The 71545-nt window shown below is 39.4% G+C and overlaps 5 protein-coding genes, 1 non-coding gene and 1 pseudogene across 8 annotated transcripts; 2 read left to right on the forward strand and 5 right to left on the reverse strand.

Annotated features, from left to right (window-relative positions):
• Positions 1-14374: 14374 nt before the first annotated feature.
• LOC103445315 (ankyrin repeat domain-containing protein 2B-like) lies at positions 14375-18043 on the reverse strand. Of its 2 annotated transcripts, none has more exons than XM_070806838.1 (9): positions 17767-18043; positions 17600-17641; positions 16699-16886; positions 16132-16344; positions 15880-16028; positions 15579-15738; positions 15173-15265; positions 14800-14939; positions 14375-14703 (listed from the first exon to the last, which is right to left on the reverse strand). In XM_070806838.1, the coding sequence occupies exons 2-9, from the start codon at positions 17631-17633 to the stop codon at positions 14604-14606; spliced, it is 1077 nt and encodes a 358-aa protein (XP_070662939.1). In that variant the 5' UTR covers positions 17634-17641; positions 17767-18043; the 3' UTR covers positions 14375-14603. The 2 variants fall into 2 exon arrangements, with proteins under 2 accessions (XP_070662939.1, XP_008382529.1); XM_008384307.4 differs by having other exon boundaries at positions 17597-17641.
• A 2897-nt stretch (positions 18044-20940) lies between these two features.
• Positions 20941-22319, forward strand: LOC103445317 (F-box/LRR-repeat protein 12-like; annotated as a pseudogene).
• A 213-nt stretch (positions 22320-22532) lies between these two features.
• Positions 22533-24149, reverse strand: LOC103445318 (probable transcription factor PosF21). 2 transcript variants are annotated; one of them, XM_070806784.1, is made up of 4 exons: positions 23689-24149; positions 23457-23589; positions 23189-23273; positions 22533-22855 (listed from the first exon to the last, which is right to left on the reverse strand). In XM_070806784.1, exons 1-4 carry the CDS (start codon positions 23808-23810, stop codon positions 22836-22838), a joined length of 360 nt encoding a protein of 119 aa, XP_070662885.1. In that variant the 5' UTR covers positions 23811-24149; the 3' UTR covers positions 22533-22835. The 2 variants fall into 2 exon arrangements, with proteins under 2 accessions (XP_070662885.1, XP_008382533.3); XM_008384311.4 differs by having other exon boundaries at positions 22533-22874; positions 23689-24139.
• Positions 24150-25763: 1614 nt separating this feature from the next.
• LOC103445319 (cytochrome b561 and DOMON domain-containing protein At3g07570-like) lies at positions 25764-28063 on the reverse strand. Its single transcript, XM_008384312.4, has 4 exons — positions 27825-28063; positions 27214-27613; positions 26379-26668; positions 25764-26146 (listed from the first exon to the last, which is right to left on the reverse strand). The coding sequence occupies exons 1-4, from the start codon at positions 27996-27998 to the stop codon at positions 25916-25918; spliced, it is 1095 nt and encodes a 364-aa protein (XP_008382534.3). The 5' UTR covers positions 27999-28063; the 3' UTR covers positions 25764-25915.
• A 978-nt stretch (positions 28064-29041) lies between these two features.
• LOC103445320 (ribonuclease 2-like) lies at positions 29042-32362 on the reverse strand. Its single transcript, XM_008384313.4, has 9 exons — positions 32107-32362; positions 31911-31939; positions 31386-31459; positions 30999-31100; positions 30877-30880; positions 30596-30687; positions 30242-30403; positions 29817-29916; positions 29042-29330 (listed from the first exon to the last, which is right to left on the reverse strand). The coding sequence occupies exons 1-9, from the start codon at positions 32325-32327 to the stop codon at positions 29293-29295; spliced, it is 822 nt and encodes a 273-aa protein (XP_008382535.1). The 5' UTR covers positions 32328-32362; the 3' UTR covers positions 29042-29292.
• Positions 32363-63594: 31232 nt separating this feature from the next.
• On the forward strand, positions 63595-64707 carry LOC103431580 (uncharacterized). The gene has a single exon (XM_008369745.3). It carries the CDS (start codon positions 63595-63597, stop codon positions 64705-64707), a length of 1113 nt encoding a protein of 370 aa, XP_008367967.3.
• On the reverse strand, positions 63982-64088 carry LOC114819353 (small nucleolar RNA R71). The gene has a single exon (XR_003766410.1). It is a non-coding gene; the product is annotated as a small nucleolar RNA R71 (small nucleolar RNA).
• Positions 64708-71545: the final 6838 nt, after the last annotated feature.

Below are 71545 nucleotides of genomic sequence, written 5' to 3' on the forward strand. Positions count from 1 at the left end.
CCCGAATGGTCCCGATCTATTGAATTAATTAAAAGTGACCTACAGTCCATTAATCTGATAATGAATCCAAAATTATTGACCTGAAGATCACTTTTGGACATTAACGATTCAATAATTTATTTCTCTTCTTTGAACCGTCACATACTTTCGTAGTAACAAAGCTCTCACACTTGAGTTCCCGAAGACAACTCAAATCCACTACACTAAGTTAGTATATTGCATTCTGAGTTTCTTGCAGGAACCTTTCCTTTATGAACTAAACGTTCATAAACTAAATTGAACATGTAGTTTCAAATTTAGTGCCTTTGAAACCGAAGATTTCATAAAACAATACACCCATGAAAACTCGACGTTTTTCATGAAAACTATGTCTTAGAACTCGAATGTTCTAACTTTGATGCTTATGGATGATTCATTCCCATAGCACCAATCACAATCTTGTTCCCTCAAATTCAGTGGATTGTCGAACCGTCACAAGTTTGATTTTCCTGATTTGGACGTTTTCTAATAGGAACCACTTTAGGTGGGGTACAAGACGTGAATCTCCACTTGACTATCAAGAAGCTGAGAAACCATTGATGCCAACAATGGCAAGGAAGAGCTGAATAAGCCTCCGCCATAATCTTCATTCGAAGACTTATGCTCAAAGCATTACAAATGGAAATACTTCCCGAACAAGGATTCCATGGCTCTTTGGCTCGCTTCTATAGACCGTCTAATCATGAAAGAAATTGCCCGAAGCAAACCATGATTACGTCCATGAATGAGTACAATTCTAAATTTTATAAATCCGATCGAATCTTGACTGGAGAATACTTTTCTTGTCATTCCATGTTTCTAACTCGCTCCTGAAGCAGCAGTGTAGAAAGTGGAAATTTACCAAATTCTCGGATCTGATTACTACCACAAACGTGAGAGAAAGGTATGGACCCAGTTCGGCTGGAGTCTACCGAATGGCTCGACCCAGTTCGGTCAAAACCTAACCAAATGGTGATGCACTGCTTCGGCAGGGATACACTGAATGGCATATTCTTTCACAATACAATTTCGAGTTTGTGTTCACAAACATATAGTATAATCAGGGCCTGCCAAGGTGTGGCATCATGCCCGAAGCATGATCCTTGGTACATAAGACCTAAAACTTCAAGAATAAGGGATAATATTCTCGAACCTCAACCTTGCAAGAATCTACTCCCGTCTTGATGGAATAGATCATTGGTTATGCACCTGTTCGTGCCCCTACCAATGTTGTTGAGGAGTACCATTCTAGTAGTCAATATGTGAGATTGATTTTGCTCCACCAAACATCGTTGGCAGAGCAAAATTTTGACATGGATGGCCTTATTGGCCGAGTCCCCTTAGTAAATTTACTTCGTGAACATTTTTCCATGTTCTTGGATTCAAGTTTGGTGTATGTTTTACTTATGGATAATCTTATTGATATTCTCCTTGAATATGAGTTAATTGAATCATGTTTCTTAATACATGTGACCGATTCAATTAAAAACGTGATTAGGTAGGAATGTGGGAAAGTTAGTTGTCTAGATGAATGCGTACTACGCACACTAACTTTACATCTAAATCACATCTCTAACAGCGACTTCAGGTCTATCCAACCTGATTAAGAGCATTGGCACGCTCCTCGTTGTATGAATGATACTGAATTATCATTTAAGGGACCTTAAATTCTTCCTGACGTTGAGTTTTTAGGATATTCGAGATGACAATGATCATAAATGAAACCGCTAAAGAAAATAGAGTGAAATATATTTGCACCACCTCCAAAAAGGAGCCTGAAGCTTTGATTTGGGGCCAATGGGTTCTCTCAACTGGGAATACACCACATGTGGCCGGCCTATAGCCTGGTGATTGAGCAGTTTACTTGCTTTGGCACGACCTTTTGGGACACTTAGGTCGAACAATGATGCTACAACGCATCTCCTTATCTGAAGTAAGGATTTTATGCCTACAAGCACACTTTGCCAATCCTGCTCATTAGGGAAATTGATTTTCTATATCATTTCTTGCAAAGATACGACACGACTCCATTTTCGCAGTGGATTCAAGGGAATATATGTGGACTAATCCAACCAAAATGCGGACCATATAAATATTTATGGTTTTGGTTGATGAATCGACAAACTGGTCACATGTTTGTCCACACACATTACTGCTAAACCTCTTAGCCGATTAAGGGTTCACCACCCTATTTATCCCTTAAGGTCTGGAAGACTGGATAATGCCAGAGAGTTTATATCGACGATTTTCGATAAAGTTTTGCATGTCATTTTGGGTTTTTAATTGAACATCGCATTCCCATGTTCACCCCAAATAGCCTAGCCTAGCGATTATAAAGAGCAATTTAAATGATCGCCCAAATTTTGTCAAACGTACCAAGTTTTCGGTCTTTACCTAGGGCTATGCAATCTTGCACGTAGCTATGTTGGTCCATCTTGAGGCCCATTGCCACCTAACTTATATGACGTTACAGTTGGTTACTGGGTACGAACCTGACGACTTTCGTATTTACGCATTTGGGTGCGCATTCCATGTGCCAAGTTGCGCTGCCGCAACGTACCACCATGGGTCCTCAAAGAAGGATGTGTATCTTTTGTCGATCATGATTCTCCTTCACACTAGCTCTCTTCGAGCCCTTGCACACGATCTCTTTACCGCTTATTTACGAGTTGTCACTTTAATGAGACAGTCTTCCTACCGTTAGGGGGAGAGAAGAAAGTCAATATTCCTGTAGAACGGCGCGAATTTGCATGGACGTTGCCCACTATGTCTCATCTCGATCCCCATACCGCACAAGTGTGATAAGCAAGTGCGACGAATTCTAGATTTCAGAATGTTGCTTCAGACGCATTCTTCTGATCTAGCTAAAATGATGAGATCATATACCAACTGCAAACATGCCTGCAAGGATAGACGTACTTAACGGACGTCGAGTCAACATCCCTAGAGGGTGTGCCGCCCATGTTGGATGGTTTGGACACCCCTGTTGGACGGTCCGGTACACCGGTGGATAGCCAATCAATATGTCTTGGCCTGGAGCACGACATATCATTCGGTTCGTAGGATTCACTTCCCTAGAAGAGGAAGACACGGCACAACAATGAATCTAAACTCGATCGCTGTCTCAAATCATTTCCATCTCATGAGATTAATCCGGATTACTCCCGAGACTTGAAGTTCTTGGACCAGTATACTAGTTTGGATGAGAAAATGGAATTGAAATGAGATTATCATCGATGATGTTTTCACTTATATGGTAGCTACCGACATAAATGAAAAGCGACGATATCGAACCGTGTTCCGTTGATTAAGTGACAATGTTGAACTGATTGGACAACTAAAGTTACAATCCAGGTCAAATTCCTTACCAAAGTGTGTATTAGACCTGTCGTTCCTACACTACCGAAGGTAACCCTATTGAGTTACAAGTGGGAAAGGAAACGTTATGAGATGAATGAAATAGTGCGATATGATGCACGCCTTACGGCGCAAGGTTTCTCTCAAAACGTCATGTGATTGATAGCAGCATTATGAAATGTGGTTAGTATTTCTCCATGGAGATATAAATACGGAGATTTACGTGTAAGTTCCCAAAGAATTACATGGATTGGTTCAAATAGTTCCAAACCACAGAACACCCTTTTAACTTGTTTTAAGGCGTTCACTTATGGATTGAAAAATCTGACGGATGTGGTATACCCGTCTAAGTGATTATTTGATCAGTCAAGGATATGAATTATGCCCTTGCGTGTTAAACTATGAAGTCTTATTCCAAATTGCTAGAGTTACAATTTATGTCGTTAACACAAATCTCAATAAGACTCTGGAAGAGCTTGAGAAAACTGCCTCACACCTGAAGATGGAATTTCAGATGAAGGATCTTGGGAAAACTCGTTTATGCCTTGACCTGAAGTTGAAGCATTGTTCTGACGGTATTTTGGTCTACCAGTTGAACTACACTCGGAATGTGTCACCTTTGAGTATACCTATGATCGTCCATACGTTATATGCAAATGAGACTCTTGAAGAGTCTATGGAATCCGAAATTCCATATCTAAAAGTTCAACTTTGTGCTTCGTTGTACTTAGCTCATTGTATTTAGACAGGACATCTCATTCGCTGTTGATCTTGGTAAAGATGCAGCACCGCGCCTACACGCAACCACTGAATTGGTATTAAAGACGTACCCTGAAGGTATTACGTGGGCAAATCCCAACGCATCTTGAGCGGATCTAACCCCCCTGATCCTCGAAATGATGTTTGCCTTATTTGTTATGCTGACGCTGGTTACTTATCAAACTCACACAAGGTAAAATCTCTGAATGGTTATGTCTTTATCGTTAGGGATATCGCAATATCTTGAAGGTCCACGATATGACCCTAGTTGCGAAATCTTCGAATCGTTCCAAGACTCACCTTACTTCACTATGCCACAAGTGAGACATGGTTAGGAGTTCTTGTTGAGCATATTCGAAGTACTTGCTATATTTTCATCCATCGTTGAGTCCCAACGACGATCCATGAAGATTATGCCACATGTATTAACCCGACCAAGCCATGATACATCAACGAAGTCAACACCAAGACATATTGCATCTACATCTACATCAGCAAAGCATCAGGAGATTGAAGTCATGCAAACCGATCCCAGACAACCTTGCCGACCTCTACACGATGTCACTACCGAAGTCAACCTTCCAGAAGCTTGTCCGAGGAATTGGTATGTCTAACTACTCATATGCAATGCTTGTAGTTTTCATTTGGAAGTTATGTCAAACTCAAGGGGAGTATCCAGAAGTATACTCACTTGATCTTAATGTACTCTTTTTCCCTACGATTATGAGCATTTTTCCCACTGGGTTTTTGCTACCTAACTAGGTTTTAACGAGGCACCCATCCTAGGCTGATCATACCCTTGAGAGCTCTTCTACTTGCGTCCAAAAGACGTATAGTTTTGACTTAATGCAACTTCTCACTTTTCTCCTTAGACTATGGGTTTTTCTCCCATCTTGGGTTTTACCATAGCGAGGTTTTGTGAGTTTTACTTTTTATGCATGCTTCCGTTGATTTGAGACTCGCATTTACCCATTGTGCCGACGACTTCATCAACTGTACTTACTTCATCAATGAAGACTTGATGCGCCATTTACTTGAGTATTTACAACTCAATGGGGAGTGTTGCAGTCCTATTTAGAATAGGAATGTGATTGTGTAAATCCTAGGAAATATGGGAATGTATCTTATATTCCTATTAGGATTAGATTACCTATTAAATGTTGTAATCCTAAAGGGAAAGGTTTTACCCTTCCTACTACTATAAATAAAGGCACAATGGGTTGAGATAACACACACTCACAATTACACATCTCTCTATTCTTCTCTCTATTGCCGCACCCTCTCTCTCTCTCTCTAAGGCCTCCATAATTGTTCAGTAAATTATGCCTACAACAATATATAAATAAAATGAATAAAATTTCGTGTGGTTACATGCCAAAAAAGAAAACCCCAAGAAAATATCGTATAGTCGGCCCAGTCCGGGTTTTTTCAATTCGTGGCTTGTTCAAGCGTCAGAGGTTGAGGGTGATGGAAGATTAAGAATAGAGGGGTAGAAGGTTACAAACTAATTTATTGGATTATTAATGGATACTTGTTAAAATCTGTTTAATTTGATTTCACCGATGTGAGATTGGTGGTGATGATGATGGTGTAAGCTGAAATCAAATTAAATAATTCTTAATGGGTACTTATTAACAACTCAATAAATTAATTTGTCACCTCTAAATAAAACGCGGCATTTGGTATTAACTTGATGAGAAAATTTGAGCATTGGTCCTATATTTTTTTTTCTTCATCTAATTGGAGTTTTGAACTTAGTTTGGTAGTGATCTTAAACTTTTTACAATGTGCAATAATGATCATTTTGGATAATCGCTTCGAAAACTTATTAGTCCCTTGAAATCTTTTATTTTGGACAGAGATTATAATGGTGCTACCCAAAAGCACCTGCGATTCACAGGTGATAAATTGGTGAACCAATTCTTAAAGATTTTAATTTAGATAGCAAAGCTTCAGAAACATAGGGACAAATACTCCAATTTAAGAAAACCTAGTCATGCATCAATACATGAATTAACATCTTATAACCTATTTTTAAGTGAAAAAAAAAAAACGATAACAATACTGGAGCAAGCCAAAACCGACTTACTTAAGTACCATTTGATAACTGTTTTATTTTTAATTTTCAGTTTTTGAAGATCTATTTGTTGAAATTCTTCCTAAATTTGTAACCCACGGCTATTTATCCCTGAACTTTTAACTTAAGCAAATTACCCTACAAAATTTATTTACGTCTAAAATTCCCCTTGCTATTAAATGTTTCTATATTTCATCCAGTTTAGAGGGCAAAATCGTTGTTTAGGTGAGGGGTGAATTTGATCTGGGATTGAGGTCGGCGAAGGGTGTGGGAAGGGTTGGGGTAGGTGGGGGGTGTGAACGGGGATGGTAGGGGATACAATCGCGTAGGAGAGGGAGAGAGAAAGAGAGAGATGTGGTTTCCTTTATTTCTCTTTTAATTTGAATTTTTTCTTTTCCTAATCTTATTTTATTTTTGTGATTTTAAATTCTCAAAACCAACGACAGAATGTGATAAGATTTAACTGCAAGGGTGAATTTAGAAATAAATAAAAGTTGAAGAGGGTAATTAGATGAAATTAAAGTTTAGAACGTAAATTGGCAGTGGGTTATAAGTTTAGGGTGAAATTCGGCAAATAGGTCATTTTTTAACGAATAATGTTAAAGAGACCATATATTTATACTACAACCATATAATTGACGACATGTAAACATTACTTACCACATCAGATAGTATACAAATGTGGCACAAAAATTGTGATCTCCTTAAAAATTTAAATTTTTTTTAAAAAGGGCATCAGCTGACAGCTTCGCCATGGCAACCCATCTGAGAAGACTCGCAGAGATATTTCAGTCTTCTCTTGACTATTATAGTGTGGTTCACCAGCACCAAAAATCGAAATCAAGACGTGCCGTGAAATACGATCCTAAAATTCGTTCCCAACCATTGAACCACCCCATGGTGGTTTCTTAGAATTGAAAACTTATTAACTAATTTCAAAAAAACCAAAAACTGAAAACTATTGTAGGCCTAATTTACCGAACCATATAAAGGGCATAGAGAGAAAGAGAGAGATGTGTAATTGTGAGGTGTGTGTTATATCACTCAATTATACCTAGGGAAGGTAATCTCATTACCCTAATAGGATTACAACTTTAATAGGATAATATATAGTATAAGAGATATGGTAGAATCCCATAAGGATATCCCATATATGATAGGATTTACGTACACAATCATATTCCTAATCTAATAGGTCTGCAACTCTCCCCATTGAGTGTGTAAATACTCAAATAAATGGCGAATCAGGTATTCAACGATGAAGTATAGTTGATGAAGTCATCGGCACAATGAGCGAATGCGAGTCTCAAATCAATGGAAGAATGCATAAAAGGTAAAACTCACAAAACCTCGCTATGGTAAAACCCAAGGTGGGAGAAAAAAACCCATAAACTAAGGAGAAAAGTGAGAAGTTGCATTTAGTCAAAACTATATGCTTCTGGATGTAAGTAGAAGAGCTCACAAGAGTATGACCAGCCCAAGATGGGTGCCTCGTCAAAACCTAGTTAGGTAGCAACAACCCAGTAAGAAAAATGCTCATAATCGTAGGAAAAAGAGTAAATGCTCCTAATCATAAGAAAAAGAGTAAATGATCCTAATCGTAGGAAAAAGAGTACATTAAGATCAAGTGAGTATACTTCTTGATACTCCCTCTGAGTTTGACAAAACTTCCAAATGAGAACTACAAGCATTGCATATGAATAGTTAGGCGTACCAATTCCTCGGACAAGCTTCTGGAAGATTGACTTCAGCAGTGACGTCGTGTAGAGGTCGACAAGGTTGTCTGGGATCGGCTTGCATGACTTCAATCTCCTGATGTTATGCTGATGTAGATGCAATATGTCTTGGCGTTGACTTTATTGATGTATCATGTCTTGGTTAGGTGGATACATGCGGCATAGTCTTCATGGATCATCGTTGGGACTCAACGATTGATGAAAACAGTAAGTACTTCGAATATGCTCAACAAGAGCTTTCAACCATGTCTCACGTGTGGCATAGTGAAGTAAGGTGAGTCTTGGAACGATTCAAAGATTTCACAACTAAGGTCATATCGTGGACCTCTAAGATATTGCGATATCCCTAATGGTAAAAACATAATCATTCAGGGATGTACATGTTTAATAAGTAACCAACGTCAGCATAACAAACAAGGCAAGCATTATTCCAAGGATCAAGGGGGTCGGATCTGCTCGGGATGCGTTGGGATTAGCCCAAATCCGTAGTACCTTCAAGGTTATGGAAAAACGTCTTTAATACCAATTCAGTAGTTACGTATAGGCATGGTACTGCACTTTTACCAATAGATCAACAGCGAAGGAGATGTTCTATCTCATGCAATAAGCTAAGTACAACGAAGTGCAAAGTTTAACTCAGATATGAAACTTCGTATTTTATAACCTCTTCAAGGTATACTCAAAGGTAACAATTTTGGGGTGTAGTTAGACTGGTAGACCAAGTACCGTCAAAACAATGCTTGAACTTCAGGTCAAGGCATAAACAAGTTTTCCCAAGATCCATCATCTCAAATTCCATCTTCAAGTGCAAGACAATTTTCTCAAGCTCTTCCATAGTCGTAATGAGATTCATATCAATGACATAAATTGTAACTCTAGTAATTTGGAATATGACTTTATAGTTTAACACGCAAGGGAATAGTTCATATCCCTAATTGATCAAATAATCACTTAGACGAGTATACCATATCCGTCGGATTGCTTCAATTTGTAAGTGAATGCGTCAAACGAGTTGAGAGGGTGTCCCGTGGTTTGGAACTATTTGAACCAATCTATGTAATTATTTGGGAACTTACATGTAAATCTCCGAATCAATATCCCCATGGAGAAACACTAACCACATTCATAATGCTGCAATCAATCACAGGGTGTTTGAGAGGAACCTTGCGCCATAAGGCGTGCATTACATCGTACTATTTCATTCATCTCATTACACTTCATTTCCCACATGTAACATAACAGGGTTACCTTAGACAGTCACGAAACTACAAGTCCAAACACATTTTGGTAAGAAATTTAACCTGGATTGTAATTTCGATTGTCCAATCAGTTCTACGTTGTCACTAATCAATAGAACAGGTTCAATATCATTGCTTTCATTTATGTCGGTAGCTACCATATAAGTGAAAACATCATCGATGATAATCTCATTTCAATTCCATTATCTCATCCAAACTAGTATACTGGACCAAGAACTTCAAGTCTCGGGAATAATCTAGATTAATCTCATGAGATGAAAATGATTTGAGACAACGATCAAATATGGATTCATGTTTGTGTCGTGACCTTTCTTTTCTAGGAAAGTGAATCCTATGAACTGAGTGATCTATCATGCTTCAGGCCAAGATAGATTGATTAGCTATCCGCCGGTGTACCAGACCGTCCAACAGGGGCGGCCAAACCGTCCAACAGGGTGGCACATCATTCGAGGACGTTGACTCGATGTCCATTAAGTACTATTATCCTTGCAAGCTTGTTTGCAACTGATATATAATCTCGTCACTTTAGCTAAATTAGAAGAATGCGTCTGGAGCAATATTTTGAAAGTTAGAATATTTCGCACTTGCTTATCACACTTGTGCTGTATAGAGATCGAGATAAGACATAGTGGGCAATGTTCACGGAAATTCACGTCGTTTTATAGGAACGTTAACGTTCTTATCTCCCGCTAATGGTGGGAAGACTGTCTCATTAAAGTGACAATCCACAAATGAGCGGTTAAAAGATTGCTTCCAAGGGCTCTAAGAGAGCTAGTGTGAAGGAGAATTGTAATCGACAAAGATTCATAACCTTTTATGAAGACCCATATTGATACATTACGGCGACGCAACTTGGCACATGGAATGCACACCCAAATACGTTAGTACGAAACGTTAGGTGCATACCTAGTAACCAGCTGTTACATCAAATAGGTTGGGTGGCAATGGGCCTCAAGGCAAACCAACATAGTTATGTACAAGATTGTATTGCCCTAGGCAGAAACTGAAAGCTTAGTGTGTTCACCAAGGTCTAGACGATCATTTAATTTGCGCTTTATGATGACATTACAAGGCTACTTTGGGGTGAACATGAGAATTCGATGTTCAATTATAAACCCGAAAGCCATGCAATACTTATCGAAAATCTTCGATATAAACTCTCCGGCATTATCCAGTCTTCCAGACTTTATGGGATAAGTGGGGTGGTAAACCCTTAAAATTGGTTAGGAGGTTTAGCAGCAATGTGTGTGGACAAACATGTGACTAGTTTGTCGATTCATCAACCAAAACCATATGTATTTATACGGTCCACATTTTGGTTGGATTAGTCCACATATATTCCCTTGAATCCACACGAAAAGAGGGTCGTTTTGTATCTTTGTTGGGGATGATTTAGAAATTCAATTTCCCCAACAAGCAGGCTTGACAAAGTGTGCTTATAGGCACAAGATCTTTACTTCGAGTAAAGAGATGCGTCGTAGCATCATTGTTCGACCTAAGTGTCCCAAACGGTCGTGCCAAGGCAAGTAAACTGCTAAATCGCTAGGCTCCGGGCCAACCATATATGGTGTGTTCCCTGTTGGGAAACAGCCCTTTGGCCCCAAAATATGGCTTCGGGCTTTGTATTTTGAAGGTGGTGCAAAGATATTCCACTTTATTTTTCATCAGTGATTTCATTCATAATTATTGTCATCTCGAATATCCTTAAAACTCAACAATGTTCTTTCGGAACTGGGAGAATATAAGGTCTCTTAAATGGTAAGTTAATACCATTCATAATACGAGGAGCGTGCCAATGCTCTTAATCAGGTTGGATAGACCTGAAGTCGTTGCTAGAGATGTGATTTAGGTATAAAGTTAGTGTGTGTAGTATCGCATTCATCCAGAAACTAAGTTTCCCACATTTGTACCTAATCACGCGTTTAATTGAATTTGCTCACATGTATACAAGAAACATGATTCAATTAACTCATATTCAAGAACAATATTGATAAGATTTTCTATAACTAAAACAAACACCAAAGTTGAATAGCAAAACATAGAAAAATGTTCACAAAGTAAATAGTTTACTAAGGGGATTCCATTAACAAGGTCATCCATGTCAAAATTCTGCTCTTCCAATGATGTTCGGTGGAGCAAAATTAGTCTCACATATTGACTACGAGAATGGTACTCCTCAACAACATTGGTAGGGGCATAAATGGGTGCATAACCAATGATCTCTTCTATCAAAACAGAAGTAGATTCTGCAAGGTTAAGGTTCAGGAACAATATCCCTAATTCTTGAAATTTTAGGTCTTAGGTGCCAAGGATTACGCTTCAGGCAGGATGCCACACCTTAGCAGGCCCTGATTATACCATATATGGTAAAAACAAACTTGAAATTAGATTGTGAGAGAGATTGACCCAAACTTAGGTTTGGTATGCTCCAGCTGAATAGGGGTCTCTTCAGCAGACCTTTGCCGAAGCAGAGCAATACAGTTTGGTGGGCCTAAGCCGAAACTGGGAATCATAATGCGGTAGGCCTTGACCGAACTAGGTTGAGCCATTCGGTAGACTTTAGTCGAGGCTGAGTTTATACATTTTTCTCACATTTATAGTAATAATCAGATCCAAGAATTTGGTATGAGCGAGCCAAAGAGCCATGGAATCCTCATTTGGAAGGTATTTCCGTTTGTAATGCTTCGGGCATAAGTCTTCGTATGAAGATCATAGCAGAGGCTTATTCAACTCTTTCATGCCATTGTTGGCTTCAATGGTTACTCAGCTTCTTAATAGTTAAGTGGAGATTCACGTTTTGTACCCATATAAAGTGGTTTTTGTCAAGAAACGTTCAAATCAATGAAATCAAACTTGTTACGGTTTGATAATCTACTGATTTGAGGGAACAAGATTGTGATTGGTGCTATGAAAATAAGATATCCTTAAGCATGAAAGTTAGAACATTTGGGTTCTAAGACATGGTTTACATGAAAAACGTCGGGTTTTCATGGGTGTATTGTTCTATGAAAACTTTGGGTTTCAAAGGCACTAAATTCAAAACTACACGTTCGATTTTAGTTATGAACTTTCGGTTCATAAAAATATGTACCTATAAGAACACATAATACAATATACAATTAAGTGTAGTGAATTTGGGTTGCTTCAGGAACTCAAGTGTGCGTGCATCGAGACTACGAAAGATAGTCAACGGTTCAAAGAAAATAAATAATTTATTGCATCGTTAATTGCCAAAAAGTGGACTCCAGGCCAATATTTTGGATGTCTTGTCAGATTAATGAATTGCTGGTCACTTTAATTAATTAAATAGATCATAACCATCTAGGTTTAATTGTAAGAGCAAAATAATAACATTCGGGTTAATATTAACTTGAATTTTTGGCTTAGGGCCATGCAATAATAAAATTATGGGAACTTTAACGAAAAGCTTCTGGTACTGTTCACTTTAACGAAAAACCACATTTTTACACTAAAAAGTCAATCCTGGTACTATTCACTTTACCCTTTATTTTGTCCTTATCGTTAAAACTCAAAATTTTCAAGCCATTTTCATTAGTTTTCCTTATAGCTTGATAAGCATTAACCAATAGTGTCCCAAAAATTATAGGACTGGTTATGATGCGGGAATTTCAAAAATAGGGCATTGGGTTCGAAAAATTGCAGCCCAACTCAGTGGGCTGGCTGCCGTGTGTAAGGCAAGGCCTTAAAGGGCTTAGTGGGCCTCAGGAAAAGCTGCCAAGGCAGCTTATGTGTGGCTGGAAACCACAGGCCGATTTTAGGAAGGAGCCCAGCAGCCAAACTGTTGGTTTTGAGCCACAAAGGGCGCGGGGGGAGCACATGCCTAGCATGGGGGCTGGTTTGGTATGGGTGCACGCAAAGCCCAGCCAAAGGCTGGCTTCGTTTGGGCCGGTTCTAAGCGAGCCTAGGCATGTGGGCTGGCTTTGGTGATTGCGGGTCGAGACAAATGGTGAGCCCAGCAAGCTGCTTGTTACAGGCAAACGAGGTCCATGTGGGGAAAGCCCAGCAAGCCTAAGCTTGCTGCAGGTGTGGTGGGCTGAGGCAAGGCAGAGGCCAACAAAGTTTTAAGGGCATACTGGTGGACTCAAGGCTTCAAGCTTGTTTGGAGACCAACCAGGGTTGAGGCCTGGTGCGGTGCAGGGCGTCAAAACGACACCGTCCTAGCTGCGGTGTGGTTGCAGGTCAGCCAACTCGGCTTGGCAACACTATGTGGAGCCGCTGCTCAATCACGAAAAAATCCCATATTTCCCTTCTTTTTTATTTTTTTTTTCAAATTCTAGGGTTAAAAACTCTACTTGCTTCTAAATTAATTTTGATGCTTTGACTCACAATTCCACATAGCATAATTGCGTATTGCATGAACAAATATAAATATAAGAGGTTCATGCATCATGGGAAATGTTTTCATGTTTCAAGGTCGTTTCAAATATCTTAATTTATTTTAAAAGAACCTAACTGGCAGAAAATAAGTAAGCCTTTGAATTTGTAGAAGATCCTTCTTTGAAAGCTGGAATTGCATCCTCAATGTGTTGTATCACATTCAACAAAGAAAAATTAAATTGAATCAATAGTATGATGTTCTATTCAATAAAATAATAAATTAATCATAAAAAGAATGACTAAAACGTAACTCTCCTAATTGAAGAATAAACTCTCTTTAGCACAACGTCGAGAGCGTGCTGAAAACGTGTTATAAGCCTAATTTACTGAACCATATAAAGGACAAAGAGAAGTGGGTGCGACGACAATAGAGAGAAAGAAAGAGATGTGTAATTGTGAAATGTGTGTCGTATCCTTGCCCTAATAGGATTAGAACTCTAATAGAATAATATATAATCTAAGAGATATGGTAGAATCCCATAAGAATATTCCAAACATGATAGAATTTACACAATCACATTCCTAATCTAATAAGACAGCAGCAAAAACTAATTTATTGATTTTTCAGACGGCCCCTTCGTTTTTTTTTTCCTGCTCAGTGCAGTCCCCTTGATCAGTTTACCCCTACTTTATGTTGAGATTGTTTTACTCAGAAACTTGCGTAATGCAAACCAATTATTTGATGAGTAATCAATCACCATCTTCATTTTTTCTTTCTTTTACCAATGAGAAATGAAATCCCAAAATAACAACGAAAGCTACACGTCATATGCCACACAACACGTTCCATGTCTCCCATCAAAATGTTTTAGGTTGTTACTGACACATTCCAGCGACGTAGGAATCATAAAAGGTAAACATAACATAGACAAAGCATTAAGGTATGGGGGTGCTTATATCCTCACGCCGATCCAATCGTCCAAGTAGACTGAATCCAAATCGGCATATGCCTAACATGAAACAACCGTAAGCATATGCCAACCACAACTTTATGAAGAATTACAGGAAGGCGTCCTTCTCGAGCAACTTTAGTACGTCATTTTGGTTGTTCAACTTGGCAACATCGATTGGGGTTTTGCCGTCCATGTTCTGGAGAGTGCTGCAGATTCCGGAAACAAAAGAGTATGAGTAAACCTATGAGTGGAGCAATATCTAATTTCATATAGAGGACTTAAAATTTTAACAAATGGCTTACACAGCTGCGCCATTCTCGAGTAGAAGTGCCACGCATTCCTTCCTGCCATAACCGGCTGCATAATGAAGTGCGGTGTTTTTGTTCTTATCAAGAGCATCGACTCTTGCTCCAGCCTCAAGAAGAGCTTGAGCACACTTCACCTGAAATGAAATGAGACTCATCTAAATACCTCCATATATCAAAGTATAAAACCATTAACAGAACTCTATCCCCCACCCCTTTTTCTTCATGATCATTTAGTTTCAGCAGTAGCTTGTGATCATATCAGAACTGCATGATTTCCGCATATGTGCGAAAGGTCCATCACCTGATGATAACAAGTATTGGCTTGCAGAAACAAGTAAAAAGAGAGGGACTCGGAAAGATATCATACCTCACCATATCCACATGCAAAATGTAATGCTGTCCTCCCTTCTGAATCTTCCTCATCCTTGTCAGCACCAGATGCTAAGGCAGCTTTCAAACCCTAATTGACAGATTGAAAATTTTAAACACTTGTACATCTGCTAAGTTGAACCAAACACGTCAGGTATATACAAATCAAAGTTCAACATGGAGGTATATTTCCTGATATCAAATGCTAAGTTACCAGAAATCATGCAAGCAAACTAATAGAACTAATTAACATGAAGAGCTTGGGTGTGAAAACCATGAGTTTGAAAGCAGAAATAAGTTCAAATAGAAGACATTTTCAAATACCATAATCATGCCTCAATTGCAGAATTTCTTAATTGGCAATATCTTATTAACAGTTAAGAGCAGACAATGGTGTGCTCTACCTCCACGTCACCAACACTAGCAGTGTGATGAACAATTGATTCATCCTCATTTCCGGCATCTTCTGCTTCTTCTGGTGCTTCAGTAGAAGTAGCTGCATCCCCAACTGCAAGACCCATTGCTTCTCCCAACTTCTGCAAAACATCTTTATCATTCCAGTATCTGCAAAGCAGAATTTCCTTCTTTAGCACACCAAAAATTTGTACTCAATCAAGTCCAATTCCACTACTATGTCTCAAGAAAGAAAACGTTATAGCTCAAGCATTAGTTCCCAGCTCCCATAACAAATCTAGGATTACTAACCTCATCATGGCAGCTGGACCACCAGTTTCTATTTCTTCCAAAATAGGTTTCAAAGAAGGATCTTCTTTGATACGTGACATGCGTTCCTCAAGCTGATCTTTGTTCGAGGGATTGGCGAAACTCTCAAGCATGGTATTCATAGATGGATCCTGAGTAGAAAAATTAATAAGCTTGAAATTCAATCAACCAAACGACTTGCACAACACTGAGAATAAATAAAAAATAATCACGAAAGGAGAAAGACCACATTACCTGCATCAATGCACTACCAAGGCGCTCAGCCATGGTCATGAACTGAGGATTCTGCATAACCTGTTGCATGGTGGAATAGTACTGTTGACTATCAAACTGAGGGACACCTTCATCAACTGACACACCTTGAAAAGTTTTCTGAAGTTGGTCTGCCATCTGGTTGAATGAAGGATCCTTTGCTATCTGTTCAGCTAATTCCTTAATGCTAGGATCCTGGTGCATATGACATATAAGACACTTTGAGCAAGAACCAGACTGATTGAACTTTTTAAACGTTTTAAAGTTTTACTAGTACTTGAGTTTTGGATTGGTAGCAGTCACCCATTTCGCATCAAGGCATAATACCCCCAAATTACTATAGAGAATTCAATACGTTGTGAAATGGATGGCATAGTGCACATTGCTCCCTGACATTCAGTGTAAAAAGGCATATGTGCAGCGACAGAGGTCTCAGAGTTGGATAAATTATATACTTTTCAATTATTAATTTAATCGAAATTATTCTTCTCCCATGCTCAGTCATTCAAATGTTTTCAAACTCAAAACGCTATAAAAGCAATAACATACATTCAGCAAGCCAGTCATGGCTGAGAAATCAAAAGGATTGGGAGGAAATCCAGCCTCTGGAATTTGGAAAGGGGTAGCCCCTGGTTGTCCTGACAGTGAGTCTCCAGACGATGCCTCAGGCTTGGGAGTTTTGTTCTCTGTTGTTTCAGGTTTGGAACTTTTGTTCTCTGTTGAAACTGGCTTTTCGCCTGAAAAAGATATGATGAACGCGAGAGTGGCATACTCTTAGTCTCTTAAAATTAAATTCCAAAAGACATTGGCGGCTTTTGCATCCAGTTTCAATGAAAAAATCAATTAACAAAAGGATATAGAAAATAGTTATCAGACTAGCCAATTATCAAGCTTCACTACAATTATATAAAAAAGTAAATAAAACTAACCCAATTTACTTGGACTGCTTTATCATGGTCTAAAAAACCAACCCAAATTACATATTCCTGCAGATTATCTAAAACACAAACAAAACCCTCACTTCTCACTACATGGTTTAAGATACATGAACCCAAACAAACCGCTTCACCGTTCACATATACCCTCGGTGCTATAAATCCGAATAAAAAACGAATAAATAAAACTGGCTGCTAACCAAAGCATCCTTTGATCAAATTAAGAAATCCAAATAAAATTAAACACCAAAATCTGCAAGAATTTTCAGCAAAACAAAGAATACTTCTCTCTTTTAACCCCCTAAACCCACTCCTACTACCACTCTTACATCCTATCCCTATCCGTATGTATATATAAATATATACATAAATTATAGTTCTACATCAATCAAACTCCAGAGACTGATAGAAATTCAGACACGCTGGAATTGCTAATCAAATCAACACACACAAAAAAATATATATATATTAAAATAAACAATTAACAGTACGAGAAACAACACCAAGCATACCAGCAGCAGCAGGCACATCCTTCTGCGCGGAAGCCATAGAAGCACCTGAATCGACGATGAAGAAACAGAGCGATCAATCTCCAATCACCAAACAACGATTCAAACCCAAAACTGCGTAATTTATCAAGAAATTCACACAATCGATTCGAAAAGTGCGAAAATGATCGAACCTGATCTTCGGGTGGCGATGCGGTGGGGATTGAAGTGGGGAAGGAGAGTGAAGCAGGAGGTCCTTCGCAGCACGCAAAGAAGCGAATGCTTCAGAGACCTGACGAAGGGAGAGAGAGAGAAAGAAGCTTTGGCTCTGGTGGATTCAGAACCCTATAAGCTCTATTGACTTAGCAGCTCACCACCGATTTCTGTACTCTACACGACTCAGTGGGCCATCTCAATCCTCAACCCTTTCCCAATTCCCGAACGATTGGCTCTTTCTTTGCTATTATCACCAAATTACTCTTTTGCCTTTTGGGCTTTACATGCATTTGGCCGACTCAAGCCTGGTTTTGGCCGACTCAAGTCTGGTTTGGTACTGAGTTGATTCTGAAAAAAAGTTGGTATAAAAAAAAACTGAAAGCCTTTTTTGTGTTTGGTAAACATTCAGCTTCATCTTTTTTTCACAGTTTTGGATGAAAAAAAAAAGCCAAAAACAAGAAGCTGCAAAACCCTGCTTTGAAAAACCGGTTTTTTTTCACATCTGTTTTACATAAAAGTTTATCAAACACTATAATATTATTTTTTTTTTTCAAAAGAATTTTTACAAAAAAGTTTATCAAACACTCTACAGCTTTATTTCACAGCCGCTTATTCTCACATCACAGCAGAAGCAGCTTTTTTTCAAAGCACAGCAATATCAAATCAGCCCTCAATTAGCCCAATTCTCTCTCTCTCTGTTGAGAGTCAGAACTCATCTAAAAACTTTTTTAAAATGATTGAAAATACTTCTGTTGAAAACGTTTTTTTTTTAACAAATCTTAATAAAAATACAAATGAATCTTGAAATATCACTTAAATGCCTAAAGGCCTAATACTGGTGCTTATTGTAGGAAGCACTTACAGTATTTTTAGAACCAAAAAACATTTTCGCTAAAAATGCTTTCAGTAATTTTAAAAGTATTTCCAAACAAGCCCTAAGTCTTGAATTCAAATCTCGTACACGATAGTTTATGAATAGATGTTGCAGGTTTCGCATTGCAACATGTGAGAGGCTAGACAAATGATTGTATAATGTATTGCATGTTGACCAATATTTCACATTTCGATCTACATGGTGAAATGGTCTGAATTCAAATCTCAATTACAAACTTCATTGACGAAAAAAAAAATTTGTGTAGAAATTTGCACTATAAGATGTGAGAGGATGGGCGATTGATTGTGCATTGCATATCGACCAACATCTCACATTCTGCAATTGCAAGAGTTATGCAATCAAGGAAACGATAAAAAAATCGTAAAACCTACGTTGAAGTTTTCTTGTTCACTAGAAAAAGTATAAATCTTTCTTGCAAGCACGTTGCAAAAGTGACATACTTTGCAACGAAAGGGAAGAAAGGTATCTCTAGTAAGCGAATTCCTACCAAATTTTTCGTGTGGAAGTAAGGATTGTTTTATGCCATTAATGAAAATTTTTTGTATCACAAGAAGCAAGTTCTTGTCTTACTAAATTTGGTTACATCATAGAAATATTACTAAATTAGATGGAAAAAATATAATGTCATGGGCTTATCTAATTGCGCACAAAGTCAATACTTTATAGCTGCTAATTGGACTCCTATGACTAATTCAAACAGAAAGTGTACAAAGTGAACTAATGGAAAAAAAGAAAAAGGGCAACTTGTTATCAACACTAGGGATAAAATTACTTCATTGTCCTCAAACATTTGCAATGTGACCAAAATAGATAGAAAATTTCTAAAATTTAATAGCAGGGGCTTATCTAATTGTATTTATAGTAGAATATCACTTATAATAAAGGAAAATTACAATTTTGTATTTTATCCGTACATGTGTTAGTTAAAAACATTGATAAAATTACCCCTAAAAAGTACCCTGACCTGATTTAGGGTACATATCAAAAGTTAAAATTATGGGTGCAAATAAAGATTAAAAAAAAAAATAAAGGGTACAAATTGAAGTTAAAACATGGGCACAAAATGAAATTAAATACATGGGTGAAAATTTAAACGAAAAAGAAAATTGATACGAATTAAACAATGGTTGCAAAATAAAAAATTGGTACAAATTAAAAATAGAAATATATGATACAAAAATTTAGTTGTAAATATAAATATACAAAACGTAACATCTTGAAGATGGTTATAAAATTTAAATATGCTAACACGTATACTGAAATTACCATCTAGATAGAAATTAAAGGATCTTTATCAAAAATTGAAAAAAAAAAGAAAAATATTTCAATTAATAAAAAAAATATATATATATATAGAAACCTAATTTTTATAAAAGTGAAGGCAGGCCAGGATAGTACCCAAAGTCCGGCCCACATCATATTGTTTGGAGTCCAAGAACTTTGTCATGTCAGAGAGTCTGCCAGTTTGATATCCCAATTCCCAAGCCGGCAAAATCCTTTGAGCAGACAAGAAGAGAATTACGAACATCCCAAAGAAAACACAAGCTTTCCACTCTGATAATATTGCCAGCAATTTATTTCAATGAATCGGAGGATATTGAGTCTGAATCCGATCTTGGGTGAGTGAAGGATGTCCCAAGCTCAAGTCTCCTACAGGTGAATTTCCCAAATTCCGTTTCTTGTTCTGAATCTGAATCAACTGCCATTTAATTTCTTCACCCAGTTTCATTACTTTCACATTGGTTCATGTTAAATTGTCAATTTTCTCACTGAATGAACCATTTATTTATTCATTTTTGAGTGCTTGAAATCATCTGGGTTGACTGATGAAGATTGAATGTTTGACCTTCATCACTCCAATCTCATTGGGTCAATTGGGTTAAACCAAAAGAAAAAAATCTCATTGGGTCAATTGGGTTAGTAAAAATTGGATGATTGCTTAAATGTGCATGTTTTGCTAATCTTTAATTAGTGTTCTGGTTCCTGAAATTGAAATGTACAATGCTTGGTTGTTATGCTGAAATTGGTTGGTTTTATTTTTTGAATCTGTTACAGTTGTGGTTCTTGTGGATACCCTTTGAACTTGTCGTCTTCAAATCGATTGACTGCTGAGTCTGGCATAGGCTCCAACTATAGAAAGTCCATCAAGAAAGGTCTTATTTCATTCCTTACAGTTGATCTTAGTCGGTTCACACAGGTTGATGAGGTAAACTGTTTTCCAGTCTCTTGGGGTCGTTATCGTTCAAAGACTAAACTTCTCTGCCGCAAATGTGGGGTTCATATCGGTTATGGATATGGAGACTCTTCTGTTCTTTGTGGTTTTGACTCTCCCAACTCATCATCTACTTCATCTTATAGAAAGTTCAATATAAAAATACGAGCTCTACAACCTTCGGAACAGTGCTAACATGAAACCTACTTGTAGCTCTAGTAGTAATTCTCTTACCACCATCATGGACTTGCCTGATGATTGTCTCATCTTTATTTTCCAATGCCTTGTTTCTGGCTCTGACCGTGAATCCTTTGGCTTGACTTGTCATCGATGTCTTTGTGTTCAAAATCTTAGTCGTCGATCCTTACAGTTTCAATGTTCATTCAAACAACTTGACATTTCTTCATTATCACTTTCAGCATTTACACTTGTTGTCCCTATCTGGGTGCACAGAGCTACCAGATTCAGGCTTGTCCCACTTGGTAATCTGGAGTGTTGTGTTGTTTAGGTATTACTGATCATGGGTTGTATATGGCAGCTACTGGTTGCCCCTCGTTGCAAGTTATCAGCCTTTACCGTTGCCAAATTACTGATTTTGGGTTAGGAAATTTGGATAAGTCTTGCTCAGTTTTAAAGGATGTGAATCTATTGTACTGCTATTTTATTTCTGACTGTGGGCTAAAAGCTCTTTCACAAGGTTGTCGTCAACTTCAAGCGGTTAAGATATCACATTGCAAGGGCATAACTGGTGTTGGCTTTAAAGGTTCCTCATCAACTTTAGCTTATGTAGGAGCCAAATCATGTAAGCTTGAGCCAGAATGTCTTTTGGGAATTGTTAGTGGGGGCGGGATTGAATATTTGAATATATCTGGTATCTTGCAAAATTGTAGAAATGGCTTGGCAGCGATTGGGAGAGGATTTGCCTTCCGCCTTAAAATTCTTAACCTTCGGCTTTGTAGAACTTTTGGTGACATGTCGATTGTAGCAATTGCAGAAGGTTGTCCACTACTCCATTGTGTCATGAGGTCAAAATTGTGGGATGGTCTTCTATCGGGATGAGTTGTCACCAGTTGGAGAAGCTTCATGTCAACCGGTGTCGGAATCTATGTGATCAGGGTTTAGTGGCTTTGCGGAATGGTTGCAAACAACTCTCTGTTTTGTACATGAATGGTTGTCCTAAGATTACTTCAACAGCAATGGAGTTGTTCAATGTTATAGGAGTGAGGTTACCATTAAGAATGAAGAGAAGTGTATAGGTCCCATCTGGGAGTTGAGATGATAGTTGATGAAAAATAATTTGACTTATTTGATATGAAATTTTCTATTATTTTCTGAAGATTTAACTTGCTTCAGCATGTGTACTTTTAACTGGGGAAAGACTTGTGAATTTCTAATTGATAATTTGTGAAATTAATTTTACAATATGGTGTTTGGTGCACTGATAAGTATGTGATCGTTTTGATTTAATGAATTTCATTACTAGTAAAATCAATTATTGTGCTAGCTCGCCATCGCAACGTGTTGTCTTTTTGCACCTAATTTTGGATCTGCTTTCCATAAATTTAGATTAGAATTGTATAGAATATCGCTTCATCAGACAAAAAAAAGGGGTACAATTGACAGAAAAATAAGTCATGTAAAATGTAAATATTCTTAATTCAAATAAATCTAAACTTATTATCAGCAAAAAAGTACATTGAACTTGAAAAAATTATTTTCTCAATAACATCTGTTTCAACTTCTGCCGATCATGCTGCTGCTCAAACTCCTGAAGTTTTTATTGCTGAATCTGTGTGCGGACTTTGGAGAAGGACTTTCATGACATAGGTGCACCACTACCAGGGCATCCCGTGAAATGATGCTATGTCTTGCGGACAAAAAACATGTGTGCATCAATCCAAATCAATCTTTTGAGATATTGTTTGAGAAAACAAGTCTTTTCAGACGTTCAATCTCATTTCTGCTATGATAATTCAAGGCTGTCATTAAACAAAAAAAATTAAAAATATATTTATTCTGACCATAGTACATGATGTCTTAGCTGTCAAACTAAATGCATTGTTCATCTCTCCCAGACCCTGCATAAAGCGGGAGCCTTGTGCACTGGGTACGACCTTAATAGTAAACGGTTTAGAGCCTTCACTCTTACAATCGAGGTTCTGTGTTGGATTCACCCCTCCCTCAATAATATCGCTTACATATATGTGTGTGTGTGTGTGTATAAATGCTCTTTATGTTGTGTGCATTTTAATCTAACAAAGTTCATAGAAGAAAACTAAAGAACATTTCTTACCGTCTTGCAATTCAATGTCTTCCAAAATATGGTGTAGACATTCTTTCAATCTATTGTTTTCTGCAGTTATGTAAAGGGTGTCTACCTGCTCATAAAGAAAAAAGATAACAGAAAATTTGTCACTGTACATAATTGCAACGGGGCTTATTGCTCGGGCAGATAAGAGCGTTTGCTCCTGCACCCGAAGTCTAGAGTTTGATTCCCAATCCGCTAATATTGCCTGTACAAAAAAAAATATTTGAGTGTGCTAAAATCATGTTGGATTTACCTGCCATTGTTCCAACTGAGCAGTCAGAGCAGCTAATTCAAACTGCAACCTTTGTATGTTGCATTCAAGCGTCTGAATGTACATCTTCTTCCTCTCCTTTGCCCTCATAGCCGACCTCCGGTTAGTCATAATCCTGGGAAATTTAAACAAAAAAATTAGCGTAAGCATGTCACCGACGTTGGTTTATAAGTATTTTAGCTTAACGAGTATTAAAAATCATCGAAACTCAAACCTTTTCGCGAGCTTTGGATCGCGCTGAGCGACTTCTTCAAGAACTGCAGCAGGCCTTTTTTTGGTGCTAGGGATTGAGATGACAGTGTCATCCTTGGATGAAGTTGAGCTTGAACCATACATTGTGCTAATGCTACAACTTCTCAAGCAATGAGAAAAATATGACTCAACTAGTAAAGTTCTAGTCGCAACGATTACATAAATATACTGCCATGGGATTGTGGGTAGGTTAATATTATGGGATTTATTTCCATAAATAATAGGATGGTAAAAATGGCAGAGACGTTGAATAAAGGCTAGGAATTGGATTTCTGTGTGTTTACTAGGTGGATTTCCAAGAATGTGCTTACCAAACAAGGAATTATGTTCATATTTGTTTCCGAGTTTTTAATCTGCGAATTAAACGGGCCCGAAACGGAAGAAATTAGGTCAATGTGCCATACAGATGTCCTAGGTTTGATTCATTCCCCCAACATCGCTTGTATAGAAACATAAAAACTGATGAATATCATTTCCTCGTGCACCCGATGTCAATGTCATACGTTTGATTCATTCCCCCAATATCTGGCTTGCTGAATTATTATTATTTTTTAAATGTGGGGGACACCATAATTTTCGTACAAAATGATGTGGCCTGATGATTTGTTAATTTCCTAACATATTAGGATTACCGCATGATATGACAAATGATTTGGATATGTCATGTTGATCAATGACTTGGTCTCATCAAATATTAGTTGTATACATTATCCTTGTTTATGTCTCTTGGATTTGGCCGTGTATAACTCTCTTATCATATCATATAATATCACAATATTGTGTAAAAATTGTAGTCTGCCGAAGTCGGTTGTTATTAATCACTGCAACGAAAAGAAAATAACGAGAATCCGGCAAGTATATGACAAGTTGGTGTACCCATTGTCAAGAAAGATTCGTCGGAAAGAAGTGAAATCTTGCCAATGAACGTCCAAATTTTTCCCTAAGGTCTTTCCGGACTGAGTTTTCGCGAATTTATCATCGAAAGTTTTTTCTTGGAAAAACCCTTTTCTGAAAAAATGTAAGGATTTTTCAGTACATAAAACCTCTCAACCTTTTAGTGTTATTCCAAATTGATCTCAATCTTTTTAAACATTCCAAACAAGTACCCAACCTATTAAAAATGTCACATCCGTTAAGCCCCAGTTAATTTTTCAAACATAGATATTGCGTTCAAATCCACCAATTGGGCATATCATGGTCAACATTAATATTAGTTGCCTCAAAACTTGAATTTCAAACATAGATTATGTAATATGGAACCCAATAAACAACGAGTATTGAATTGAATCGAAAATTGACCCAAATTGAAATTATATTAGGAGTGCAATTTCCTGATAAAGGAGAGGGTTAAGATTTCTGATAAGGTTTCAAGGAGTTTTTTTCCAATCATGTGATTTCCTCGTATGTCAATTCTCATCTCAAAGCTTCCAGTTTTCTTTGTGGGTGGTCAAGATGGTGGTGGCTGCATCATGACAGTCCATACAATTTCAACAACCTTAATGACCTTCTTCTCGATGTTGGCGGCTAGAGTTGTAGGGTGGAGTTAGTGGGTTTGTGTTTTGTTTGGAGGTGATGACATGATGAGGCTGGTGGTGACCATTCGTTGGTGGATGATATGCTTTCATGACATTTTATTGATTTTGGAGACAAAATATGCCCGAGTTAATTTAACAGATTTTTAACTAGGCCTTAATGGATGTGACATTTCCAATAGATTAAGTACTTGTTTGGAATGTTTAAAAAAAATTGAGATCAATTTGGAATTACACTAAAAAATTGAGGAGGTTTAGATACTTAATCCTTATTATTTACTCTTTTTGTGTAGTAACACGGTGTTCAAGAATTTTGATCGAATATGTAAAACCAGATTAAATTGTCCTCAATTTGTTAAGGGATTCAACACTTTTTCTCTTCCGGTAAAGGAAGGTGGTTTTCACAGTTTTTGTTCATTTCTAACCATCAGATGAAAAAAAATAAAACAAAAACGACATACAAGATTAAACATGAGTGTGTGAGAAACAAATTACTGTGCAAAAATTTCTGAAGGGCATATGTCATATACATAAATGGTATATCTGTATCACTTCAAATTAAAGAGATGATTAAAAGAACAACTTTCAAATTAGAATGTCTAATTAGTAATAAACAAAGAGAAAGTGCCCCCCCCCCCCCCCCCCCACATACACACTTTATTTTCTAAGCCACAATCTTAATTCAAAAATAAAAGCAGTAACAAATAAGATAGCAATAACAACTCCATAGCCAGCACTCCATCCCTTTCCTTTCTCTCCCAAATGGATTCCATAGAAAACATTTGCTACTGCAAAAATGATCAGAATCCTTCCCACACCATGATGGTACCAGTTCCAGTACTTTCGCACCTTCGATTCCTTCTCCGGTCGAATCAAAAGAGCCATGACCTAAAACCGAAACAAACCAAATCAAAAGAAAGCAATGTTTATACAACATCCATATCATTGACATACAAAAAGTTTATACCGCATCATTATGCTAACAAGAGGGTTTAACCACCGTTAAAAAAAAAAAAAAACATCGATATCTTTAGCTACTCTAAAGTGAGACTCGACAAATCACATCAGCATGATAACGTGGTATGACCGGAATATATGTAACAAAAGAATGAGAACAAACCTGAAGACAACCAAGCACAAGAATGAAGATACCAAGAGATTTGTGGGTGGAGACATCAGCATTGAGCTTATTTTTTAAGACAAATCCACAAAAAACACCTATTATTCCGAATATAAGCCCAAATGACTGAATGCAAGTATGAAGATAAAACCAAAGTGGATCATATGGTTTCAAGTAACGAGCAACCATTACTCCAATTATCATTAAAATGCCCCATCCTAGCATGTTTAGTACTCCATGGCTCTTCCTCAATCTTGTATGCGGACTCTCCGTGCTCGATTTACTTTGACCTGTTTCAAATTGCACAAAAAAAGAAAAGAAAAAAAAGACGTTATCTTGTTAGACTGTGAATTTAAACTACACATTCAAACAAAAATTAACATGATCCATAATCCAAAATTCATAGTCCGACAACATAAACATCTTACTTTGCCAGACAACGGGAGAGTTTGTAAATATTTCCCTTGCATACTAAGATTTGTATGAAGTATAAGACAAAGATAGGTAATAGATCAATTCATACGAGATTATTCAACTGGTACATGTTTTATAGGTTCCAAATAAAACAAGAAGCAGATGGGTAGTTGTTTTCAATGTTCAACAAATCAAAATGAAAGCTTAGGTGAGGGTCAACATCACAATTTCCACAATTCCTCAGGTCTTTTACACCAATAAAGAAAGAAAATGACCTCTTAGAGCAAGCTCATTGAAAGTCTTCGGGTCTCTAACACTCTTATTAACAGTTTTACGTTTGATTTCTCATTCTCTAATATCGCTCGTAAAAACTAAAAAAAAATTAATAAGTCAACCTTAGTTTGGTTTGAGTTGTACTCACCTGTGATATAATTTATGGAGGTGGAGACCTTGTCACTATGCTCACTCAATCTGTAGTTGGGAGCCACAGGCAGCAACCCATCTGGTCCAACAGAGTATATGAGCCTTGATAGTGGCTGATTGGTCTCCAATTGGAACCCTAGGTACAATCTGTTGGACTGGGATGTAATTAAGGAAAAGTTGGTTCCAACTTGAAGGCTCCCCTTGTTGGGCTCCACAAGGTTAGGTGAGGTCCCCCCCAAGTAATAAGGTTTGATCTCTCCTCCTGTTGGGGACATCCACCCCACAATTGCACTGGAACCCACCATCTGGCCGTTGCTTGAGAACCCAATTGCAATGTATGAATTAGCAGCTGGTGCTGAGAGGACAAAGGTCCATAGGTTTGATGAAGTTTGTGAGTACTGCAAAAATGTAGTTTTTCTTATAAACCAGCTTTACCATGAATATCATTGGTTGTGATTGAGATGACTATATATGCATATGTATAGTGTTTTTTCTCTGGATAGGATGTTCGTTTTTTTTTCTTTCTAAAAAAGGAACCTCTTGCAAAGAGAATCCCTCATATATATGTATATGAAAATGAAAGTGATGGAAAAGAAGTGATTGACTTACTCTGAGGATGTAGTTATGAGCATCCCAAACAGCAAGGCAATTGAGAGAAGCTGCATCAAATGGCAAATTGACATTCTGCAAGTTTAGACTCGAGCTGCATGAATCTGTTTGTGAATTCACTCTGGCTGATAAGCCAAAGATGACGATGATGATGGAAGCTATGAATGCCTTCATCTCTCTCTCTCTCTCTCTCTCTCTCTCTCTCTGGGAGAAAGCAGGGAAAGTAGTGGGGCGATCAAATGAATATTTGAACAGATGTGTATATACGTGGAACAAGTTGACAAATGATTGAATATTGTAACTTGTATGGGGAGTTGATAAAAATAATTGAAGCCGTTGTAATTATTTATAATTATTCATTAGGTAAGCTGCTTGACCTAGCCTCCTTGTTCTGATATATAAAAGGAAACTACTACTTTCCAAGCATGCACTTCAGATTTGTGACATATGGAACAATATGGGCTGCTTCAAAGCTTATACCAAGTAATATTGCGCCCATGTTTCACATTCTTCGTTTGGACCCTTACATTTGTTCCTACTCCTTAATTAGAATATTGCAGAGGGAGAGAAATAGAGTGTCGAAATCATTTCCCCTCGCCATTACAAAGGGGAAACCATACGTAAGCGCTAAAAGCATCATTAGTGCTAAAATAACTTTCAAATAATCAACATTTATAGGAATCAATTTTTCTTTTCTTAATACAACCATAAAATTACAGCAAATGGTGAGAGATATGAACTAAGCCACACAATGAGTTTGCCATAATAAATTGGTATCGAATTCGTCATTCATGTGATTCAAACATTAAATGCATATGGGTAGAAGTGCACTCCCGAACCAGCCACTAGGATCAAACCAGAAAAAAATGGATTTCATGTGACTTTAAATCTTCCAAAGGTCTGGTCAACCAGAGGTTTTGGTAGATGGGGCAGACCTGGACCTACGGGTTAGGGTTTGAACCAAGACAGTACAGCCAATCTGAAAACCTTTCCTTGATCTGATCTGGCATAATCTTTTTCTAATAGAAAGAACTCACTTTGTGAAGACCAAGTCTCTTGTTTTGCTCTTTTTTGTTCCTCTTTGCAATCATGTTATCATTCCACGGTGGGGCTACGGCCTGCAGCAGTGAAGTACAAAGCAAGAATATATGGGCGGCTCAACCACCTCCACTTCTCAACCTCAGAGAGAGAGAGAGAGAGAGAGAGAGTTTTATAAGTTGCATGCCAAGAATTTACCATTTTATTTTGGGTTCTGAATTTACACTGCATTCTAGCATACAGAGAAGCTTTGAAGCAATACAATTACGTAAGAGCAATGCTATGCAAAACATTCCCTACTTTTGGGGACTGAATTTACACCACACTGCTACAGATGGACCGAGTTTCGTAGCTTTGCTAAAAAATAAACTTAAATGAATTGATCGTTTTACAACATGTTGACCTCTGCCAAGATCTTGGAACATCAGCATCAGGCACTTGAAATCTCAGTTTCACCACCGCCGAGCCCTGCACATAGAGAAAAAGTAAATTATCTACAACCCTATAACAATATTTGATAGCATGTTATGCTAGAATAAGTGTTGGATGGCAAATTTATTCTCGAATGGTTGAATGATAATTCAAGGTTCAAAATTATGACATGGAGACAAACATGAGAACAACTTTGTAAGTTTAGGCTTTCGTTATATTGTATTTTAAGAATTTTTTTGTGAAGGCCTTAAAGGACAGGCAACTGATAGATGCATGACCGTATGAAAGATAAGAAAACCCTAAACCCAGCAAGCACAAACATTTGAACCCCCAACGGGTGGTCCTTTTGGATCCAGATTACCAGCTTCGTTGCAAGTAAGAAAGCCATCTATACCACACGTTATCCGCAAATAATGAACATTGCAAAGTAAATTTAAATATGGAATTTGAAAGAAAAATGACGGGCCAACGTCATACACTTAAAATCTACTTTCAGATAATTTTGCGTTAAAGAATAGTTACCCCATGATGTATATGCTGGTATGCTGACATAATTGGGACATGAGCTACTTGAAGCTAACTTGTCATTTAGATTGCCAGATCCAACCAGACAATCCCGAGGCTGCAGTAGCATCAAATATTCAGAATACACAAGAAAATTTCTGCACATAATAAAAGACCATATACAAAGTAGACAATGGAATTCCTCTTTAATGCCCATCTCCAAATAATCTCATTGTCCAATGTTACTACTTTTCAAGTTTATTAGGAAACGACCCAATTCAATTATTGAAACTCCAGTCACATGCCTGAAGTAAAATATGCCGGAAAGATGTATAACCCTTACCCACCAAAACAACAGAAATTAACTCCTTGACGTACAAGTGTATATTTTCATTGATTCAGTTAAATATACAATCTAAATAAGCTGTAGATAGAAGGCAAACCTTGAAATCCTTGTAGAAGCATAAATGAAGTTCCTCCACAGCACCTTTTTTGCAAACCAACTTGGGGGTTGCCCGGAAAACATTCTGAATAGCAGAAACAATGCCTCCAAGTGGATACTTTTCGGTATTGGAAGGTACGTATCCTGCTTCATTCAGGATTTGCTGAGGACAGGGAAAGGAAACTACCATTACACACCAAATACATAAAATGGACATACTCCAACTTAAACCAATTTTCTAATAAGAACCTCAAAATAATGGATATGAATGACAAAAAAAAATGATGGATTGCCAGGTGTCAAGGAAATAAGCCAGCAATAGCATCAATGTTATAAATTACAGACTAGAACTTACAGTGACATTGTACTTAAAATAGACATTGAGGGTTGTCAAAAAGTAATTGTATTCATCTCCAACTACTGGAGAGGAGCAAGTCCCGTGCTTCTCTGCAAGAAACAATGAAAAAGGATGCAGGAATCAGAACTTGCACAAGTGATGCATGCCAAGAAAAAAAGGGTCATTGCTCGTAGGTCTGAATTCAACCTAATTTGGCAAAAATTTTAAAAGCAAAGGCTACAGACAAACAACTGACTGTTCATTGTAAGCAACAAAGAGCAAAAGGCGAAGATGCTTACCCCACTGCCATTATAATACCAGGAATTCAGTCATCATGGAAACAAAAGAATGAAGAATAGTTAGCTCATAGTAAAGGTCATCTAGAATTTGAGAAGAAATTAAGTCCACAATCAATGATCACCTCATGACCCCAAAATGATCCTTTTCCACCACGGCAGGATGATGGTTTACCACAGCTTAAAGACGGCCAGTATTTCTCTAAAGCATCGTGCAATGTTGAGATCTACACAGTAGATAAACAGATAGTGATGAGATTTAGGCACTGCCACTACAAGAGACATTTAAAATGAAAATATAAAACATTGCTGTTTAAGCACCAAAGTTGAAGATAAAGCGACATTAGTGTGGGTGCTATATTCCAGTCAATCAGTATTCAATATACATTTTCTCATATGCTAAAAGAAAATCTTTCTTTTGGGAGTTCCTGATTCCCTTTATGTGAGCAAGTAGAGTCACTAAAATACTCACAACCCCAAAACCATGTAGACACGAAATAAGAAATACACACCTCTTTCTCATCAAAGGTTTTCTGTGTGCAACAGGCAGGCCAGGTTCCATCATTGTAGTCAGGCCACAATCCATCTGTCGGTCACATACTAAGCGCAAGTTAGTATATCTCCCACATGTATAAACAAGATCTATGCATACACTATCATATACCGATTCACCATCAAACAACAGTCAACGGATAAAATACGGGTTGGACGACTTTGATCACTAGTGAAAGATAAAAGCCCATTTCCTGGATTCACTACAAGAATACATTAACTTAACATTTTCAGATTGTGCCTTTCAAAAACTAACCAAGAATCTTTTTTTTTTTTACTGAAAAAAAAAAAAAAAAAAAAAAAAAAAAGCAGCTGCCGACTAATACATATTTGTGCTTGCTGAATTCTCAATTAAAGCAATTAGCTTCCAACAATATGAACCAACATGCCTTAACCAAAATATTTGAACTTCAAGTGAAAAATCAACTTAATTCATGCTTTACATCTCTGCAATACACAATATAATACAAAATCTTAATACTTACGGATTGTAAACACAGTTGGACCATTTGAGCTGAAACAAGAAAACCCAAAGGTAGAAAACATCACCTCAAAAAATCAACTCAGAAACCACCAAACAGAAGCTCAACCTAATTTACCAAATTAAAATCAAGCAAAACTGGAAGAAAAAAAAAATCAATCTTTTTAAAATTAATAGTTAAAGAAGGAAGAGATATGAACCCGCGGCAGCAAGCATTGGAGGAGCAACAATAGCGGGTGCGCTGACAGAAAGTGCCAGGCCATTGCAGGGCCAAATTGAAGTAATCGAATTCCCTCTGCCCTCCTCCTCCTCTGCTTCCGATTTCGACTCCGATTCCGACTTGCTTGGCTTCGATCAGGCACAGCGAAGCCGCCGCAAACAGTGCTACTGCAGAGGCGAATTGAGCAGAGAGGATAGCCATTTGGAGAGCTTGGTTTGATTCTTGAGGAGTCTGGTGTGGTTTTTAGGGGCGGGGCAAGGGTAGATTCGTCATTTAGGTTACTTGGGCGAACGGGAAAGAATGGGCTCCAATAATTGTGTAACGAACGTTAACCTGAAGTCGTTGTTTTGTTTTACATTTCTTTTTGCAGTTTGTTGTGGAGATATTTTTTGTGACGGAATAAACGAAGATATTCTTGTTTTTCAAGTTTCATATGACGATATTTATGAACATATAACATAGAATTTTGGAGTTTGTAGTCCGAGATTGAAAATGTAGGGTTAGGGTTCGGGTTCGGGTTAGAGAAATGAGACTGACTCTATAACATGAACTTGAATCATTAATTGACGATTCGAAATTTCATATTTATGTTCAGGTGCGGCTCCAAGTAATGTGCTTGTTAATGAATTAGTCTCATATCCTCATTACATGTGGCAATTATGCTTGCAAAATGTCATATTAGTGAAAGAATATTTTTGTAGTAACACCACCCCATATGCCAACCATGTGGTATTAATTTACATTTCCCATTTACTTGCTTCCTTCTTCCTTCTTTCTTTCTTCTCCAGTTAAACACCAACTCTTTGATGCATGAGGCATCTTTTTCCTCCTTTCTTCTCCAGTTAGCTTTTCGTCCCAAATCCTCTAGTATGTGACGGTTCTTGCACTCCGGTACACCGTTGTATTGTAAAGTAAACAGAGTTGGCTCCTCATGTATATTGCCCTGATTTTGTAAGTAATAAGATAGTTCTTCATTCACAAAATTTTCACTGTTGTCAGAATGAAGAACCTGAATTTTGAAAACCAGGATCATACAAGTACAATCATCAACAAAGGAGACAAACCATCGAGCTGTGCCAGAGGTAGGGAATTTTAGTTGGTCCCCAAGCATTTGAGTGAACAAGCATAAATTCCCATTACACCTTTATATTGTGGAGTAAACGAGTTGGTTTCTCATATATGTTGCCCTGACTTTGTAAGTACTAAGAGAGTTCATAACTCACAAAATTCTTGTTTTCAAAATGAAGAACCTAAATATTAGAAACTCGGATCATACAAGTACAATCATTAATAAAGGAGACAAACCATCGAGCTCTGCCAGAGGTAGGAGTTTTAGTTGGTCCCCAAACATTTGAGTGGACAAGCATAAAGTCACACTTAAAATCAGATTAAACAAAATTAAGAAAATAAGGAAGGAATAGCCTTCTTAACGTACCCAAAGGTTGTATGCCCTAAACTTGAAGGCTTGAATAATCAAGTGCCAAATTCAAGTAGTAGAGTCTACCATAACCAACCAATACAGATGTCTCGAAAAAAAATAATAGTAAATTGGCCAAAAGATCATGAACAAAGCAAACCATTGAAATTTATCCTATAGTCAACATGTAATCTAGTTAAGGGTAATGAATTAGTAGAATAGATTGATAACACACACCAGCCTACAAATCATAAAGGAAACTAGTTACAGGTAAATCAATAAAGAAATTAAATGATGCAAAATCATATGAATTGTAACGAAACCAAATCCCATAGACCACTTGAGAAGGACGAGTACCTTGCCAATCTCTCCCAGCAGCAATCGGACACGCGCAATGGAGGAGCTGACACCTAATTCAGAGGTCTACAATTGCTGATGAACGAGGTTAGGCGACAGAAAGGCAAAGAGATACGCAGGCTAGGAGCAGGTCAGGTCCGCAACCTTGGGGGATCTTCTACATCTACCCCTCAGACTCCAAGCACGACGTCTTCCAGACTACAATAGGTGGAGATAGAGTTAGTAGCCTTGCACCAACAAGAAGAAGTAGCTCAGGAAGAAGCGTGCCAAAGAGAAGAAGTTGTGTGCTTGGGAGAAGAAGCTCAGGAAAAAATGATGCACAAGAGAGAGGATGTAACTACCTGTCCCTAATTTTACCATTTATTAATTTTAAAAGTGTGAGTTTACGAAAATACCCTTTGAGGCTAAATTGTAGACTTTCGTTGACCCTCATATCATGAGTACTTGTTGTGACAAACGCGTAAGCGCGAACGAAATTAAATTCAGAGTTAGGACGACATTTTCACGAAATTCGGGAAGATATTTATATTTTCCTCCTTAGTGGACCTTATTATATGAGCCACTAAGGCCCAATTGTGTCCCTTTGTCCCCGACTTCTTCTTTTTCCCTCGTGACCCTCTCTTCTTCCCTCACTCATCTCTCTCTCTCTCTCATAACTCTCCATTCTCTCATTCTCATCTCTCTTTCACTTCGAGCAATACACACATGCACATCTAACAACAACTAGGACAACAACAGCCTCCTCATGACATCTGGAAGCTCCAAGAACCAGGAACAATGGAGAAAACCCCTCAAATATCTCTCCTCCGCGCTGCACCATAGCAGCCGCTATGCTTGTGTTTCTATAGCGAAGGTAAACCCCCTAGAACCCCTTAGATCGTGTTTTAATATTGGATTACAGTAGTTTTAAGTGTTGATCAAGTGTGGATACAGATTTCTCCCAAGGGAGGGCACTATTCATTTTTTTGGAATTTGAAACCGTGGCCGTTGGGCCACTATCAGACCTCTTTTCTGACCATCTCCGTCCTCCGTTGAGCCTCAATTTTGGTACAGACCTGTTATGTACATTCTTAACTTCACTTTGGCTTTGAAATCATTGAATTTAGTTAAAAATCAAGCTCGAAATGAGCTTTGAAAGTCAGGGGAAAAACCTGCAAAACTGCAGAAACTCACGATGAAGGTGAGTACTAGCGTACTCGCGGTCGCGTGGGCGAGTGTGGGGTTTCCTCTGCACCAAGCGTGTGGCTACCCGCACAACCACCTTGTGGTGACGCGTGTAGGAATCCGAGGTCCCTCATTAGGTTCTTCAACGTGTCGAACCTAAATCCACCCTCCGTTTTCCAAAGTTTGATCGCTTTAGTATAGCTTTTTTATTAAACATACTTTGTACAATAAGCGAATTTAGGATAGTACGTTATGTATTTACGTAAATGGTTTCGGTTCTAGGTGAAACACATATCAAAGACTTCTAAAGCCTGTATGGCGAATTATGACTTGACTACATAACTATGAGTGGACCCCTTCTCAAATTGCATGATTTTATTAAAATACTAGGATTGCATTCATGAAAAGCATGATTTCCTGACTTTACATTTCATGAAATATATTTATGATTTATCGAATTTACGTTTTATGAAACGTTATGAATTATTGGAATTACGCTTTATGAAATATTATGGATTCATGAATATGGTTTATGATGATGATTTGAGCTAGAACGCTCATACGGTTTATGATAGGGGTGTGCTATCCACACACCCCATTTTACTTTTCACACACCCCTTGATAATTTCTGTTCATTGATCTTCGTCAATTCATTCGATCAGACGGCTGAAAATTAAAAAGGTGTGTGAGAAGTAAAATGGGGTGTGTAGATATCACACCCCTTTATGATATTATGTTTTGAGCTTTTGACTTGCGATGATTGATGCTAAAGATTTGGTTTATGATGTTTCAGTGTGCTATATATGGATATTTTCTTCTCTATCGTAACCCAGAGTCTTATAGTTTCACATTCTGGTGATGGGGCCTGTTATGTATATTTCTTCACTAGCGTAACTCAATGTCGTACAACTTCACCCTCGGGTGATGGGGTCTACTATGGATATACCAACGACCATAGATCTCATCAATCGATACAAATCCAATGGCCATAGATCTAATATGGATTTAGATCATCTCCAGATCAATTTGTGGAGATCCTCTGTGCCGATAGATATCATCAAATGATACAAATCCAACGGCCAAAATCTCTTGTCCTTCATCTTTTCCTCTCAACTCTGCTCTTTCTCCCTAACTTCGAAGCTCTCAACCTCGAACCACCAACTTCTCAAATTCCAAATTAAATTCAACACCATTTTAAAATCAGCCCCAACACTGCTACAACCCACCCAACCTACAACCATCAATTGCAAGTCCCTCACCTTATTCTCTCCAAAATTAGCCCCACCACCACCACCTCTCTCACTTGCAAGTCCTTTGACCTTAAAATCTCAGCCGATGTTAATGAAACAACAAAGAGAGGGGTCGTGCAAACCAATGTCTTTTGGTTGCAGAGATCTTTTTCATAACTATGGAAGAATTAGAGTGAGAGAAATCTCAAAGATGATGAAGAAGAAAGAGATGACAAATAAAAATACTAAAATAGTAAGGAATAGTGAAAAAATAAATCAGACTTAGAGCACAGATGACCTGCAATTGAATTTGGGGTTTGTTAACAACGGTGGGGTGTGGGGGTGCAAGGGAGAAATAAGAGTTGAGGAGAAGAGAGGTGAGGGAAAAGGATTCGGCTGTTGGATTTTTGTTCCTACAGAACTAATCTTGAGAGGATATGAATCCAATAAATAGTTAGAATATGTATATCTATCACTCTCTCTCGCCCTACGTTAACATGAAAGAGTCTACTTAAGTAAAAAAAAAAAAAAAAAAAAAAACAAGAAAACGAACACTACGTTGCAGTGTTGCAATGTCCTAAACCAATTGCAAAAAAAAAAAAAAAAAAAAAAAAAACCAGAAAACAGACACTGCATTACAGTATCTGAATCCAAATGTAAAAACAGAGCTAGGAAACAGACATTGTATTACAATGTTTGAATCTAAATGTAAAATCAGGAGTCGTGTGAGGTGTGAAGAGTAGGAGACATGTGAGTGATGGAAAAAATAGAACCAGGAAACGTACAATGCAACGCAGCTTCTGAATCAAAAAGTGAAAAACATAACTAGGAAACGGACATTGCATTGCAGTGTTTCAATCCAAATGTACAAAGGAACATGTATGAGGCGTGTGAGTGATGGAAAAACGAAACCAATAAATGGACACTGCAACTCAGTGTCTGAATCTAAATGTAAAAAATGGAATCAGGAAACAGACACTGTAATGTACACTGCAACGCAACGTCTAAATCCAAAAGTGAAAAACTTAACCAGGAAACGGACACTGCATTGCAGTGTCTGAATCCAAATGTACAAAGGAACATGTATGAGGTGTGTGAGTGATGGAAAAACGAAACCAATAAATGGACACTGCAACTCAGTGTTTGAATCCAAATGTAAAAAACAGAATAAGGAAACAGACATTCCAACATACACTGCAACGCAACGTCTGAATCCAAAAATAAAAAACATAACCACGAAACGGACATTGCATTGCAGTGTCTAAATCCAAATGTACAAATGAACATGTATGAGGCGTGTGAGTGATGGAAAAACGAAACCAATAAATGGACACTGCAACTCAGTATCTAAATCCAAATGTAAAAAAATAGAATTAGGAAACATACACTGCAACATACACTGCAACGCAGCGTTTGAATCTAAAAATGAAAAACATAACCAGGAAACGGACACTGCACTGCAGTGTCTGAATCCAAATGTACAAAGGAACATGTATGAGGTGTGTGAGTGATGGAAAAACGAAACCAATAAATGGACACTGCAACCACTGTTCTAAAAATTGGCCTAGGCGCTGAGCGGTGGAGCCCCACCCCGATTTTGGGCCAGACATTTGGAAAAATCGACTGGAAGCTAGGCGACCCTAGGCAGGCTAGGCTGGCCTAGGCGGCTCCTAGGCGGAGAGCTAGTGACATGTCCCGACCTTGATATTCTCTGAATACCCGGATAGGCACATGCTGGCCGACACCTGAGGGTGACGAGAGCCATTTATTGATTACAAGAGTAATGATTAGGAGGAAATATTCATGAATAAACTTTAGAATCTAGAAGTAATAAATAAGGTTTAAGGAAATGTTTAGAGTGCACAGAACACATTCTAAAACAAGATTCATAAAAGGAAAGTTCATTACAAGATATCACATAAGTGAGTGATAGGTTGCTACTGGTAGGGGAATGCCTCGTACGTCGTGTCGTAGTCCTCGTTTCTAAGACCTGAATGGGGGCGCAAAACAAAGGTGAATGGACCAAGTTTATATATACAATAATAATAATAAAACAGTTATCAAGATACTAACCCCCACAGTTTATATAAAGAAAACTACTAGCATAATAAGTGATGGATTTACTGAAAACCCTAGCATGCCAAAAATATCTCAAAAGTCATCATGGAAAAAAAAATACCAAACGTCTTACAGATCGTTTCGTCGCGTGATGTACTACTAGTAAAATCACTAAAATAAATATATCTCCCGGCCCTATGCCAGCACCGTGGTCTCTGCGCCCGTAGCCAGAGATTACCAACTCCTGACCCAATGCCTGCTCCATGCCCCTCAGCCCGTAGCTAGGGATTATTTCTCCCGGCCTAATTGCCAACACCAAATCCTCGCCCCAAGTGGCATAGTGTCTACTAGGTACGCACAAATAGTTACGCCTCTAAAAAATAACCACTTGATAGTATAAAGTCATCCATCGTCTATACTATAAAAAGGGGTATCTAAAACATGTTCTAGCATCCTATCGTCATCTATTCATAAGGCATGCATTTCATTTATGCAATTAAACTATGAAATTATGCAAATTTTAGAAAGGGTCCACTCACAGATACTCCTTAGCAGTAGAGTTGTGCAGATAAGGATTAAGAATTTCCTCACTAGCACCTTCACCTAAGCACAAAATGTAATAAATAAATAAAAGGATTTTCTAAAGGATTTGGGCTTGAACTAATTAAAATAAAGGATTTGGGTTGAATAGGTTGAATGTGTTAAGGTCTAATGGGTTTTAGGATCCTAAGGTTTTTGGGTTAAAAGGGTTTAGGGTGAAGAAGGGTGGTTTGGGCTTAAACCTAAACCCACACTCACACACATGCATGAACCACAAACAACACACATACATACACATGCATTGTACACACACACATGGCCTGTGCACACACACACGGCCCACATACATACACAGCCTACACACACACACACACACACACACAAAAACACGCACTGACACACATACACAACACACACACTGTGCAGTCCAAAACACACCTTACACATATACGCACGGCCCAACACCACACACACAAACACGGCCCATGCAGGGCACTGCCCCAGGTCAAATAATCAATAGTGAGATGGGCTGGTCCAAGAATGGGCTAAGGCCCATGGGTGTTTGAGAAGGTCTGATGGCCTGGTGGCTTGAATGCAATCGGGGAAGAACACCAGAGCTGTTATGGCTCCGGTCGACGGCAAACGAACAAACCAACACCTAACCTAGTACCAAAATGAAGAGGGAAAAATAGCTGAAATGATGGGAACATAATTATACCACTTAGAGTCTCAACTGTGGTTGAGAATGGCGAGGTGGATCTCGGAACTCGTCGGGTTTTCTCGTCGGGTTCTGAGTTCGAGTTTTAAAGATTTGAAGCTCTTGGCTTCAATGGTAGAACACACAAAGGTGTTCTACTGATGCATGCAGGGTTATAACTGTGTTCCTCAAGCTCCAAGGATTCTAGCTATGAGGTTAAACGGTTGGTTCTGATTAGTTTTTAGAGAGAAAGAAAAACAAGAGCTCTCGGAGCTCTAGGGTGCATGAGGGTTCCCGTGAGAAAGAGAGAGATAGAGGTTTGAGATGGAAAGCTCGGGAAGAGAGGGAAAAGAAGAGAGAAAACCTGCCACTTGGCAGTTTAGAAGCAATAGGGAATCTAAATCAACGGCTAGGATTAAAAGAGAATAAGGGATTAAATTGATAGATTTAAATATGTTCTAGGGGAAAAATAGAAATAAATAAAAATACAGGGGTGGTTGTAACAGCTAGGCGGTCCTAGGCGGTTTTTTAATATATATTTTTTATTAATTGTGTGCTTTTTTCTTTTTTGGTTTCATGATGGTATACTTATGGAAATGATGTAGTTAATTTGCAAATGATGGATTACCACAAGTTTATCCAATAGTGAAACTAATTGGAGCATTTTTAAGGGATACATACAAAGAAAAGAAATAAACTAGATACAACAAGGTTAAATAATTTAGTCTATGTCTAATTCAATATAAGGATCATGATTCATGAACAAGAAGAATTTAGTCTATCATCCAAATCCTCCTCATTATGATTATATGCTCACTGGTTTTTAAATATTGAACTTTTTGATGTATATAATTTGTGTATTCTTCTACTTCTATTTTTGCATTTTATCATTCTTTTATTATTCATACAAGTATAGTTTTTTAATTTTTTTTTTTATATTATAGATGTAAATAGGCACTTATTTACAAGATATATAACAAATTTATATAAATCCGTCTAGGCACTAGGCCCTTACCCACCAACCGACTAGCACCTAACGATTTTTAGAACCTTGACTGCAACTCAGTGTCTGAATCCAAATATAAAAAACATAATAAGGAAATAGACACTGCATTGCAGTGTTTGATCCGTATTGGCAGGGAGACAGGCAACTATGAAGGTTTTCATGGTGGCCATGGTTTTGGGGAGAGAAACGAGGATGGGGAAGCTATCTTGGATTTTGCAATGGCATATGATCTCTTCTTAGCCAACACCTTCTTTAAGAAGAGAGAAGAACATGTGATCACCTACAAGAGTGGGTCGTAAAAAACACAAATAGATTTTCTTCTAATGAGGAAAGGGGATCGTATAACTTGTAAGGATTGCAAAGTTATACCAGGAGAGAGCATGGCTAATCAACATCGCTTGTTGGTGATGGATGTACATATCAAAAGAGTGAGAAAAAAGAACAAGACTTGGAAGTGCCCAAGGACTAGATGGTGGAATCTAAAAGAAGAAAAACAAGCCATTTTCAAAGAGAAAGTAATCACCCAGTGTGTGTGGGATAGAGAGGGGGAAGCTAACCAAATGTGGGATTCCATGGCTAGTTGTATCCGAAAAGTAGCAAAAGAGGTATTAGGAGAGTCCAAGGGCTTTGCCCCACACCAAAATGAATCTTGGTGGTGGAATGAGGAGGTACAAACAAAGGTGAAGGCTAAGAAGGAATGTTGTAAAGCCTTATACAAGGATAGGACCGATGAAAATGGTGAAAGGTATAGAAAAGCGAAGCAAGAGGCGAAGAAAGCTGTGAGAGAAGCTAAGTTAGCGGCTTATGACAATATGTATAAGCGACTAGATACCAAAGAAGGAGAGTTGGATATCTATAAACTAGCTAGAGCAAGGGAAAAAAAGACAAGGGACCTAAACCAAGTGAGGTGCATCAAGGATGAGGATGGAAAGGTTCTTGCTACAGAGAACGCGGTTAAAGACAGATGGAAAGGTTATTTTCATAATCTTTTCAATGAAGGACATGAAATGAGTGCTTCTTTAGGGGAGTTGAGTAACTCAGAAGAGTGTAGAAACTACTCTTTTTATCGTAGAATCCGGAAGGAAGAAGTGGTTGTAGCTTTGAAGAAGATGAAGCATAGAAAAGCAGTAGGCCCAGACGATATACCAATCGAAGTGTGGAAAGTTTTGGGAGAGACAGGTATAACATGGCTCACTGACCTTTTCAATAGGATTTTGAAAACGAAGAAGATGCCAAATGAGTGGCGAATGAGCACTTTGGTGCCTATCTACAAGAATAAGGGCGATGTACAAAATTGCATGAACTATAGGGGTATTAAGCTAATGAGTCATACAATGAAGCTTTGGGAGAGAGTCATTGAGCATAGATCGAGGCAAGAGACACGGGTTTCGGACAACCAATTCGGGTTCATGCCAGGGCGCTCAACCATGGAGGCAATCTATCTCTTACGAAGATTGATGGAAAGATATAGAGATGGGAAAAAGGATTTACACATGGTCTTTATAGATTTGGAAAAAACGTATGATAGGGTCCCAAGAGACATTCTTTGGAGGATTTTAGAGAAGAAATGAGTACGAGTAGCATATATCCAAGCTATACAGGATATGTATGAAGGAGCAAAGACTGCCGTAAGAACTCATGAAGGACAAACCGAAAGCTTTCCCATAACTGTAGGATTACATCAAGGCTCATCCTTAAGTCCTTACCTTTTTGCGTTGGTAATGGATGAGTTAACAGGACATATTCAAGATGATATTCCTTGGTGTATGCTTTTTGCAGACGATATAGTGTTGATAGATGAAACTCAGGAAGGGGTAAATGCAAAGCTTAACCTTTGGAGAGAAGTGTTAGAATCTAAAGGTCTTCGCCTAAGCCGATCAAAGACAGAATATATGGAGTGCAAGTTCAGTGCAAATGGAGGCCAAAACGAGTTAGGGGTGAGGATCGGAGATCAAGAAATACCAAAGAGCGACCGTTTTCGTTACCTAGGATCTATCTTGCAAAAGAACGGAGAATTAGATGGAGATCTCAACCATAGAATACAAGCTGGATGGATGAAGTGGAAGAGTGCATCCGGCATGTTGTGTGACCGCCGTATGCCACTGAAGCTCAAGGGAAAATTTTATAGGACGGCAATAAGGCCGGCGATGCTGTATGGCACAGAATGTTGGGCGGTGAAGCATCAACACGTACACAAAATGGGTGTAGCGGAGATGAGGATGCTTCGTTGGATGTGTGGGCACACGAGAAAGGATAAGATTAGGAATGAGGATATCCGGGGTAAAGTAGGAGTAGCCGAAATTGAAGGAAAGATAAGAGAAAATCGGTTACGATGGTTTGGACATGTGCAAAGAAGGCCTACTGACGCTCCGATTAGAAGATGCGACTATAGGACAGAGGTTCAGGGCCGAAGGGGTAGAGGAAGACCTAGGAAAACTTTGGAAGAGACCCTAAGAAAAGACTTAGAGTACTTGGATCTAACGGAGGACATGACACAGGACAGAACACAATGGCGTTCTAAGATTCATATAGCCGATCCCACTCAGTGACTTGGATTTTCCAAGTCTCCAACCGAGAAGTTTTCCTCACTCGGGAAATTAAGGGAACACTACCTCAACCTACATGCTCCACTCACAAAGCTTCAACATACAAGCTTCAACAAAAGAAAATTCAAAGAACTTAGAGAAGAAGGCTTTGGTGTATTTAACACAATACGTTGAAATGAAGGAAAGCTTATTTATTGATATCCCCGATAAGTTACAAATATGTACATATACTTGAGTCAAAATAAACAAACAAGAGGGAGCCTTCACAAAGGTTGCTTAGGAGAAGTCTCAGCAGTCGGTAGAGCCCCAGAAAGAGAAGGCACCGGAGGGGGATCATTCGGAGCCTCAGTACTGGACAAAACCCTAGAAAGAGGAGGCATCAGAGGTTGATCATTTGGAGCTTCATTACGCGGTACAGCCCTAGAAGACGAAGGCAATAAATGCCTTTGGAACAAACCCACAAATCTCTGATGATCAAGTAAAACCTGACCATCAGATTCCTTCATCTGGTCAAGCTTCCTCTTCATGTTTGTAGCATAGTCATGTGCGAGCCGGTGCAACTGTTTATTCTCATGCTTGAGCCCTCTAATCTCCTGTTTGAGACTCATCACTTCAGCCGCCAATGATTCAACTTGGCGGGTTCGAGCAAATAGGCGTTGGGCCATATTAGACACAGAACCTGCACACTGAACACTGAGAGCCAGAGAATCCTTAACAGCCAACTCATCAGACCGTTTGGAAAGTAGTCTGTTATCTTTGGGAGTGAGAAGGTTCCTAGCCACTACCGCAACGGTCATATCATTCTTCATCACGGAATCCCCAACGGTAAGATGACCAGTAGGGGAGACGAAAGATGGGCGCCGTATGTTGTCTGGAGAAGGCGGGGCTGCCTCTTCAATAAGGCTCAAGTCAAAACGACGGTCGGATGGGCCAGACATTTTCAAAGGTGTTGAAGAGAGAAGAGGTCGGACAAATCAAGATCTTAGAAGTGCAAGAATGGAGCTTCTACTGGTGGATATTCAAGTGTGCTTTGGAACTTAATGTCAGCCCCTATAAAAATCTGCACTCGACGAAGCTTCAGAAATCGAAGAGGCGCCTGTTCAGAAATCGAAGAGGCGTTTGCTTTCTCAAAAGCTGGGCTGCTCAGAGACCACGAGGGTCGATCTCAGAAATCGAAGAGGCGTTTGCTTTCTCAAAAGCTGGGCTGCTCAAAGACCACGAAGGCCGATCTCAGAAATCGAAGAGGCTTGCTTTCTTAAAAGTTGGGCTGCTAAGAGACCACGAGGGCCGATCTCAGAAATCGAAGAGGCACCTACTTTTCCAGCCTTGTCAGCACCTGTCACACGCACACTCAGCTTTGCGGAAATTATGGGCATTCTGTCGAAGATTTCTGGCGAAGTAGAAAGCACATGAATCGTACTGTTCAATCACCCACTTCCCACACGCAACAGTAACTCATGGGTACCACAGATAACTTTGCCAAAGTTCTCTGACAAAGTTGAGACACGTGAAGCTTGCAGCTCCCGCTACATCGCTCTGACCAAGAAGGGTAAAAGAATTGCAAAGAAACAACACTAACAAAGTTTAGACACATAAATTTTGAAGGTCTAGCTACCATATTATTACCCACAAGGGTAAAGGAACAGTACCACTGCTGGATAATTGGAAAGTCCCGGTGTGTCAACCTCTGTGCTTCGTGGCAAGGTAGACTAGCAAACATGCCCAACCTTTACTCACATTCGAGAAAACACTCCCAACAGGATTGCTTGCTCCAAAATTGAAGAGGCACCGCCCTCCGAATCTCGAGAGCCAGACTCCCAACATGATTACTTTCTCAAAAATCGAAGAGAGGGTAAAGGAACAGTACCACTGCTGGATAATTGGAAAGTCCATGTGTGTCAACCTTTGTGCTTCATGGCAAGGTAGACTAGCAAACATGCCCAACCTTTACTCACATTCGAGAAAACACTCCCAACAAGATTGCTTGCTCCAAAATCGAAGAGGCACCGCCCTCCGAATCTCGAGAGCCAGACTCCCAACATGATTACTTTCTCAAAAATTGAAGAGAGGGTAAAGGAACAGTACCACTGCTGGATAATTGGAAAGTCCCTGTGTGTCAACCTTTGTGCTTCGTGGCAAGGTAGACTAGCAAACATGCCCAACCTTTACTCACATTCGAGAAAACACTCCTAACAAGATTGCTTGCTCCAAAATCGAAGAGGCACCGCCCTCCAAATCTCGAGAGCCAGACTCCTAACATGATTACTTTCTCAAAAATCGAAGAGACACCACTCTCCGAATCTCGAGAGCCAGACCCCCAGCAGGATTGCTTTCTCAAAAATCGAAGAGGCATCGTTCTCCGAATCTCGAGAGCCAGATCCTCGATAGGATTGCTTGTTCGAAAACCGAAGAGGCACCACTTTCCCAACTTCAAGAGCTGGATCTCCTTGGATAAAGCTTGTCTGTAATCTTCACACGCAACATCAGCTTTCCAGATACCACATACCACTTTTTCAAAGTGCTCTGACAGAGTTAAAACATGTGAAGCTGGCAGCTCCCACTACCGTGCTATGACCAAGCAGGGTAAAGGAATAGCATTATTACTTGATGTTAGGGAAACTCCTATATATGTCGACCTCCATCCCTAACGGACAGGCAGACCTGTAAAAATGCTCAACCCTTTCTCTTATCTGAGAGGGCACTCCCAACGAAGCCTTTCGAAATATTCAGCTTTCTTTCCCCCCGATAATACCTTTGTAAACAAGCTATACTAGAACAAGAATATCTCATATCATCAGGGTTAAAAGCAAGAGTATCCCATATCATGCTTTTTCCCTGTCTTTTCCCTTGGCCTTGTTCTTACCTGCAAGACAAGGAGAAAGAGAGCAATTAGTCAGCACTTGGAATCAAGCTTCCAGCCAGGAACTGACTGCCTGGAACCCCTTACCTGATTACTTACCTGGCATTGCTCTCGAGTATTCATCTTCAACATCTTATGCTTCCAGGGAAGATACCGCATCTGCCTGAGGAACAGATAGGGCAAGTGAGAAAGATACAAGAAAGCATGTGGAGACAAGCGTAACAGCACATGTGCCGATACATCCACTACTCTGTCAAAAGCAAAAGTATCCCATATCAGCAGGGTCAAACGTACTCTAGATTTGATGGACTTGTTTTGACCCTCAAATTCTTCAGTCGGCCTTATACTCTGGAGGAAACCAGAAAACCCTCTAGCCCGGTTCAAGAATAAGCCTGTGGAAAGTTACTTCTTCAAAAGCAAAAGTATCCCATATCATCTCTTCTCATTTTTCTTCTCTTTATCCTTCATGCTGCCTGCAAGATAGGGAGAATGTGAACAATCAGCCGGAGCTCTGATTGCTTACCTTGTCTGTCACCTCTTTCAGCAGATCCCCTAGCCCGGCGACTTGGGGGGACTCCTACTACATGGTTTGTATCGCGCTTGACCAAGCCTGAAACTACAAGTAAGCTTCAAGTGAAATTGATACATTACCTTGTGCATCTCTACCAGTTATAGATACCACCCCTGGATGGAGGAAGAGTACTTCCAGAGAAGATGCCACATCTACCTATGAGACAGATAAGGCAAGTCAAGACGATACCACACTCCGGTACTTAGAAGTTTCGTGGTTACGAGATCATTCTCCCACAATATTTCCTAATGTCATTTGTACTAAATCATTCAGTTGTACTCACTAAAGGAGAGCTTGAACCTATGTACTTGTGTAAACCCTTCACAATTAATGAGAACTCTTCTATTCCGTGGACGTAGCCAATCTGGGTGAACCACGTACATCTTGTGTTTGCTTCCCTATCTCTATCCATTTATATACTTATCCACACTAATGACCGGAGCAATCTAGCGAGATCACAAAAAGTGACCGTTTTCGCTACCTAGGATCTATCTTGCAAGAGAACGGAGAATTAGATGGAGATTTCAACCATAGAATACAAGCTGGATGGATGAAGTGTAAGAGTGCATCCGGCATGTTGTGTGACCGTCGTAGGCCACTGAAGCTCAAGGGAAAATTTTATAGGACGGCAATAAGGCCAGCGATGTTGTATGGCACAGAATGTTGGGCGGTGAAGCATCAACACGTACACAAAATGGGTGTAGCGGAGATGAGGATGCTTCGTGGGATGTATAGGCACACGATAAAGGATAAGATTGAGAATGAGGATATCCGAGGTAAAGTAGGAGTAGCCAAAATTGAAGGAAATATGAGAGAAAATCGGTTCCGGTGGTTTGGACATGTGCAAAGAAGGCCTACTGACGCTCCGGTTCGAAAATGTGACTACGGGACAGAGGTTCAGGGCCGAAGGGGTAGAGGAAGACCTAGGAAAACTTTGGAAGAGACCCTAAGAAAAGACTTGAGTACTTGGATCTAACGGAGGACATGACACAAAATCGAGCGCAATGGCGTTCTAGGATTCATATAGCCGACCCCACTTAGTGGGAAAAGGCTTTGTTGTTGTTGTTGTTGTTGTATAAAACTATAAGAAAGAAAGTGTTAGTTGAAGTGGGTGTCAACTGTAGTTGCAGATTTTGTAATTTTTGTTTAATTTAAATGCATTTAAGTATCATAATACATGATTGACCTATTTATAATTGACATAAATATTGTTGATCTATTGTTAATATTGTAACTTTTTATTGATTTTTCACAAAATCAGCCATAAAAAATAGGTTCCATATTTGTCACATCACCACTTAACAGTCAATCTAACAGATTATGTATTGGATTGTATGAAATTGCAACTAAATCATATGTGGCATATTAAATTGTAATGTTTTAAAGATGATGTATGAGGTTGTACTTATATCTATACTTGAGAGTGTAAAATATAGTTTACCTTATTTATTTATTTTTTAATTATCCCCGGTACAAGGCCTCAAAGGTTCCCAGGATTGGGTGTATTTGTCTTCTATGTGGGTCGTTAGATGTACTTTTCTTCTTTGTTAGTAGTTACTCTATTATTATGCCGTGTCGTGAAACACATTGTTGTTGCATCTGAAGTCCAGATGTTTATTGTTTTGTTGCTCTTTAAATAATTTTTTTGTGGTCTCGCGTGTCTGACCTTGTTTCACGTAGCAACCCTCTCTTACGGATCTTGTGGTCTCGAGGACTCGCTGCCAAAGCGAGTCTCTAATGTCAATTTCGATGGTTCCATTTTGATGTTCACGGATGCAAAATTACCAAGACTGCAAGACTCCATAAAATATAAATTTTTATAATTAAAAATTAAAGGTAAAACACACTCTAGATTCATATTTGAAAGCTAAAAACCACACTAGCCAAACATATCAAAACTTAGTTAAGGGCAAATCAACAAAGAAATTAAATGATCTAAAATCAAATGAATAACAAATCAAATCCCATAGACCGCTTGAGATTGAGACTTGAGAGATGATCGGCGCACCCTAAACCTACCGCCCTCCGCCATGCCCCTCTGGACCGTCAGATGCATAAATGGCTAAAACAGCTTGGATTGCGGTAAGTAATAAGGCAATTAAAACAACTGAGGCAGACATAAAAGACCTGCCCATTGCACGTTCCAAACATTGTTGCAGTGCTCATTCACATCCTTGAATAACCGCAGCAAGTAACTCACATCGATGTTAAAAGCCACATCTTTGCCAAGATTTTTGAAGAAATGAGTGACCCAGCCTCAAATAACTAATACAGGACAATTAGGACAAAAATGATACACGTTCACATGTGCATAAAGATAGAACTCATTCTATGTAAGTACACATAAAAAATACTTGAGCTTGGTTATAGATTATTGATGGCAAAATAGGAAAAGAGTAGGGTGCACAAAAGGGCAACCGCACGCGTTAAACTCAAATACTTGAGCTTGGTTATTAATTGAGCAACAACAACAAACTTGGAGCCGCAAACAGGTTCATACAGACATTCAATATAAAAAAAAAAAAGGCAACCGCGCAAGCGCTGCCGTGCAAGCTGCAGGCCGCACAAAGCTGAACAACAGCTAATTAACACACGTACTGACCAAGGAATCATAAAACAACCAACAAAGTTACTTGGAAACTAGAAATTAAGAGAACTATCTAGCTAACTAGCTTGTGCTGAAGTAGTAGTACTACTTATCCCCTGTCCTCCACCTCCTCCCCCTCCTTGTGCAGACGACGTTGCCCCTCCTTGTGCTGAAGTAGTAGCTTCCCTTGGATTTGGATTAACGAATATCACTATTTCATTATCGAACAAAGACCTTCCATCGGAGAAGTGGGCCCTACATGGACGTAGAAGGCATAGATCGTTCCGTAGTGTTGTTCGGATATGCTTCAGGAGATATTGTTGGGAATCAGGCTCTAGTTTCTCAAACAGCTCTTTGAATCTTCGGACTCGGAGATCCGCCTCACTCTCGCCTGGCAGTTTCCCTTTAGCTTCATCACCTAATAATTTACTGGTGAGTACTGCAATGTGCTCTCCTTGTTCGTCTGCTGATAGCGTTTCGAACCAAATTCTCGACACACCTACCCAAAGTTCTGCATGAGGGAACTCTGTTATTTCATTGCCTGAATTCAGGAGGTACTTCTCAGCTTCCTCTTTGCCGAAACGGTCCCAAAGGAAAAACCGATAGGAATTATACAACTTTGTAAATCTTCTGAGTCTGAAATCCTCCTCGCTTTCCTCGGGAAATTGATGAGGATTCAGGATATCCTCCTCGATTTGCCGTTGCGGCCAGTTCTTCTTCAAATGATCAAGCATTTTCTTAATCAGCTCTTGTTGATCCTTGGAGCCTAGTTGCCTGAACATAAAAATCACCTCTTCATCATGGAATTTTTGTAGTAAATCAAACAAGATGGAATATTGAAAAGCTTCAAGAGCCCAACCTCGCTTTAAAATTTGTTTACTAAATAGCTCCACGACTGTTTTAACTCTGAGATCTTCGTCACTTTCATCATTAAGTTCTGCTGGCTTTTCAAGCGATAGACTTCCATGTCGATACTTCGACACCACTTCATCAATCTGCTTTAGTTGATTACTGGCGGAGAGTCGCCTGAACGCAAATTCTGTAAGACGCGAGACTAGATCAGCAGCCTGGACATATCTTGGTCGGAGTTGGTAATCTCCTTCCGACATTGTCGATCTGAATTTGTCAGAGTTACGAGTAGGGCTGGAAAAAAATCCCAAACCGAACCGAAAAATTCCCGAAACCAAATCGAAAAAATCCCAAACCAAAATTCCCGAAAATTTCGGTATCCAATACCGAACCAATCCCAAAATTTCAGTACGGGAATCGGTCTCAAGTTTTTGAGATTTCGGTATTCCCAAACCGAACCGAAAAAATATATAGGAGCATATCTTTAAGGGGAACATCATCTACCTACAATAGTGAAAATTGCAATACTGAAGGAGCATTGGAAATCGATGATGGACCATATACAGGAAGGAGCCCTAAGATAGATAGTGGAACATATGAAGAATTTTTAAATCACAGAAGATTGATAGATGGATACATAGATGCAGAATAAACACGGGAGATTGATAGATGGATACATGGATAGATTATAAGTTACAATTTGCTTGAGAAAACTTTACATCTATCTATAATATTTATATTATATATGTCCAGAAGTTTACTCAAGCATATATTAACGTTTTAGACGTAATTTTGGGGACTGGCATGATTATAGATAATTGCACTAGTTTACTCAAGCACATATGAACGTTTCAGATTGGCAGATTGCTTTTGAATAGGCAGAAACAAATAGGCAAATACTAATTGGGCCTTGCCATTTGATTGGCAGATTTGTGTGCACAGATTAGTAGAAACAAATTGGCAGATTGAGTCTGCCTATATGTCAATTTTTCAATATAAAAGGTTGAATTTTAGTCCAAAAGCCCAAAACCATTTTGGGATTCCCGATTTGTCCCGAAATCCCGAAACTATTTCGGGATTCTCGAAAATTTGGTTTGGGATCGATATTGAAATTGGGATTCCCAAAAATTTCGGTTTGGGAATCGGGACAAATGTTTCGGTATGGGATCCCATACCGAACCACCCCTAGTTACCAGGGTGATAGACTTGACTATTGGGCATGCGAGGGTGACGGGTGGCCTTCTTAAAAGAATAATATTGCTTTGTTTTTTTTTTTGGATAATCACTTGTCTCATAGAAGCATTGTTCCCAAGGCCGGGTCAGGTGGAGAGCTTATATAAAAGTCGGTGTGTTTCGTGTCCAGGATTTTTTTTTTTTTTTCCAAAGATAGAGATATATTAAAGACGAATAGATAGGTTTACATCCTTAGCAAGGAGATTAAACAGGAATTCAGGGCCAATACAATCCCAAGAGAAAGATCGTCCCTCCTTAAAGGCATACTTAGCCACCGAGTGAGCAGCACGATTGCCCTCTCTAGGCACAAAAGCAAAAGAGACAGACCTCAGCTTTTGCGCTAGAACCTCAATGTCGCCGAGAATGCATTCGATACTAAAATCGACCAACACTTCTTTCTTCAGCATCATAATAATCGTACTTGCATCAGATTCGATGATAATGTCCTCAAACCCATGGTCAATCCATGACAATAAAGCATACCTGATGGCTGAAGCTTCCGCAGCAGCTGCGCTGTGACAGAATCCGGATCCAGACCCACCAGCAGCTTGGAGCAAACCAGCGAAGTCCCGCCCCAGCCAACCCACCCCCATATGCATTGAATCTTTACACCAAGCCGCGTCAGTGTTAATTTTAATAGTTCCGAACCTTGGTTTCTGCCACTTTGTGCAGTTAAGTGCTGTAGCCTTGCTTGTCTTCGGCAACCTCGGGCTGAAATCATCAGCGTTCCGCGCCAAACTGTCTTTATACTCACTAGTACTCTTTCTCCAGGCCTCCAAGATATCCAAAGGCTGGCGATGGATCCCTTTAAAAACCACATCGTTTCTGTTTTTCCACAATCTCCACAGGCCAAAGGAAAAATCCTGGCAAATATCATCCGCATTGATCCTGTCCTTTACTTGGGCACAAAAGTTACTCCAGCTTTCTAGAAAGTCACTGCCCTCCAGGACATGAGAATTAAGGTGTAGAGGAGAACAAAACCAGAAGACATGGCTCAATTCACATCGGAAAAACAAATGGTTTTCAGTTTCATTAAAGGCATTACAAACACCACAAACATTGTCAACTCGCATATGACGTCTTTTAAGATTCCGTCTGACCGCCAGAGCATTATTGCAGCAACGCCAAATGAAGATTTTGATTTTGTTAGGAACATGCAGTCTCCAGATGTTGTTCCATACCAGATTTAGCTTGTTACTCTCACTGGGGGTGCCTCGCCCTTTCCTTCCCAAAGCTCATTCTTCCATCAGCTTTAATGCCAGACTGTATCCAGATTTAACTAAATAGATCCCATTAGTAGTGTAGTGCCACACCAGTCTATCATCAATGCCAGCATGGCTTAATGGAATGCTTAAGATCGGTAATACATCGTCTCGATGAAACCCGTTCGCAATCGAGTCCGTTCTCCAAAAATTAGTATCCAGGTCGATCAAGTTACTAACCATGGTTCCAACGAGATTAGTCGTCGGATAGACTTTGAAAGTAGAGGGTTTAGGGAACCACGGGTCCTTCCTGATGTTTATGCTTTTCCCATTTCCGACCCGCCATCTAAGCCCAAGGTTTAAGACTTTCCGAGCTTCAAAAAGGCCTTTCCAACCCCATGAGGTGTTCTTTCCTTTAGGAGCTTCTCCAAAGGTTTTCCCCGGGAAATATTTATCTCTCAAAACCGAAGCAAAGAGGGACATAGGATTCTGGGTGACTCGCCATCCAATCTTGGCAAGAAAAGCAAGGTTGACACATTGGATATCCTTGAATCCCAAGCCACCAGCCTTTTTCTGTTTCATCAGCCTATCCCAAGAGATCCAGTGAATACCCTTGCTGTGTTCATTACCACGCCACCAGTAATTCCGAATGGCTCTTTCAACATCCCGACACACGCCAATGGGGAGTTTAAAACAACTCATAGCGAAGTTAGGCAAGGCTATAATTACAGTTTTCACAAGGATCTCTTTCAACATCCTGACATACGAGCTTCAATCTTATCCCGGATCTCGGCAAAGACAGCTTTTTTAGAGTGCCCAAAATCGGCCTGCAGGCCTAGGTATTTCCCAAATCCCTGTTTACATTGAATCCCCAGGGAGTCCACGATTTTAGCTTTCAAACATTTCGACGTATTAGCACCGAAGAAGACCAAGCTTTTGGCCAGGTTAATCTCCTGACCGGAGCCCCGAGCATAAGTCTTTAAAACTTCCACTATACTTTCCGCCTCCTCCACAGAAGCGTTTCCAAAATCCACAGAATTATCCGCAAAGAAAAGATGTGTTAACGGTACTCCAGTAGGGGAAATCTTGAAACCGTGGAGGACACCCCTTTCCAAGCTTCTCCTAATTAACATTGAGAACCCTTCAGTACAGAGAAGGAATAGAAATGGGGAGAGGGGATCACCTTGTCTAAGCCCCCGATTCGGCCGGAGGTACCCCGTTGGGGAACCATTTATAAGAACACTGAGAGATACAGAAGATATACATTCCTTTATCCAGCTACAGAAGAGAGGCGCAAAACCCAAACTACTCATCATGCCCAGGAGGAAATCCCATTCAATTCGGTCGTATGCCTTGGCCATATCAAGCTTGATAGCCATACCAGGATGATCTCTTTTTTTCTGGTGGAGTAGGGAGTGGAGAGCTTCGTGCACCACTAGGATATTATCTTGGATTTGCTTCCCCGCCACAAAGGCAGATTGGTTCTCCCCAATCACTTTCGGCATCACCTTCTTAAGCCTATTAGTAAGAACCTTGGCAATAATCTTGTAGATGACATTACATAATGCAATGGGCCTGTATTGCGACATATTTTTTGGGCACTTCACCTTCGGGATAAGCACTAAGTTGGTATGGTTGAGTTTACGAAGAAGGGTTCCCGAGTACCAGAAGGCTTTAACAATCTTGATTACGTCCGGCCCGACCGTGTCCCAGTGGTCCTGGTAAAAGCAGCTAGAAAAACCATCAGGTCCCGGAGCTCTCATAGGGGGAATTTGATATGCAGCCTCCATAATTTCGCATTCTGTGACCATAGCAATTAACCCCCGGTTGTCCTCAATGGAGAGCCGACCCTCCATACAACTTTGAACTTCCTCCACAAGATTAGGCTTACAAGACTGAAAGAGTTCAGTAAAGTATTCGATAGCCGTATCACCAATCCCCTCAAAACTCTCCTGCCAGATCCCACAGCGGTCCTCTATCCCTCGGATCATGTTAAAACGTCGCCTTTTTAGCGTTTGAGCATGGAAGAACTTAGTGTTCTTATCACCCTCTCGAAGCCATTGATTCCTGGATTTGACTTTCCAGTAAGCCTCCTCTTGTTGATGAGCAGCATTGAGCTCCTTCTCTTTTTGCTTAACATCCTTTGAGGCGAACTCGTTAGTGTTATAGGCCGCCCTTATCTCTTCCTTCAGTTGCTGAATCAGTTTCAAAGAGTTCTTTTCTCTTCCTTTGTACCAGACTTTTAATCTTCTCCTTAGATGTTTCAGTTTATCGCAAAAATGAAACGCATGTGATCCATTAATCTTATCGTGCCATTCCTCCCCGACCAGATTACGACACTCCTCCGACCTGCTCCAACGCCCATCGAACGAGAATTGTCTTCCTTTCCTATTCGGACCTATCTGTCGAGAGGAGTAAGAGGGCGTGATCAGATCCTTCCAAGAGCACATGCTTGATTTTTGTGTTAGGGTACATTTCATACCAACCCATAGTTGCCAGCCCACGGTCAAGGCGTTGCTGGATAGGCATGGACTCTCTGTTGTTTCTCCAGGTGAAGGGGTAGCCTTCATAACCCAAATCTATGAGCTCATCTTGAGCCACAAAATCCCTAAAGTCACGTAGACTAACAGCCGGTCTGTAATTTCCTCCCTCATTCTCTTCATTACACAGGATGTTGTTGAAGTCTCCCAAGAGGAAGCAACGGTCCCTTTCTTGGCCAATACGCTTTGATAATTCTTGCCATTGCTCCCTTCTCTTCTTTTCATCAGTACTAGCATAAATGGCGAATAGTCTCCAGCTACAGTTCATCATGTCATCCCTCAGTTTGAGTTCCACCAAAAATTCCTCCGATTTCATTAACACCACAGGAGTCTCATCTCTCCAGAAAACACATATACCACCTCCAATGCCCCGAGGCTCAACAGCAAACAAGTGTTCCATACCCAAACTCCTTTTCAGATGGATGAAACTCCTACTTTTATTCTTAGTTTCCAGCAGAATAACCATGTCAGGGGTGTAAAGCCGGTTCTGCTTCAGCAAATTGTCAACGGTCAGGTCACCCCCGATACCCTGACAGTTCCACGTGATTATCTTCATGGATTCGTGGGGGACCCCTTACGGCTGGTCTCCTCCGCCTCTTTAAAGAAAACACATTTCCTTGGTCTGGTAGCTATTGGCTCCTCTAGAGTAGTTGTCAATGATAGCGCCATTTTCTGGATATTACGTTTTCTCCCTTTCTGTTCCTTCATAACTGCCTCAATTATAGGGGCCAGTTGAAATGGGTCATCTTCCATACCCATTCCATTCACATCAGTACCATCTGCACTCTCCAATCTTCCAGCCTCCTCTCCGCTGTCAATAATTCCATCACCAGTTCCATCAATATTAATTGGTTCACTATTCAAGTCAAAGCTCTGACCTGTTTCAGATGACACGCCCGGCAGGTTCCCATGGATCTCCTGTTCGGGGATTTCATGGAGAATAACGTGTTTCGCGCCTTCCGCAATCACTCATCCTGGTCCAATTAGCCCTGCATCGAAAGCAACTTCTCTGGCCTTTCTTGCATCCTCTTCCTCCTGTCGTTGTTGACGGATTTTGTCAGCTAGGTTAAGTCTCCTTTTACTTAGATTACTTGAAGACCATCGAGGTTTATTTGGAAATATGGCAGTATCAGCCTCATCCACATTGACCGTATCAATATAGTCACTCCCACTGAACGATCTCGAAGCCCCAAATTACGTGTGACTGCCCATACCCGAGGCTGTGGATGAACGGCAAGATCGTTTTCCTCCATCAAGTTCCTCACTACGATCATCTTTCCATCTTCCAGAATCCATGCGTCCACCACTAGACCCACGAGGAGTCCTGGTACTACCCCCTGCACCTATTGGTTTACCCCTCAGATCCGTGAGGGCGTCCAGGCCCTTAAACGCAAACCCCTCCCCCAAATCCTCAGAGGTTTCCCCATCTATCTTCCCTATATCCTGGGGGCCTTTGCACACTCTAGTCGCATGACCCAATAGACCACAAATGAGGCAGTATTTAGGAAGCCCTTCGTACTTAAAATCAACCCACAGTCTGCCTTCATCAGGAAAATTAACGAAAGTACCTCGCATAAGGGGTTCACGGACATTGAATTTAATTTTTACCCGAAGAAACCTTCCAATGCAGTCTCTACTACCAGATTTATCCACCAGTTTGACCGTCCCCATTAGGCCTCCAATGGATTCCGCCACTGCCTGAGTCATGCTTAGGACAGGAACATTGTGAATCTGAACCCAGAATACTCCTAAGGAGAGATGAGCCCATCTGTTGAGTCCACTGTCCGTCCGATCCGCAACCATAACTAAATCATTTTTTAAGTGCCAAGGATGATCTGAATCCACTACTCGTTGTAGATCCCTTTGACCCGCAAATCTTGTCAGAAATCTCCGGTCACCAATGTCCCTTATAGAGACTCCTTCCCTCCCCCGCCACAGAGACATGAAACAATCTATGAAAGCTTCCCCATTTACCTCTTTGGAAGTGAGGACTTCTGCAATCAGAGTGTACTGGAGTCCCACTAAAGCACCCTCTACATCTTTCCTCTGAATACTAATTCCGCCGAGCTCTTTCTCGGACAGTTTCAACTTTGCACCAAAGCGAGAGCCCATATCCTCCAGATCCTTCTTGGGTTTATCCTCGTTCATTGTCGGACCAACCACTCATTTCCAGAGATGTCCGATCCCCACCCAAGATGCCAGATCCCAGACTCTAATGACAGGAATCACCCTCCAGATCTACGCCCCGCCAACACCCTGAAAACCCTAGAACCAGCCAAGGAATCCTAAAATCACACGCCCAGATCGCCTGAACTCTCCTCCCACCTGCTCACTGAACAAATATACCGAGATTCTCCGACCCAGCACAAGATGGAGCAGAATCTGACAGGCAAAATCTCTCCAGAGGTTTAGACGGAGCCCTTCCGGCGGTTTAGACGGTCCCCTCCTTTCGAGGGACAGGAAAACGTCAAGGCCGTGTCCAGGATTTTAAATAATGTGTTTTGTGAGATTTTGCATTAAAGTCAGATGCGTTTGGTACTCGAGAGACTGCTGGGAAAATGACAAAAGGAACAAAAAATAATTTAATAAAATTACAGTGTCATACCTTATACGAAACTACTTACACAATTTAAGTAAGGGAACTTTAACGAAAAGCACCATGTATTGTTTATTTTAACGAAAAACCATATTTTTACACTAAAAAGTCAATCCTGGTACTATTCACTTTACCCTTTATTTTGTCCTTATCATTAAAACTCAAAGTTTTCAAGCCACTTTCATTAGTTTTTCTTTTAATTAAAGACATTTAATACTTATTAAATTAGAACCATTCATCAAATGCATTAAAAAGTCATGAATGCATCAGTCAACACCAGCATTTATTATAATAATGATTATATCAATAAAAAAATTAATAAAAAAAATTAATAATTAATTGTGAAGTTGCTATCAAATTTGACAACAACCTTATTACTGCCAATTCATATATTATCATATAGGAATTAACATTTCTGTTGAAGAACATTAATATGGTTTTTTTTTCGCTTTTATAATTTTCGTGAACATTTTGATGTTTTTATAAGAGATGCTCTTAACATTACCCATATGAGTATGCTGCTTTTTAAATAATTTTTTGTGGGCTTGCGTGTCTAGTCCTGGTTTGGATTTGGCTGTATGCAGAATTTCTCTCTACCACATTTTTTTTTCTTTTCACAAATTGAAGCTTGAAATTGATGTTTGAGATTCAACTAAATAAGTAATATTAAGAATAGTTCGTTGAATGTTATTTTATGAATAATTTGTTAAGATTATTAAACACTAAGGATCTAAAAGATGCCAGGTACTAATCTCGTGATGGGTTGGGACCTAGCATCTAAGCGGCTAGACGGTTAGATAGGGTTTAAATGGGAGCCTAAGCAGATTAAGAAGATTTAAGTAAAATTATTATATTATTGTACAAATAAATGTCTATTTATACTAAAAAAACACACATAATTATATTGGAATACATAACTTGCAAAATAAAATGATTTATATATATATATATTATAATAAAAGCATAGGGAACAAACATATAATGATAATAAATATTCATCTAAGTATTCAACAAGTTTCTCAAATTTTATTGAAAAATTAAAATATAAAATGAAAGTTATCAATTTTTTTGTTTAAGTGAGAGTCGGACGGATGCCTAGATACATTTAGGTAAGTTAGGCAGACGCCTAAGCGAATCTAAGCGTAGTTTCTTAATTTTCAAATATTTAACGACTTATCGAGATGATGACCAATCGCTTAACGTCTAAACGGCGCTAGACGAAATCTTTTAGAAGAATGTTAAACACCATAGGGTTATATTTTATTTGTACAATTTGTTTCTTGCCGACTGGAAGGGCCGGAAGGAAGAACATTACCTGAGGTAAAGAACTAAACCAGAGTTAAAAGATTTCTAGAGCAAAAGAGGAAAACCACGTGTCTCATCCAAGCATTGTTCCCAAGTCGGGGTCCCGTGGAGAGATTATATAAAAGTTGTACGTTTAGTGTTCAGGATTTTAAATAAGGGAGTTTTAACGAAAAGTTCATGATACTGTTTACTTTAACAAAAAATCACATTTTTACATTCGTTAAAGCCACGCGCATTTGGTACTCAACACTGATTCGAAAATGACAAAAAGGGACAAAAAATAATTAAAAAAAATATCCCTAATAAGATAGAAGATCATGTTTGAACAGAAATCATGTTTAAATCGACAAACATGTATTATATATCTAAACTTACTTATTATTAAAATTTTAAATAAAAAAGGAGTGAAAAGATAATTTTTGTTGTAACCTATTTTATCTGACTATAGTGAAGGGGCCGACAGCAAAGAGAGGGAGAGATGAGAGATGAGAGATGTGAGATGTGTTTGTAGAATCGTAGGGAAATGTATGTATATTATTCTCTCGTACGTAATGCCTTTATTTATAGTTGTTGATGCACAAAATCAGTGAAGACTTTGGTACAACAGAAAGTGTTAAGTTTGTGACCTTCGCTAGATTGCTCCGGTTATTAGTGTGGATAAATATGTAAATGGATAGAGACAGGGAAGCAAACACAAGATGTACGTGGTTCACCCAGATTGGCTACGTCCATGTAGTAGAGGAGTTCTCATTAATTGTGAAGGGTTTACATAAGTATATAGGTTCAAGCTCTCCTTTAGTGAGTACAAGTGAATGATTTAGTACCAATGATATTAGGAAATATTATGAGAGAATGATCTCTATTTATAGAAGAGAGTTTCTAGTTTCATTAGGACATTGACAAGTGTCGTGTTATGATTGGCTTCTGATGTTGACATGTGTCGCGCAATGATTGGCTTCTGATGTCGACACGTGTCGCGCTGTGATTGGCCTCCTGGTTGGAGGGAAACTCTTCTAGGTCCTTAACGGTATAACGTTGACCAGTGCTCAGTAGTTTCGGGATTGGTTAAGTATGGTACAAACAGTGTTCCCCTAAGTTCCCGAGTGAGGGAAACTCCTCGGTTGGGGACTTGCAAGATCCAAGCCATTGAGTAATCATGAAACTTCTAAGTACCGAAGTGTGGTATCATTTTCATTTGCCTTATCTGTCTCATATGTAGATGTGACATCTTTTCTGGAAGTACTTTTCCTCTATCCAGGGGTGGTATCTTTAACTGATGAAGATGCACAAGGTAATGTATCAATTTCACTTGAAGCTTACTTGTAGTTTCGGGCTTGGTCAAGTGCAATACAAACCCTATAGTAGGAGTCCCCCAAGTAGCCGAGCTAGGAGATTTGCCGAATGAGGTAACAAACAAGGTAAGTAATTAGACTTCCAAGTAAGCAACCTGGACCAGAGGTTCGACGTCGACTTCCGGTTGATTGTTCTCATTCTCCTTGTGTTGTAAACAACAACAAGGATAAGGAAAAGCAAATGGAGAAGAGATTATATGAGATACTTTTGCTTTTGAAGAAGTAACTTTTCACAGGCTTATTCTTGAACTGGGCTAGAGGGTTTTCTGGTTTCCTCCAGAGTATAAGGCCGACTCAAGAATTTGAGGGTCAAAACAAGTCCATCAAATCTAGAGTATGTTCCTGTTGACAAAGTAGTGGATGTATCGACACGTTCTGTTACGCTTGTCTCCAAATGATTTCTTGTATCATTCTCACTTGCCCTATCTGTTCCTTAGGCAGATGTGGTATCTTCTCTGGAAGCATAAGATGTTAAAGATGAGTACTCGAGAGCAATGTCAGGTAAGTAATCAGGCAAGGGGTTCTAGGCAGTCAGTTCCTGACTGGAAGCTTAATTCCAAGTGCTGACTGATTGCTCTCTTTCTCCTTGTCTTGCAGGTAAGAACAAGGCCAAAGGAAAAGACGGGGAAACATAATATGATATGGGATACTCTTGCTTTTAACCCTGATGATATGAGATACTCTTGCTCTGGTGTGGCTTGTTTGCAGAGGTATTATCGGGAGGAAAATAAGCTAAGTATTTCGTGAGACTCTGCTGAGAGTGCCCTCTCGGATGTGAAGAAAAGTTGAGCATTTTTTTTTATTTGCAAGTCTGCTTGACTGTGGAAGATGGAGGTCGAGATATATAGGAGTCTCTCTAACAATAAGTAGTAGTGTTATTCCTTTACCCTTTTTGGTCATATCAATGTAGTGGGAGCTGCAAGCTTCACATGTTTTAACTTTGTCAGAGCACTTTGAAAAAGTGGTCTATGGTATCTGGAAAGCTGATGTTGCGTGTGAAGATTGCAGACAAGTTTTATCCAAGGAAATTTGGCTCTCGAAGTTCGGAGAGCGGTGCCTTTTCAGTTTTCGAACAAGCAATCCTGTCGGGGATCTGGCTCTCGAGATTCAGAGAACGTGCCTCTTCGATTTTTGAGAAAGCAATCCTGTTGAGAGTCTGACTCTTGAGATTCGAATAGCAGTGTCTCTTCGATTTTTGAGAAAGTAATCTTGTTGGGAGTCTGGCTTTCGAGATTCGAAGGGTGGTGCCTCTTCGATTTTTGAGCACGTAAACCTGTTGGGAGTCTGGCTCTCGAGATTTGAGAAAGTAATCCTGTTGGGAGTCTGACTCTTGAGATTTGGAAAGCAATGTCTCTTTGATTTTTGAGAAAGTAATCTTGTTGGGAGTCTGGCTCTCGAGATTCGGAGGGCGCCTCTTCGATTTTTGAGCAAGCAATCTTGTTGGGAGTGTTTTCTCGAATGTGAGTAAAGGTTAGACATTTTTGACAGTCTGCCTTGCCACGGAGCACGGAGGTTGACACACATTGAGACTTTCTAGTTATCAAGCAGTGACTTGTAAACTTTGTCAAATATCTTTGGCAAAGTTATCTGTGGTGCCCGAGGAGTTGATGTTGCGTGTGGAAAGTGGTGCCTCTTCGGAATCCGGAGAGTGATGCCTCTTCGATTTTTGAACCAACAGCCTTGTTGCCCTTTCTTTTATAAGGGCACCAATTATGTGCAAGAAGTACATTTAGAGAGTTATTGCTTGTAGGAATTTTCCCCTTACTTCAAAGATTTATTGCACCTCATTTCTCCCTCATCATTTCTGAGAATGTTTGGCCCATCCGACCGTCGTTTTGACTTGAACTTTGGTGAAGAGGCAGCCATGCCTTCTCAAGACAACATATGGCGCCCATCCTTCTTATCCCCTACTGGTCATCTTACCGTTGGGGACTATGTGATGAAGAATGATATGACCACTGCGGTGGTGGCCAAGAACCTTCTCACTCCCAAAGATAACAGACTACTTTCCAAACGGTCTGATGAGTTGGCTGTTAAGGATTTCTCTTTCAATTGCTTAAGTGTTGTTACATGCTTGCTTTGATATTTTCAATCTCTAAATTAAACTATCTATGTGTCTTGATGATTGATCACCATTAGGATGCTTAGAAAAGTCATTGGATGCAATTTTGAACGAATGTCACGTTAAAATTGGTTATGCTTCTTGGGATTGAGGATTGTAATTTCTCATAAGGTAAATATCATACTCTTAGGGATTACATGGTTTAACAAAAGGATTTTCATCAAGATTAATGAATCATTCAGGTTTATATTTAATCCAAATGTCATGGATAAATTGCATGTAGTGGTATGCGTTTTAACTTGAATGTCAAAAGTAAAACATACAAAAGGAAAATCCAACCTTCAAAGCATATGTGTTTTCGATTACTTAAGCAATTGGAAGAGCTTCGTAGGAGTGTTGTTGGTAAAGGTTGAATTGTAGCACCTTGTCAATCTAATTTTCTTCAATTATTTGTATTATCTTGAGTTTATATATTTACTTGTTTTGTTTAGTTGGATCACTATTCCTATAAGCCACTTCTCATTTTAGATATTTGTTTAAGTCACATCCAGTAGTGTTTAGTTTCGTCAAATTAGTGTAGTTCTTAGAGTTAAATAAGTTAAATACACAAAAAAACTCGTAAATTGTTTATATCAGTCCTTGAGGAAATCGACTTTGCTTGAGCCATTCTATACTAAAAACACTTGTTCTTTTGCAAGAATTTTCTATGGTTTAACCCTTGTTTTACAAGTGGTAAAAATCACCATCAAGAAATTGGCGCCGTTGCCGGGGACTGTGCCAACAGTTCCCAAGCTTTTGTGTTTATTTTTCTTATGCTTATGTTTATGTCTTATTTTTATTAATCATTAAATTAAAAAAAAAGCAATTAATTTAGTTGAGTTTCGATCTTTGATTAAGTGCAGTAGATGTGTGGTGTGAGATTTTTGTCTTTGTTTAACTAACTAGTGGTTGCCAATTTGCATAAACCGTGTTTTTTATTCATCTATGTTTACTTACTTTCTTTTCCTTTTTGTTGTTTTGTTAGTTTCTGTTAGGTTTTATTTTATTTTACTTTTATTTTTATTATGGCTTAATATTTCTGTTGTTTGTTCAGGTGTAGTATATGGTGATTGGAACAAGGTCATAGAATCAAGTGCTTATTCCTTACGACCTTGAACCAGAGAGAAGTGCAAGGAAGTTAGCTAGAGAAAAATATTTAGCACAAGATTCCAACATTGGTGATACTTTTCTTAAGGATTTGTTCCGTGATCCTAAGAGCAGCACATCTATTTTCCAACCTTTGGCACCAGTTGCACATATGGCCCTAGCCTTACCTGTAGCAGGTCAACCTTTAAGGAATTCATTGGCAGTGAGAGTCAATGCAGTGCCAAGGTGCATTATATATCCAGATGTGGAAGATGGGACAACCTTTGAAATCAAACCTCACATCCTCAACATATTGCCATCATTTCATGGGTTGCCAAACAGTGATCCCAACACGCATTTGGCTGATTTTATTAAGGCATGTGACAACACCATAATCAGAGGTTTCTCCTCTGAAGCTATCAAGTTACGTTTTTTCCCATTCTCTTTGAAGGACAAAGCCAAGGCGTGGCTGTATTCTCTGCCTGCCAATAGCATTACAACATGGACAGAATTGCAAGAAAAATTTCTCAATAAGTTTTTTCCTTCGTCCAAGACTCTTGCACTCAAAAAAGACATATTGGCTTTCGCTCAAAAGCCAAACGAGTCTTTCCATGAAGCTTGGGAACGGTCTAATGAGATGTACACAAAATGTCCTCATGCTGGGTTTGATTCTAACTTTCAAATCAACATATTTTATGATGGTCTCAATGCCGCCACCAAGAGTCAAGTGAATGCATCTGCTGGAGGGTCACTAATGTCAAAATCAGCAAGGGAAACATTTGAGTTATTTGATATGATGGCTTCTGAATCCCAACGATGGACAGAAGAACAAACACAAAAGAGGGGAGTTTTTGAGATTTCTCAGAGTTCTCCTAATGTTTCTGCTCAAATTGCTAAAATGGAGAAGAATTTTAATGCCAAGTTTGCTACCTTAATACAGGTCTCTTCCATGCCCAATGCCCAAGAAGCTTGCATCATTTGTAGTGAGACAACTCATGACATCACTCAATGCCCCAACAAGGATAGCTACCCTGAGCTTGTGCAAGAGCATGTGAATATGGTGAATAATTTCATTAAACCCAGAAGTGACCTTTATTCCAATACATATAATCTTGGGTGGAAGAACCATCCTAATCTTAGTTGGGGTGGCAACCAACAGCCACGTCAATACCAACAGTCTTACCAATCAACTAGTGAGACTAAGAAACCATCTCTTGAAGACCAAATGTCACAGCTAGCTCAACATATGTCTGCTCTCTCTAATAGCACCAACAATTTTGTCTAATCCACACAAACAAGCACACGTGTGACTAATGTGTGGAAGTGTAAACCAAAATCATAAAATATCTAAATGGTCCGCATATAGGGTGAATCGGTCCACAAATGTCCCCCTAAATCTGTTGCAGAATTGGTTGAGATTCATGAAGGAAATAATTGTGGGTGCCGCGGATGCCATTGCTCGAGATCCACCAATCATGCAACTATTTCTTATGATTACCACCACCACTAGCCTTCCCTTGGACCCAGGAACAAGACCCAATCGGTGGTTGGGGCAGTGGAGCTTTGGAGTCGACAAATCGAAGCACACCCTTTATAGGGTTTCCGGTGGATTTTCGTGAAATTAGGGCTTTTTCCGACCAAATTGGCCTTAGTCACAGGTATAAAAGTTTGATAATTTTTAGAAATAGTTGAATTTTCTAACTAGTTGGGGCGGCCAACTGCCACCTGCGGCGGCACGTGGGCCGTGACATCCCTTGACCTTCCTAGGCTAAATTTGATTCCTCAAATTCTTATGTAAAGTTCAATTCACGAATTCCCATCATTTGAAACTAGTTCCATTAAGGTCCGCCGCTTGATTATTATAGAAATTGACAATCCAACCGTTGGATCGTCACCAAACCTTGATACGATATAGTATATAATATTTGAGGATATTAGAAACTTACAGATCGGGAATCTGACATGCGGATTTTCCCGAATTGGATATGTAAGTTATAGGTTCTATTGATAAGAATTCTAAGACATGATTTGATAATTGTTCTAGGCGCCGATCGTTCATGATGCCTTGATGTTTGTGCTAGGGAGTTGTAACGCGGACTCCAGGTGAGTAGGCTTTTGGTTTTCTATATATATGTATATATTGATAGGAGCATATTTATGTGACTTAGTATGTTTGTTTTCGTGCATTTATGTTCTTCGTTCTTAGTTATGTTAGTAGTTTAAGCCATTTTTGTGTGTTTGTAGGTTCTATGGGCCAAGGATGCAAGAAGATGCATTTTGGAGCATTTTGGAGCATGTTTGGGCCAAGATTGGATGGTGCAAACATGGAGACATGAGGATGGACGAATTTGAAGTCAAATGAGGCTAGGAACATGCTAAAAATGTGGTGAAACAAATACAAAGTGCAAGAAGGGATAGGTTTCTAGAAGGATTGGCCAAAACTTCACTCAAAAACCTCAATGCCGTGGCTTTTACTTCAAAGCAACCAGAAATTTGAGTGGATGATGCAATGCTTAACTCACCATGACATGTGAGTGGATGATGCAATGCTTAACTCACCATGACATGTGAGTGGATGACTCAAAACCTACCCCAACAACAATTCTCCACCATTGCCGTGAGTTTACCTACCCATTCCACCAGAAATTTGTGCTTAAACAAGTCCATCCTCTCCCTATAAATACCATGCAGCAACCTCATTCAATTCATTCAGAAATTAACCATTCTCCAAGCCTTTCCTTGCCTCTCCTACATATCTAAACCCCTTCCCATCCATTCCTCCAAATAACCAACCCTTCAACATCATTCCAACCTTGTTGTTGCGGCAAGGAGAAGGAGAAAAGTCCTTGGACGCGCTTACTATCCAACATGGATCGTTGGAACGTTTAGGTGCTTTCTTCCCTTTGTTTTTTAATGTTTAAATTTGTTTATCTTTGTTTTGTAATAATGAGGAACTAAACCCCCCTTGGCTAGGGGGGGATTCGAAACCATGTTAATGCTTGCAATATGATTTGATTACTTTTAATTGCGTTTCATAAGTTATGAATTCGATTTACTTATCTATTTGATTGATAACATGTTTATGTATGTTGATTAGGGATGCATACTTAGTTTGCATGCATAAATATGATGCTAGAGTATATGGGAATTTCACCTAATCGTTATGAACTTATATTCATAAGTAGTAAAAGTCGCTAGTCACGATTGTGTTAAGTAAATCCTTGGCAAGAGTAACATGCGTATTCCATAGTTATGAATGCCTCGTCAATGCTTATGATTTCCATTGAACTTAATGATCTTTGATATGTGTCTCTATCATGCGTATTCCATAGTTAGGGTCCTTGATAAGAATAATTTGGTTGTAATGCGTATTCCATTCAATTCAATGAACCTAGGGAAATCTGAGAATTAATTTATGCAATTCATGGTTAATTTGGGGCGTTGAGAATTAATAAGTTATTGAAATGCAATTGGAAATCATTTTGTATGCAAGCAAGACATGTGTGGAGAAGAACCCCTTAGCTAGCCTTCCATTATCCATTCAACCCAAAATTGTTTAAAATCTATTTAAGTTTTTAGTTTATTCGTTTTTACTTTCAACTTCACCAAACTCAAATCCCCCTTTTACTTTCTTGTTTTAAAATCTTTTGTTTACATCTTTAACTTTGTTTCTTTTTGTTTTTGAGTCAGTTTAGAGGTTTTAGCAAGCCCTCCTAATCCCCGGTTTAGAACGATCCCTACTTACATACTTTGCTATAATTGTCAAAAGAGGGTTTAATTTGTGTGCTTATATTATTCGCATCAAATTTTGGCGCCGTTGCCGGGGATTAGCAACTTTGCTAAATCCCCATTGTTTTTTTTTTTTTTATTTATTTTTTTTATTTCTTTTATGTGTGTTTTAATTTTAGTTTTAATTTTATTTGATTTTATTTATTTCAGGTACTAGTTTATGACTCGTAGTTCTCAACCAGTTCGTGCACATATATCGGAGTTTGACGACAATTTTGAACGAACTTTGAGAAGAAAAAGGAAAGTACCAGAACCTAGTCCACCTAGTTCTAGTTCTGAATCCGAATTTGAAGAAAAGGAGGAGGCAGAAAAAGACATGGAGGTGGACAATCGAACAATCAAAGAACTTTCAGCTTCGGGATTGGACAATGCCGCACCTCTATGCATCCAATACCCCGCAGCAGCCCGAGGAAAGACAGAAGAATTTGAATTGAAGTCAAGCTTGTTACACCACATTCCGAAGTACCATGGGTTGTCCATGGAAGATCCTAACAAACACTTGAAAGAATTCGAGGTGGTGTGTTCGAGCATGACCCCCGTCAATGTCGATGGGAGTATTTTGAAGATGAAAGCCTTCCCTTTTTCTCTCTTGGAAAAGGCGAAGGATTGGTTGTACGAATTGGCGCCCGGAACCGTCACATCATGGGAAAGCATGAAACGGGCCTTCTTGGAGAAGTTTTTCCCAACTTCTCGAGTCATCCTCCTACGGAAAAGGATAAGTGGAATTCAACAAGAGGAAGGTGAATCTTTTCCTACTTATTATGAACGTTTTAAATCTCTTGTTGCTTCTTGTCCATAGCATCAGATGAAGGAGGAACTTCTTTTGCAATACTTCTACGAAGGGCTACTACCTATCGAACGTCAAATGCTAGATGCCTCGGCGGGAGGAGCCTTGGTGGACAAGACCCCCACGGCAGCAAAGACTTTAATTTCCAACCATGCGTTGAATGCTCAACAATACGAAGGCGTTGGACAAAGGAGTAACCCACGACCACATCAAGTCAATGAGGTAAGTGCCATAACCGAACTTCAAAATCAAATGGCTAACCTTACTACTTTGCTTTCTAAGGTAGTGGAAGGTCCAAAAGTGCAAAACGTGGCAGTTTGTGGCGTGTGTTCCATGCAAGGCCACCTTACGGACAAGTGCCCACAGTTGATAGAAAATGGAGGGTGGGAGACCCTCAATGCCGTGGGATTTGGCAACCAATACCAACCAAGGAATTACCCCTTTTCTAATACTTACAATCCCGGTTGGCGTGATCATCCAAATTTCAAATGGCGAGAACCCCAACAAGGCCAACAACAAAGCGGATTGAGGCAACAACCCCCGGGTTTCTATCAAAAGCCGTTTGCACCAACTCAACCCCAAGCACAACCTGCCCAAAAATCAGGTTCGTCTATTGATAATGATCAAATTTTTAATTTACTAACTTCTATGGCGCAGGGAATGTAAAATAGGGATAAAAAGGTGGACGAGTTGGAGAAACAAGTAGGGCAAATTGCCGAGTTCATGGGGCAGTTTCGAGAGCAAGGCAAGTTGCCTAGCTCAACCATTGTAAATCCAAAATGAGGCTTTGAAACTGCCAAGGCAATCATGTTAAGAAGCGGGAAACAAGTTGGAACAGCCCCACCACCATCCAAATCAACCCCAAACAAGGTGGAGGAAGTGATACTTGAAGAGGAGGAACAAGGGTTGGCCACGGTAAGGAAAGAGGTTCCTTTGCCGCAAGTCTCCATGGCTCCTAAGCCATCCAATCTGCCATATAAAGGTACAACCGTGTCCAATTCCATTCCTACTAATGATTTTCCTTTGAATGTCCCCTTTCCTAGTAGGTTCAAGCAAACAAAGAAAGAAGAAGCTGAAAAGGACATTCTAGAGACGTTTTGGAAAGTGCAAGTCAATATACCTCTCCTTGACGCAATTAAGCAAGTACCTAGGTACGCCAAGTTTTTGAAGGAACTATGTACAACAAAAAAGAGAATTTCAAACAAAGAGGTTGTCCAGGTAAGTGAGAATGTTTCCGCTGTTTTGCAAAGAAAATTACCTCCTAAATGCAAAGATCCGGGAAGTTTTACAATTCCATGTGTTATAGGCAATACCAAATTTGAACATGCTATGTTAGATCTAGGAGCCTCAATTAACGTCATGCCATACTCAATTTATGCATCAATGAACTTAGGAGAACTTAAAAACGATGGTGTTATAATTCAATTAGCCGATCGTTCTAATGCATATCCGAAAGGAGTTTTGGAGGATGTATTGGTGCAGGTGGATAACTTGATATTTCCAGCGGATTTCTACGTTTTAGAGATGGAGGACTCACCAAATGTCACCCCATTGCCGATTCTACTTGGGAGGCCATTCATGAAAACAGCACGCACCAAGATCGATGTGTTCAAAGGGACGTTGACAATGGAATTTGATGGGGAGATTATTAACTTTAACATTTCTGAAGCTATGAAATTTCCTAAAGATGATCATTCTTGTTTTTCTATTGATATATTGGATGAATTGGCACAGGATTATCTTGATATGTTGGAAGACGATCCACTCGAAACGACAATTGCACAAGGATTTGGCACAAAACCCAACATGGCCGTACCAAATGATGAACATGCCGAGCTTGTGGCTGCCTTGGAATCATTGCCAAAACATCATGGTAAGCCGTCTAACCCAATTCCAATTCCCGTTTCCACTAATACATTGTTACCTTCTGTGATTCAGGCCCCCGTTCTTGAGCTTAAACCGTTGCCGGATCATTTAAAGTATGCATTCTTGGGAGAGGAAGAGACGTTGCCCATCATTGTCTCTTCATCACTCACGGCATTAGAGGAAGAAAAGTTGATTCGGGTGTTGAAAGAGCACAAAACAGCCATCGGATGGACATTGGCCGATATTAAGGGAATTAGCCCTACAACGTGCATGCATCGCATCTTTCTAGAGGAGGGGGCTAAACCAACTCGAGAGGCTCAACGCCGACTCAACCCTCCAATGATGGAAGTCGTGAAAAAGGAGATTATAAAGCTTCTCGATTGTGGGGTGATTTATCCAATTTCGGATAGCCGTTGGGTTTCACCGGTTCAAGTTGTCCCAAAGAAGTCCGGAGTCACTGTGGTGAAGAATGCCGAGGACGAGCTTGTACCAACCCGTATTCAAATAGGTTGGAGAGTATGCATTGATTATAAGAAGCTCAACAACACCACAAGGAAGGACCACTTTCCACTACCATTCATCGATCAAATGCTAGAAAGGTTAGCCGGTCATTCTTTTTATTGTTTTCTTGACGGTTATTCGGGATATAATCAAATTGTCATAGCCCCAGAAGACCAAGAAAAGACCACCTTCACGTGCCCATTTGGTACTTTTGCTTACCGCCGCATGCCATTCGGTTTATGCAATGCACCGGCCACGTTCCAACGATGCATGGTAAGTATTTTTTCAGATTTTATTGAGAAGATTATTGAGGTATTCATGGATGATTTTAGTGTCTTTGGCGATTCGTTTGATGGTTGCTTGGAAAATCTCACATTAATCTTAAAACGATGCATGGAAACTAACCTCGTTTTAAATTGGGAAAAGTGTCACTTTATGGTAAAACAAGGCATAGTTTTAGGGCATATTATCTCTGAAAACGGCATTGAGGTGGATAAATCCAACATAGATCTAGTACGTCACTTACCCTCTCCGACTTCGGTTAGAGAGGTTCGTTCGTTTCTTGGTCATGCAGGATTTTATCGTAGGTTTATCAAAGATTTTTCGAAGATAGCACAACCTCTTTGCCGTCTCCTACAAAAAGAAGTGGCGTTTGAATTCACCAAGGAGTGCACGGCATCATTCAATCAACTCAAGGAGTTGTTAACCACGGCACCCATCATTGTTCCACCAGATTGGAGCCTACCTTTCGAGCTTATGTGCGATGCGTCCGACTACGCTTTAGGGGCTATTTTGGGACAAAGGAAGGACAAAAAGCCACACGTCATCTACTATGCCTCACGGACGTTGAATGATGCACAATTGAACTATTCCACTACAGAAAAAGAACTTCTTGCCGTTGTTTTTGCTTTAGATAAGTTTAGATCATATCTAATTGGTACTAAAGTAATTGTTTTCACTGACCATGCAGCATTGAAGTACTTGCTCACCAAAAAGGAGGCCAAGCCACGACTAATTCGGTGGATGTTGCTACTTCAAGAGTTCGACATAGAGATTCGTGACAAGAAGGGAAGTGAGAACGTAGTGGCTGACCACTTGAGCCGAATGGTGCATAATGAGGAGGCTTTGCCGATTTTGGAGACATTCCCCGATGAACAATTGATGTCCATAAAGGTTAGTG

Source organism: Malus domestica, chromosome 10 (assembly GCF_042453785.1).
Source record: "Malus domestica chromosome 10, GDT2T_hap1".
Classification (NCBI taxonomy): Eukaryota; Viridiplantae; Streptophyta; class Magnoliopsida; order Rosales; family Rosaceae; genus Malus; species Malus domestica.

Excerpts from the sequence above, each read along its gene's own strand:
- LOC103445315 (XM_008384307.4), bottom strand. The coding sequence starts at position 17,633 with ATGGCTTCCGCGCAGAAGGATGTGCCTGCTGCTGCTG. Across the intron at positions 15,739-15,879 it reads GGTCCAGCTGCCATGATGAG|ATACTGGAATGATAAAGATG; the intron begins GTTAGTAATCCT and ends TCTGCTTTGCAG. Across the intron at positions 15,266-15,578 it reads CTAGTGTTGGTGACGTGGAG|GGTTTGAAAGCTGCCTTAGC; the intron begins GTAGAGCACACC and ends TCTGTCAATTAG.
- LOC103445318 (XM_008384311.4), bottom strand. The coding sequence starts at position 23,810 with ATGTATGGTTCAAGCTCAACTTCATCCAAGGATGACACTGTCATCTCA. Across the intron at positions 23,590-23,688 it reads GATCCAAAGCTCGCGAAAAG|GATTATGACTAACCGGAGGT; the intron begins GTTTGAGTTTCG and ends TAAATTTCCCAG. Across the intron at positions 22,875-23,188 it reads AGACATTGAATTGCAAGACG|CCTTGAATTATCATAGCAGA; the intron begins GTAAGAAATGTT and ends GTTTAATGACAG.
- LOC103445319 (XM_008384312.4), bottom strand. The coding sequence starts at position 27,998 with ATGAAGGCATTCATAGCTTCCATCATCATCGTCATCTTTGGCTTATCA. Across the intron at positions 27,614-27,824 it reads CTCATAACTACATCCTCAGA|TACTCACAAACTTCATCAAA; the intron begins GTAAGTCAATCA and ends ACATTTTTGCAG. Across the intron at positions 26,669-27,213 it reads CTCCATAAATTATATCACAG|GTCAAAGTAAATCGAGCACG; the intron begins GTGAGTACAACT and ends AATTTGAAACAG.
- LOC103445320 (XM_008384313.4), bottom strand. The coding sequence starts at position 32,327 with ATGGCTATCCTCTCTGCTCAATTCGCCTCTGCAGTAGCACTGTTTGCG. Across the intron at positions 31,940-32,106 it reads TCCAATGCTTGCTGCCGCGG|CTCAAATGGTCCAACTGTGT; the intron begins GTTCATATCTCT and ends TTCTTGTTTCAG. Across the intron at positions 30,404-30,595 it reads ATTTTAAGTACAATGTCACT|CAAATCCTGAATGAAGCAGG; the intron begins GTAAGTTCTAGT and ends CCCTGTCCTCAG.
- LOC103431580 (XM_008369745.3), top strand. The coding sequence starts at position 63,595 with ATGGCCCTAGCCTTACCTGTAGCAGGTCAACCTTTAAGGAATTCATTG.